This window comes from Diadema antillarum, unplaced genomic scaffold, assembly GCF_040938485.1.
Source record: "Diadema antillarum isolate AM-2024a unplaced genomic scaffold, OU_Dant_1.0 seq00000763_RagTag, whole genome shotgun sequence".
NCBI classification, from domain to species: Eukaryota; Metazoa; Echinodermata; class Echinoidea; order Diadematoida; family Diadematidae; genus Diadema; species Diadema antillarum.
This window is the reverse complement of record NW_027271653.1, coordinates 666,795-738,883: the sequence shown is the minus strand read 5'-3', so window position 1 is coordinate 738,883 and position 72,089 is coordinate 666,795. Positions and strand designations below refer to the sequence as shown.

General features: G+C 38.5%; 2 protein-coding genes across 2 annotated transcripts in view; both read left to right on the top strand.

Annotated features, from left to right (window-relative positions):
- The window catches only part of LOC139738658 (dopamine beta-hydroxylase-like), a 23,698-nt gene extending 5,022 nt beyond the window's left edge, over positions 1-18,676 (top strand). Inside the window, exons 2-13 of the mRNA XM_071649272.1 lie at positions 1,427-1,636; positions 8,070-8,249; positions 9,681-9,764; positions 10,386-10,565; positions 10,934-11,033; positions 11,563-11,729; positions 13,946-14,089; positions 15,085-15,123; positions 15,613-15,672; positions 16,322-16,449; positions 17,924-18,083; positions 18,587-18,676. Of these exons, the coding sequence (XP_071505373.1) occupies positions 1,427-1,636; positions 8,070-8,249; positions 9,681-9,764; positions 10,386-10,565; positions 10,934-11,033; positions 11,563-11,729; positions 13,946-14,089; positions 15,085-15,123; positions 15,613-15,672; positions 16,322-16,449; positions 17,924-18,083; positions 18,587-18,676 (1,542 nt within the window). The remainder of the gene's footprint in view (positions 1-1,426; positions 1,637-8,069; positions 8,250-9,680; positions 9,765-10,385; positions 10,566-10,933; positions 11,034-11,562; positions 11,730-13,945; positions 14,090-15,084; positions 15,124-15,612; positions 15,673-16,321; positions 16,450-17,923; positions 18,084-18,586) is intronic.
- A 6,396-nt stretch (positions 18,677-25,072) lies between these two features.
- On the top strand, positions 25,073-60,778 carry LOC139738657 (uncharacterized). Its single transcript, XM_071649271.1, has 18 exons — positions 25,073-25,166; positions 27,484-27,651; positions 28,216-28,317; positions 28,941-28,991; positions 29,774-29,944; positions 30,667-30,743; positions 31,561-31,668; positions 32,402-32,525; positions 34,001-34,079; positions 35,941-35,995; positions 36,865-36,939; positions 39,778-39,929; positions 40,686-41,114; positions 54,921-55,145; positions 55,811-55,918; positions 57,321-57,590; positions 58,505-58,798; positions 60,507-60,778. The coding sequence occupies exons 1-18, from the start codon at positions 25,152-25,154 to the stop codon at positions 60,776-60,778; spliced, it is 2,775 nt and encodes a 924-aa protein (XP_071505372.1). The 5' UTR covers positions 25,073-25,151.
- The last annotated feature ends 11,311 nt before the right edge of the window (positions 60,779-72,089 follow it).

Here is a 72,089-nt window from a genome sequence, read left to right as displayed (position 1 = left end):
AGTAAAATACATACTACACTGTATCCTGATTTCAGCACAGACATGTTTCTCACCAGTTCTCTAATCAACAAATCAATGCAGTTGAGTAAGCACCTAATCGTGAATGAAATCTCTACAGCAATCAAAGTGTTGACCAACAATACTCCAGCCATTTGCCAATGGGCAGGAACCATTTTGTTGGGGTTTATAAGGATCCCATTTCGCCTTATCCACATACAACGTTGCTCTAATGGTGGTATTCGTGTTATCCATGCAAACATAATGCGACTGTTACGCAATATCACAAACACGAATTCCATTTAACTTGTGCTCGTGATAATAAATGTGCAATCACCATAATAATACAAGGATACAAGGTACATTATTGTCTGTTGAAATGAATACAGAAATACGCCCTCCATCGGCATGACAAAAAAAAAGAAACACAACTTACACTGCTCATAATGATGACCCAAAAATAGTTTCTCATTGCCAGATTGCTGCATGACTACGTTTCAGAGATTTTCGATGATGTTTTGCTGAATAATGAAGGTAGGGAACGAAGTGAAATCGAGTAAACACTCAAAATTGCTCCCAAATGGTGTATTTCGGTGTAATCACCAATCATGGTCGAGGTGGGGCAGGAATTGTAAAAACCATGGCTCTCTGCTTTGCCAATATTTACAAGCATTGGTATTAGAACTGATGTGAATGATCTCATATCCATAATACATTATATTGGCGACAATAAAGTGACAATGATTTTTCTCGAAAACCCTTTCTTCTTTTCTTCATTGCATCAGGCATTTTCTACCGTTATGATAATGTCGAGTTGCTGTTGGTATCCTTTGCTCTCGAGACACAATGGAGCTGCGCAAAAAAAAAAAAGGATGCAGTCTGGTTTTTATATTACATGTACACTGACAAACTCGAAATATAGAGCGAAAATATATTATGAAAGTCTATATACAGTCACCATGTTGCAAAAAGATTCCAGTATGGCATCGATAGGGTTATATGATTAGATTTGGGAACTGAAGGTGATCAGGAGTATAATTGTATGTATCATTGTGTTGATTTTGCCCGCAATTATTTCACGTGCCGTATTCATGTGTATAGGTATGTGTGCCTTGCACTGACAGCAGGTAACTTTCTCGTTCAGATACACGTACTAGTATATGACTGCGTATTAAACTGTCTCATGAATGAATGTTCCTATGCCTTCTACGTATTGTGTTTGCTTGTAAAATGTGGGGAGCCTAGATGTTGCTGGTATGAACAATAAAACTTATGCGTTTGTCTTTACCATAAAGGTCGATTTAAAGGCGGCTTAAAGATGTCGTTTAATGAGGGAAGAGTAAAATTCTCGCATTCCGTTCAAATTATATATGCTACTATCAAAATAATGTACTTCTTTTCTGTGTAATTGATTCATTTCCGTTCAAAGGATACATACACGGACGAATACGGCGTTCTGTCAGTCGACGACCAGCAAGATTACAAATTAGGGAGCGCCTGGATCAGACGTCCCAACAACGAAACCGACATCGGCGGTGATGACGATGGCGATGACAGTAGTTCGAGAAGGAGAAGAGAGCTCGTCATCGAGTACACGAGGAAGATTGATACGTGTGACGACAAGGATTACATGGTTGAGGTAGGAATGATTTTTCTGCTCTCTATGAACCACTCTACTAAACACAATATATATCTTTGTATGTCAGACTAGTGTAAGTGCATGTTAAGTTGAGTAATTTTGAGTTTTATTTCATCAATCTTTGCTCAATCTTAAATCCCGCAACCCCTTGTCTGTACCAGCATAATGCACCGTTCATATTTATAAAAAGGGATGGCCAAAAATAATTACCATCATAAAGTTGTATATTCCTTTGAGTGTAGCTAGTCACTGTGCAATGACACATGAATCGATTGTCTTCCTATCTATGGGGCAGCTCCAGTTTGGTACATACTTCAAAACGTTTGTACTTCAAATATATATATATATATATATATATATATATATATATATATATATATATATATAGCAACATCCCGCCTCAACCCAATTTCTTTCAATATGATATATGCAACCAACAATGAGGCACCGCGCACGTTTGGGACCCAGGGAACTATCTCTCGCACCATATATATATATATATAATTGAAAGAAATTGGACTGAGGCGGGACGTTGCTCTCGATCTTAGTCTCCCTTTTATTTGTCAAGCTTTCGGCCCTTCATTGGACCTTCGTCAGGGCCTACCAATGAAGGGCCGAAAGCTTGACAAATAAAAGGGAGACTAAGATCGAGAGCAACGTCCCGCCTCAGTCCAATTTCTTTCAATTATATACAACCAACAATGCGGCACCGCGCACGTTCGGGACCCAGGGAACTATCTCTCACATTATATATATATATGAATTTACTGAAATAAAATAATGAAATATAAAACTGAAACGAAGAGCAACTTACTAAAACCATATCTGTTCTGCCATTAATCATTTACTTGCCATTTCTCTGCGGCCGTTAAAGTTTATCCTCCATGTATTGTCATTTTCGAGTGAATTTTCTTCCATCAGTGAAATTGATTTTTCACCTGAAATTTGATTGTTTCGTTAAAAGCACTGAGTATAGAATGATCATAAAATGTTTCAAGCGGCAAGCATCCCATGTTGGGGAATATCCTAACAATAGTAGTATGGAGGCTCTTCCCCCATTTTCCTGTCAAACCAAAATAATTAGGAGCGTTGATTAATTGACTTATCAACAAATAGTACCCATGGCAAGAATCACTAACTCCTTTAATTCACGGCATGTTAACAGAGTTGTCATGAAATGCGCTAGTTATCTTCGTATAGAAAGACTAATACGTGTACTAGCGCTTAAATTTGAGCGAAGTTTGATGCGCTCCCCTGTGATGAGGATTCGTCATGTATGCAGATCAGTCGAAATACGGGCCAATCGGCAGATATACCTTTATAGAGGGACTTTCAACGATTGTGATTGGTTTCAAAGATTGGTTGTGACACCACATCAACGAATTACCGGCATTTTTCAGCAAATGACCGGCGAACATCAACTTTAAAGCATGCTTCATGCGCGGTGCCAGCAACAAGTCAAAACCAAAGCCACTCTCAACGGACGAAAATGACTTGTTCCTGCCGTGCCTCCCGGCGCTGAAATCCGAATCGCCCCAATCGATCCGGATAAATAAACCATATAACCGTGCAAGATTAACACCTGCGGCAACCGATAGCTTTACAATCCAAAAGAAAAACTAAAAGAAGAACAGAAAACAAAACGAAACAAAACAAAAAGAAGAATAAGAAACAAAAGAGAGGGAAAAGGAGAGAGATTGAGAGAGGGAGAGGGGGAGAGGGAGAGAGCGAAAAAAAGAAAACGTGCCGTCTGATGAATGCCCTGCTTTAGAATCGTGCTAAAATGTAAAGACACGTAACTCTAGCTAGATCGATTGTGAATGCGGCTCAATCACGTTTGTACAAGCAATACCCCTGGAGGACACGAATCGTAAAATGGAATGAGCCTGCCTGAGATAGGGAAGAAAGGTATATAAAACAAAAAAAAAAAAACAGCAAGAACGCAAGACTAATGCGCACGTCTTGAAATGTTTTAGTGGAATGATTAAACTGTAAGTGGATTTTACCCTTTGGGTAAAAAGCGGCAGATAATGAACAATTGAAAAATTGTAATTCATTTTCTTATGGTGCATACCCAGTGTAAAATTATTAATGTTTCAGTACTAAACATAAAAACAACAACAGCGACCAATCGCTTCTATTGTGATATCATTCAATGCATAATATATTACTGTTTGGTATTAAATGTGAAGATTTTGTAGCATTGTACATTTTCAAACTTTCCAGTCTGCTTGAATTTGTCTTACGTTTACGATTCAACATGTGCAAGATTCGAATACAATTAATGTACGAACGAAAATACACCAACTCTTAAACCAAAATCTCTATGCAATTGTATTTTTGTCTGCCAATGTCTATACATTTTTTTTTTTTTGGGGGGGGAGAGAAATGCAGAAATGAATTGAAATTGAAATTGAAAATGTTAGAATAATAAGGCTGTGCGTTTCAACCATCAACTGCACAGCTATCATTATGACCTGTACATTGACAGAGTATATGGGATATGCGAGAAACAATACCGAGGTGTCTGGACAATAATGTTGATAAGGGAAATAAGAAAGAAGTTTAAGACCTTCTGCACCAGAGACTTTTGACAGTATGTACAAAGCTATGAGGTTTTCTGTGTCATTTTGGAACTCACAGCACACAAGGGTTAATAAGAAGTTTGATGAACTATTTTGTTGAGGACATTTGACTTGAAGATAAGGTTAAAACCAAAATAAGTTTTCGCGGTGAACTTACCTCTTTCATTTTTTTTTTCAGTCGTACGACAAGCGCAGTGTGGGCCACTTTTATTGCTGTGTCATCAATCAATGGGAAAGAGAAACTAACACGTGTAGCTTTCTTTAAACATTCACAAATTGACCTCTCCAACCGAACTTCGCTGTGCACTGATTCAGCGAGGATTCGATTGAGCTTTTTACTCTTATTACAACCGCCGAGTTTGCAACTCGGTGTAGCATTGCAACCTCTCGAGTTGGTCGCTCGGCCTCATGTTACGGATGACATCGGCGGCGAACCGGTTCGAGTTCGCGTCGCGGATGGTTCGGCGGATATTTGCAGGGGGTAATGCAGTAATGCCAAGAATGCAATCAATCAATCACCCTCACTGCCACCGAGTCTTCATTTCCAATGTCATTCTCCATCAACTATAGCGTCCCAACAGATGTACCTGATACACCTGTCATGCTCCGCGTCATGTTATTGAACTCTCTGAGTCGTCTGAGTTTGGTTTCAACGTCTCGCTCAGTTTCGTTTTGTTGCTTTCAGAAAGTATGGGGTTTGGAAGGTACTTTCACTATACCATCACCTCTTACTTTTCTCCCCCCCCCCTTTCTACCTCCCGATCTCTTTTCTCTTCAACTCTCTATGTATGCGTTCTCTTTCTTCTTTTAACGATTGATGATACTATCTCATCGAAGCCATTTAATGACGTCACATAAAAGGAATGATTTCAAGAAGGAATTTAAGTTACTATTTGTCATCATACATCATTCAGCGTCGAGTGGTATACAGGTGATAATGTTGCAATAATGTATTCAGCAATATCAGTCAACTGGTAAGATTAAAACACAGACAGTATCGAGATGAATATTATAGAGTTAAACACTTACGGGGTAGCCTTGCGAAAGATTATCGTAAATTTTAAAAGAAGCATTTTACTAAACCGCCACGACGATGTTGCTATTATTATTTTTTTTACTTTTCAGAGATCAGCTTTTATAGGCAAGGTGTGCAAAGTTTATCAATTATGGGTGCTACACGCTTTGTTCCACAACGTCGCCTGCCTGTTAAATTAATATTCGCACATTTTGACCTCGTCTTTTTACCGCCGTTTACATTTATTTACGTTCCATTGTTTTCCCGCTTTACCTAACTGAGCGTACGAAACGAAAACTAATGACCCTAATGACACATACACAACGCAGAAGTGGGCGTACATAATCACGCTGAATGTAAACACCACAATAACAACATAAAACTGTGAGCATCGCCGTGTTGAGGTTTTAGTCAATAAGCGAGGAAAGCCCGACCATTCTTCGACAATATCCTTGCAATGTTATTTTTCCCGATTAAACAATACATCATCAAATTGCCCACTGCGACTTAGATCTAAGGTTCCGATTCCGTTTACATTGACGTTGTTCATTAAGAAAGGGTTTAAAGGAGGTCAAGTCAGCCTGTTTTTTGACAGTTAAAATGGTTGTCAGTGAATATTATAGCTTCCTCCCACGCTCCGCTTAAAGTCTTTAGATAGCGTAGTCTATGTGTGATAGCAAAACTCGTTATTTTTGTCTAGCTTTTCCCTTCCATTATACGACATTCATTTAATCACAGTAATCATTGTAAGACAATCATTCACCACCATCGATGTGAAACACTTGCCCACAGGGTAAATAGTCCTATGTTTCCTCTGAAGACCTCAGGCGTACAATTTACGCCAGACCACACGATGTTGGTTAACTTTGCGCGAATCGACAAGTGCAAAAAACGAAGAAGAAAAACCTCCGCGATTCCCGCGTTCTTCGGCTGTCGTCCGGCTGCAGTGGAACCGACGTTGCACTCCGAGGCGCGAACTTAATCACGCAAAAATCGATAAACTCCATAGTGTGTACGGTGTTAATTGATCGCGGACAATTTAAAATGGCCCCCTCGTCGTCTGGGAGCAAGATAATCTCGCCACCATCTTTTTCCAGGAGCTATCTCCTGCTGGATGTCCTTCCGAGGTCATTCTCTTATCATTATTTTGTCATCATTCTGTTCTGCTAACATTGTTCACGAGAAATAAGCGTTAATGGTTGCTGTCTATTTGATAATAATTGGAACATATTAACTGTTTCTCATCATTCTGTATAAACTTGCCGTCATGTTATTTTTTATGACCATGTAATATATTTTTATGATCACGTTATCATGGTTATACATAGTCCTATATGACCCTGTCGAAGTCACGTTCTTGGCAAACGTGAATGTTAATTTTATGATAATGATGTCATAATCTGAAATCCGAGGCTTTAATGGGCAAAAAATATTTAAAAAAACCACAACGTATAAAACTCCGTTATGTATGTAATTGCGGTCTCGTGGACCTTTTTCTCTAGTGTTGGATTCATGGACCTTGACCGCCTGTTTGGCTCATGGGCCTTATTTGCCAACAGAGTCTGGGCTCTCGGACCGTATATCTCGTGAACCGATATTACTTTTTTTAATTGCTATGGTTTTATTGTTATAACGATCATTGTGTGGTTCTAAGAATGATGGTTTTGATATTGGTGCAGGGATCAAAATGAGGTCGAAGGAGGAAGGTAAGATTTCAGGAGGGGTAAAAGAGAAAACGACGACGAAGAAGAAGAGGAAGAAGTTGAATCTAAAGGTTTTTTTAGATTAATGTTATATGTATAAGTAATATATGATAATGAGAAGTATTAGAACTGTATTAGAGCTGCACATGTATTGTAAATTGAAATTGTAATGTTTTTGTTTGTTTTGTAGTAATGGTTAATTTTATTGTCCAACAGTGTAGACAAATACTTCGTATGCTTGATATTCTTTTCTATTCCATGTGTGTTTTATGTTTTGTACATATCTTAATGTATTCATTGTGACTTCATGTAAAATTCAGCCTGTGGGCTGCAACGGATATTATTTAATAAAATACCGTTTCAATCAATCAATTTCAATCAATCATAAAAATGTTTCTATGCACTCGATCTCCAACTCAGTTTGCCAAGTCCTTCTCGTCCTTTACATTAATTTTTCTCTTTAAAACTTCTTGCTTAGTAATGATTAGTCAATTTTATTTAGTCGTGCGATGGAGCCCGACTAACACGAAGAAGGCGCCTATAAGGAGTTCCCTACGAAATAGATGCATTGTATTCATCTCAGCTTTTATTGGTTCTCAGCTGTTTACAGAGTGAAACAATGAAATAGACAAAACTCTTCATGTGAAGTCTGTCCTGCACAACATATACGCGTGAAGATTTGAACACGCACACACATACACACACACACACACACACACACACAACACCACATCCTACCACTATCCGAGTATGATATAAATTGAAATGTGTGTGTGTGTGTGTGTGTGTGTGTGTGTGTGTGTGTGTGTGTGTGTGTGTGAGTGTGTGTGTTGTGTGTTTATATATTCATATTTATGTCTTTACGATGGGATGTGGTTTCATAGTGGCTGAGTGGCCGTAACCACACACTCTAAGTCTTGGGATTCTCGGTTCGAGTCCACTATTATAGTGGTAGAGTGTGGGCCAGTAGGTGAGGCGCTTTCTCCTTCGGATAGGACGTGAAACTGTCGGTTCCCGTTTTATAGTGTCGTCTCTCACTCATGCCCTTTTTACTTCATAAGTGTTCTTGGTAATTTGATCCAAATTTACCTGCACAATATGTAAACGATTGTTGCTGTCTTTGTCTGTAGAGAGGTACCACCCACATGCTGTTCCTGCGAGGCCCGGGTCCCTGGCCCATGAATGAGACGGTGGAGGCCTCGGTGCACCCCTACCACCACTCCCTCCGGCGGGTGACGCTCCTAAAATCGGAGACGCCCGAGCCGAGTTTTCCCGCCGACACCAAGACCATAGACATTGTCGTGGACGATGTGAGTACTGTGCTCTGCTTTAAAGGGGATGGCTAGTACCTGATCAGTGGGAATCAGTGGGAATGCTGGGCGATGATTGTTCTAATCCTTGTGGTATTCATTTAAGAGTATAATATATCTATTGTTGTGTGAAAATTATTTGCTTCAGAATGGTCTCATATTGAAGTATAATGTGCAGTGACGGGGTGGGGGGGGGGGGATCGTTAACTGCCCGTAAACGATCCCCACCCCCGACACTGTACAGGCATGCTAACCTGGAAACGTTAAACTGCACGTTACTTCAACATAAGACCATTCTGAAGCAAATAATTTTCACACACCAAATGATATATAATGTACTCTTAAATGAATCCCACAAGAATTGGAACAATCATCCCCCAGCATTCCCACTGATTCCCACTGATCAGTTACTAGCCATCCCCTTTGATAACGTGAACACCATTTAACATACTTATGCAGACGTAGAGTCATGTTCAAGGGATAATGCAGTCTCGGTTGAGATGGGGCTTCAAGTTTCCAACGTTTTTTGATGGTGATTTCTTATTGAGATAGTGCAGAAAAACACCTTATGAAATATGGATTAGCATATAATTCTTAGAAGAATTCAAAGTTTATTTGATGAAAATTGGTTTTGAAATGGCAGAGACATCCAAGACAAAGCGATCTTAATAATAAGTGGGACCCACCTTTTATTATAAGATTCGCTTTGTTTTACTTTGTTTTGGGGCATCTCAGCCATTTCAAAACCAATTTTCGTCAAATAAACTTTGAATTCCTCTTTGCATTGTATGCAGTGGAACATTTTGTAGAGTTGTTTCTAAGTATCTCGCAAAAAAAAAGTTATAAGTTGAATCCTCACCTCACCCATATACTATATCAACCAATACTATACCATCCCTTTAAAGTCAGGAGTTATCAGTACTTTGTCACGATCTTATGACGATGAACACAGTCCAATCATCACTGATATTTTGACACTGTGAAAATAACGGCATTGTTCTGAAATGGAGCTTGTGAAATTCTCTTTTCAATGAACCAATAATGGGACACTCTCATAATACCTCTTCATTCGATCTTTCCAAAACTGATGAAGAAAATTGGATTGAATTGAATTGAATTGAACTGAATTCAATTCAATTGAATTCAATTGAATTAGATTGAAATGAATTGAAATGAATTGAATTTCAATGAAATGAAATGAAATTTTTAAGTGTAAACCAAGAATAATAATTAAAACGACCGTTGACTTCACGTCCATTGATTGCAATTTTGCAGTACTCTTTCAAACTGAGAGTCAACCTACTCATTAACAGAATGCTCCGGTCTCTTTGACCTGAATGATGATTGGTACCTGCACTGTAACCAGTTCGATGATCCTACAAGAAACGCATAAGCACTTTATTATTTTCCGCGATTCGTCTTCTTCGTCAGGTTCAAGTTCCCGATGACGCCACCACCTACTGGTGTAAAGTATCTCGATTCCCCGACGCTGAAGTCAAACATCACATCGTCAAGGTAAAGGAAGGGACTGATTAAAGGGGCAGAGAAGGGGGTACGGATTGGGGAGAGGGTGTGATGTATACCAGTAGTCTGTAAATAAAGTTTTGGGTCACCTTTGTTCCCGTTGTCTCGTGTGAAATTGAAGCAGTGGATGGATTAGAAATATAGCTTACAGGCACACAAAAGAAGACATAGCTCAATATTTGGAAGAGTCTTTTTTTCTTAATTTTCATCTGTGCATAATATGTACGTAATTTCCTATGTTTTGGGGTCAAATATACCTTCTCCCATTATGCCGAATCAATGTAGTAGAAATGTTAATTATTTCATGTTTTGTTTTCTCAACAAAAGCTTGTCAAGATTATGTACCTCTCTCTTTTCCTCTCATCATTTTGTCTTTCTTACCCTTTCTCCAGTCATAGTAATGATAATTGATTGAGGTAAAATGGTATTTGAAACAGTATGCTATAAAATGCTTTTATCACAATATGGATAACGGGCTCTGAAAAAGAAAGATAATAACGATAATTTCATACTGTCACATGTGCTCTATCGCACACAGCGTTTTAGCTCAATTAATTATTGATTCTTGCTCCTGAAAATGTGACAAACATCATTCTGTCTTACATCTGTCAGTATGAGGTGGTCGTATCCGAAGGCAACGAGGACTTGGTTCACCACATCGAGGTCTACCACTGCGATGTGCCCGCGGACGTCGAGGTGCCCCTCTACCAGGGGCCGTGCGACGAACGACCGGTCGACTCGCCCAGCCGAGCGTGTAGTCAGGTCATCGGTGCCTGGGCTATGGGTGCCGAGGTAGAACATTTCTTACGTTGCTGGACCCTGCATGAGCTAATTTTTGCAAACGAATGTTTCTTATTCGAACACGAAGTCATTAATCTTCTCGTTAGAGTACTTCATAATCCAGTTTTCTTTCATAGTATTCTTTCTTTGTAATTAATTTGGAGAGAAGAAAATATCACCCCTCTATAATGAAAATGATTATTGTTTGTTGTGATGGGTCACTCACCAGAAATAAATTTCTGAGGAAGAGATGAGAGTTGATATCAACTCATCTGCTATATCAAATGTGATGATTGAACCTCACGTGTAGCAACAAATGGTCACCTTTACATAATGTTTGAATGAGCTGATGATATTGTCGGTTGTCATACGATTTCCAGGCATTTGTATACCCGAACGAGGCTGGAATCGCCGTAGGGGGCCCAACATCGAGTTTCATTATGATAGAGCTTCACTACAACAACCCGACGAGGAAATCAAGTAAGTATTATGATATTGCCTCTTCTTTCGATTTCGAATAATTCAACAGTTTTACATTTGACGTGAAATATTATAGAAACTTAGCTCACGCTAGAGTGAAACAATACACTGGTTATAAGTAAAAAAAAAATGAATTGTATAGGATACGTATGCTTGTTGTTATTATTATCATTGTCTTAATTGTTCCGCTTGTGAACCAGAACCTCAGAAATGACTGATTAATATTCTCGGCGAATGACATATTAAACGAGATATTTGAATCAGTAAATCCTTGCTCTAGCTTCACTCCGTTTTCATCCATATACTCGCATACCGTCCTCTCGATGCCATGGTAACAGAGCAAAAATTCTCGGCTAAGAAATTCTTCCTGGTGTTGACGATGTTCTATGTCTTTCCACCGGACAAATAAGTTCCAAAATCGTTGTGTCCGTTAATACATTAATGTCTTATTGCCTGCGATTTGCAGTTTAATTTTGTGTATGTTCTTCTTTGTTTGTTTGTTTGTCCATGTGTCTTTGGTATCGTAAAGACATCATAGACAGCTCAGGGCTGAGGTTCTACTTCACCCCGACCCTGCGACCTTACGACGCCGGGATCATGGAGCTGGGGTTGGTCTACACACCAAAACTGTCCATCCCTCCTGGCATGGATAAATTCGTGCTGACCGGACACTGCCTCCCGAAGTGCACTCGAGCGGTAAGCTGTGACCCCAATCACATCATGGTCAATGTCATAGGCGCCGGAAGTGGGGGGGGGCAGGGGGGGCGGCCGCCCCCCCAATCCAAAAAGTGGGGGGGGGGGCAAAACGCATTTTTGCCCCCCCAAAAAGCCCCCCCCCAAAAAAAAAAAAAAATAAATAAATAAATAAATAATAATAATGATAATAAAAATAAATGAATAAACAAAGAAAATAAAATATTAAAAGGGAAAAAATATGGCTACAAACGGCAGCTTTTGGACTGTAAAATGTCAAAATTTTCAAGCTCGCTCGCTTCGCTCGCTCGCATCCAGCAGTTGAGCCCGGTGCGCCTCCCCCTTAATTTCTAAAGCGAAAAACATAGCTACAATGGCAGTTGTTGGACTCTAGAATGTCAAAATTTTCAAGCTCGCTCGCTTCGCTCCCTCGCATTGAATCGTTATGCCATTCTTCTAATGTTGCTGACAGTAATTGCCAGTAGTTGCGCCCGATGCCCCCACCCCTTAATTTCCAAAGCGAAAGATAAATATAGCTACAAACGGGAGTTTTGGGACTGTAAAATGTCAAAATTTTCAAGCTCGCTCGCTTCGCTCGCTCGCATTTTATCGTTATGCCACTCTCCTAATGTTGCTGCCAGTAATTGCCAGCATGCAGTTGCGTCCGATGCCCCCCCCCCTTAATTTCCAAAGCGAAAGATATAGCTACAAACGGGAGTTTGGGGACTGTAGAATGTCAAAATTCTCAAGCTCGCTCGCTTTGCTCGCTCGCATTGAATCGTTATGCCATTCTCCTAATGTTGCTGCCAGTAACTGCCAGCAGTTGCGCCCGATGCGCCGCCCCATTAATTTCCAAAGTGAAAGATAAAGCTACAAACCCCAGTTTTGGGACTGTAGAATGTCAAAATTTTCAAGCTTGCTCGCTTCGCTCGCTCGCATTGAATCGTTATGCCATTCTCCTAATGTTGCTGCCAATAATTGCCAGCAGTTGTGCCCGATGCGCCCCCATTTATTTCAAAGCGAAATATATAGCTACAATTAAAACTCCAGTTTTGGAACCGTAGAATATCAAAATTTTCAAGCTCGCTCGCTTCGCTCGCTCGCATTTTATTGTTATGCCATTCACCTTATGTTGCTGACAGTATATAATTTGTCGATCGTTTCACACCGTCATTCCATAATCCATGTAAGGAAAACTTACAATGTTCCTCAATGACTGCGTTATTGAATGTATCACATTCCGTAATGTATTGTAGTCCCATTATTGCTCACGCACACACGCACAAGCATACAGACCGTCAAAATTACTTTATGGTTCCCCCCATGTTTCGACCCACTGTACGCCACTTTACATATATATATATATGTACATATATATATATATATATATATGTATATATATATATATATATATATATATATATATATATATAATAGATGTGTGTGCGTGTGTGTGTGTGTGTGTGTGTATGTGTATATTGTGTAACATATGCATGGTCTAATCTTGAGCCCCCTCCAATGTTTGCCCCCCCAATCCAAAACTGCTTCCGGCGCGCCTGGTCAATGTCACTACCTGTTACTTATGATCTTTAATTTCACCACCACCACCACCACCACCACGACATTCGAGACCGTCATCATCAAAATCATCAGCATTTACTTCATCATCTGTGCTATCTTTATTACTATCGCAATGATATTAGGTCATACGCAAGAGGGTTTTTTTTTTTTTTGTCCATAGGGGGCAAACGTTCTCCCCACGCCATTATTCCGTAGATCTTTCCATTTCCGCGCTTCTTCGTCTAAAAAGTATCATCTTTATAACTATCAAGACAACCTTCTTTTATTCTTATACTTAAATTCGGCAAATGTATTTTATCCAGCAAAAAAAAAAGAAAAAAAATGAAAAGATCTTTGGAAAACTTCCTTTGATGCTCTCTTCTGCATTATACCCTTGTCGACATCATCATAATAACCATAACCATTACCATTCTTATGATCGTAATCATACGCTACCAATGATCACAATCTGTTCCGACGTCGTCATCATCACTGTAACTGTCATCCTCCATCTCAGTATCATTGTCATCATCGTCAACATCATCATCGTCAGCATTCCCCCATCCTCATTATGCATTGTATGATGCTGTCGTAACATGATTACTAGACGTTCTGAAGATGACGTTGTTAACTTTTATCTCCATGGCAACTGCATCCAGGGTTTCGCACGGAGTGGTGTCTATGCCTTTGCATCGCAGCTCCACACACACCTGACGGGTACGGCCGTCTGGACCAAACACGTGAGGAATGGGCGGGAACTGCCCGAGCTGAACAGAGACGACCACTTCAGTTCAGACTTCCAGGTATGCACTTCGCATTTATAACTATGATCTTCTTCCTCCTTCTGCATTTATCAGCGAGCTTTTGATCTGCGACGCGAACGCTAAGACAACGAGGCCCCCCATTAGGCTTGACAATGGAAGTAACTGTCTCAGCTGTCGCATTATATGCAAAACACTTTTGCCTAATTAACGTCATCTTAGCGCTCACGTCGCAGATCTAAAGGCCGCTATTCACTGTAGAATGACGGTTGAGATTCACATTATGCTAAATTCAAACAGAAAGGAATTGTTTTTTATTCCTGTTTTGGTTTTAATTGTTGTCGGGGTTTTCTTTTAACTTTTTTTTTGCTTTGTTTACTTAAGATATACATTAATGTAAACACTTAGCTTCTTATGAGCAAGCGTCCAGTTGACCGGTGGCTTTGAATCCCTTCCGGAGCGACATAATGACGATCACGTGCCTATGTCGAATGGGCACAACCACGATAACCCCTGCACCCGACAAATTCGAATCAGAGACCCCAAGATTTATAGTCCGTGGTCTTGTTCGGACACATTATGATTTCAATAAAATATAAGTTCATGATTTTCTACTTATTGACAGATTAGAAAGTTCTTGAATATAGTGCACGATTACATGACAAAGGATTTAAACGTCACTTTCAAACTTCTTGTGAATTTCGCTCATGTTTTGCCTATATAATTTTTAAGTGCAATTGTCTTGGACTATTTTCACCACGAGAGACTATAGCAGTAATAATGTCTGGTTTTGTCAGTAATGTCAACGAAATAGCGCCTACTGACCCGCAGAAATCTCACTGTTGCCAGCACTCTCATTTAATTCTTTCATAGCGAAAGGGAGCGATGGCATGCTTCTATTATGCAGTCACATTGTCTTGTAACTTTCCGCATCTAGATGGTATGATAAGTTCAATTATTGAAGAGCAACAAAAGTGTCAACTGAAATATGAATGTTATGTTTCCTTGTTGCTTCTTTTTTCTCCCTCTCTTCTTAGGAAATTCGAATGCTGCCAAAACCAGTACACATCTTACCAGTAAGTCTTGTCAGTACACAAACTGAACGGATAATAATATTTTGTGGTTTTATTTACCAAGGGTAGCCTCTTCAGTATCAGCACTTTGGCATTATCATTAGTTCTGTACATCCTTTTTACACCTGAGACGTCATTGATTAAAAATTCCCAAGACATCGCCCGTTTCAAAGTCATTTTATAGCATTATCCGCTATACCGCGGCCACAGTGCCTCCACAATGGCATTTCAAGATGGTAAGGTACAAGCAGACAAGTAATCATATTTATATAATCACCGCTCGACACTAACTTTATCGTCTGGTGGCTCTTTCGAGCCAATAAAATCTTTTTAACATAACCCTCTATTGTTTTCCTCAATAGCATCGTTCTTCGCTTTATAATGAAGAGCATGAAGAGTTGATGTATACCATCAAAAAGACCTAAAACTGATGAAATAAACAATGGGGACAACGTCTGATTCTGTGCCTTTAATCTTACTTTGTTTTCCCAGGGAGATACATTGATAACATCGTGCAACTACGTTACCAGTCGGAGAGAGAACATGACAATGGTAAGAATAATTTCTTTTTAAAGACGTTATCAGTGTCAAGTTTCAAGTATATTGAGTGTCAGTGACTAAAGTGCTCGTGGTTGCTTGCATGGGTCATCCATGATCCCCCCCCCCCCCATCTCCGCGGATTAACCCCCGAAAGTAACGGGTTTTCTTGCTTGTTTTTATTTCTTCCTTTTTTGAAAGCAAAAAGTGTGGGAGGGGCTCTACCCCCTCACCCCATCCCATTCAATGCCGTTCCACTACCCCTGTTCTGTATCGTTCACAATTAGGAACACTTAACGATGGTTTGTCGTCCTATCCTTGACCATTCAAGAAGAAGAGAGGGAGAAAGAGAAGTTCTTTGTTATCACGAATATATATTCCTATTACGGGGAGTGAATACGGTATTCTCAGCCGGTTGCTTCTCAATCTAATGCAATCAAATATCATGAAAGACTGCACTTCTGATTCAAGACATAGAAACTATCGCAGGCAGCTCATAAAGCGACTCATCTGCTTTTTTCGTGAGACTTTCTGTACATTTAGAATGGAACTTTCTTGACTTATCACAACTTCACGTTCATGGCAATGCATGGTGTATCGGATACACATTGTTATTTACTTTGGTATACAGATTATGATTGTTTTTATTGTATTATTCCTCCAGGGAGGATTTGGTATATCGGATGAGATGTGTGTGAATTACGTCCACTACTACCCTCGATCAGCCCTAGAGGTGTGTAAGAGCACCATCTCCAAACGGGTCTTGAAGAACTTCTTCTACTGGGCGGCAGGGTAAGTGAAGCCGGTCAGAGTGACAGTGATGAGAATGATAATGATAGAGATTGATGATGATGATGATGATGATGATGATGACGATGATGATACTATATTAATATATGGCTACTACTAATATGCCAATACTACAACAGATAATATGTGACCCTGCATCACAAAACCATCAAAAAGTCGCCGTACATGGATCTTAAGTTAAGCACAGATTCTGAAAGAGCAAACTTTAAGCTTTAAAATGATGTATAACTCAATTCACATGGACTCTCCTAACCTATCCTAATATTGGGGAGAAAGCACATACTCTGGAAAGTGTGAACTGAGAAAAGAGGCTCTGAGGTACAGGGTCTATTCAAGCGCTTAATCTTTACCAAGCCGTGCTAGCTGTGCGATGAATGGAACAAAAAACAGGATGTAAAGCACCAGAGTGCCAACAATGAAGGGATTATCAGATTAAGCCGAAATTGAGCAGGCTTCATTAACACATTCTGTAGAATGATGATTAATGCCAACTTTCAAAGCAGTAGCATCATCATTTCCCAAGTTATTAGTGTTGAAAGTGAAGAGTATGGACACGGTTTTTAAGAAATGAAAGGGGATTCTTATTATAGACACACCTAATCACACTAATATACCAAAAAGTGTTCGAGAAAAAACTGCTAAAAACACAATTATCTGTTCGTTAGTTGATCCCAAACTCTAGTATATTGTAGAAGAAGATTTGCCCTTTCAGAAAATATGAAAAACTCAAGATTGGCTGGATTGACCCATTTCACATAGATTTTAGTCCTCACATAAAATCAGTGCGTGCGACTTTTTGTTGGTTTTGTGATGCACGGTCATATACTACTATTATTACTATAATTATTAGTTATCTTTATAATCAATCAACTTAATCACCCTTTGCACGTATTGCATTCAAATGATTTGTATTTCCATATAAAGGAATACAAAGTATATAATGTACATAATGCTCACATGAGTATTATGTACTAGTTATGATGATTATGATAATGATAATAATTACTTCCAGTGATAACAATAACGACAGTGTTATAATTTCTTGTAATTGTTATTATCATTATCATTTTTCGTATTATCATAAGTAGTAGTAAAGAATTAGTAGTATACTATGATTATCATCAATAGTATGTAAGTTACATTTTTATCCCTTTCGTGTGCATTTAGACAGGAGCTTTTCATCATTCACCAAAAGTCTTCGTGTATACGCATTGCCGAGCTTAATCTTACCTTGCTATTATAGCTCCAGTGATTTCAACGATGTATAAAGTATCATGCTGTCTTGAAATGTATTACCTCCTCTATCATGGTAACAACGAAATGTTGAATAAGATCATTCCCATGAATAGCGGCGCAATATGTTTATATGATTTTTTTTTTACCACGCAGGTTAAAGTTGCAGTATTATTATGTATCTATAAAACACATTCTCCCTTTTTTTTCTTTCTTCCTGTAGTCATGGAAATGGCCTCAGCGACAAAATGACTGATGATGAAGTTCTGACGTGGTTCAATAGCATAAACTGGACGCAGGCAACGAAGAGGTTGTGGCAGACAATTGTGGCCAGAACCAACGTTGATATGGACTGCTTCAAACCGGCTGGAGTTCCATTTCGGGTAAGCTGCCTTTCCTCTGAAGATCATTAACAGGCTTAAAAAGCACGTGTTTTGTCAACTTTCTTTTTGTCTGTTGCTTTCCTACACTTTTCTTTAGTATCTGTCTGTTTGTCTGTCTGCATGTCTGTCTGTCTTTCTGACATGAAACTTTTCCTTGATTCTCTTTTTGCTATTTCTGTTTTATTCATATTCCTCTTTCTTTATATTACCGGAGTCACTTGTTTCTTGTTTATTATCTTGATATGCGAATCCAGTCTGTCCTTTCAAACATGATTATTAATAATGTTTAAGTGTAATGTCATTTCTGTCGGTTACATATCAAAAATATGAAATGCGTCCACTATAGCTCATTCCGATCTTGCTAACTTTGGAAGGAGTGGGACCCAGCAAACAATACTTGCAATCTTCCGCTTTCTGTTCATTATTTGTTACTCAATACCAGTTTTCGTAGTAGTATAATGATCATATCTCTTCACCCTATACCAACAACACGTCTTTTGCAGGGCAATTGGCACGACTTGGAACGAGGCAAGATTCGACAGAGATTAGAGCGCCCTCTTCGGGAGTGTGAACTAACCAGAGATTTCGACTGACCAATCGACGACAGCTACGCCTGTCGTGGACATTTGAACCGGAAAGAGACACTCCGGAAGTGATCATCATGAAATAAAAGACGGCGGAATACCTTGTGGAATAGCGGTCATTAGTTTCTTTTCAAGCCAACATTTATAAGCTTCTACGATATGAATGCCTGTAAATAAAATTGTTATTTTTGTGCTATAGTATAGTAAATTTGGGAACATAATGGAATATACTTGCCAATGATTATTACACTTTGTATTATTTTATTTTAGGCGAGTGATTTTAATTCTACTAGTCAACATTGTGATGCCTCGACATTGACATTATCCTGAGATGTGGATTTAAAATCAGCGTACACCTGGAAGCACTTCAGAGGCCGGGGAACGTTGCTTGCATTTATGGACGGATCTGATTAACCCTATGATTCCCAAGGACAATATTTTTCGTTCAATAGTAACGGCACTTTGACTGAATGGTCTTGAGAGGGTTAAGTGATGTGTATGTGCGTGGTGAGGGGGAATCTGTACGCAGGGCTCCCCACTCTGTCATCATTGTTCTTTGGTACAGTTACCGAAGTCAAAGGGACCTACGGGCTTTCAATCCTAGCACAATCTTCGTCAGAGACCAAAGAGTCCATTTTGCCCTCTGACGAAGATTCTACGTATTAGGATCGAAAGCTCAGGCGCCTTTGACTCCACTTTACTCAACACTGGCTCGCCACTATTGGATATTTAGTTTTTATCATTTTTTTTCCTTTTGCTACTGGAAGCAACTGTGCAATTAAACGCTTTTAGAGTTTGTAGCTGAATTTAAGAACCAAAAAAAGAAAAAGAAAAAAGAGAAGACAATCGGTAAGATTATTGCATGTGTCATTATAAAAAAAAAGTATGCCAGTATCCGAATGTACGCGACATGCGCTGTACTAAACCTGCAAAATTCCAAATCTTTGTAATTTTTCTGTGGACACTAATCATCTTAATAGCTAGAAATGATACTATTGTCTGCTATTGGGTCGTCTTGACATTGTATTAAAGGTCCTGTTTACCTTTGGGAGCAGTGATTTCAATAATGTTCAAGATATCACCTTTGATGCATATGTGTAGGTCAGTTGTATCACAAAAACATCCCACCATATACAATTTTTGCAATAAAGCCTGAAATATAAGGAGATACCACCACTTTTCTAATTAAACCATAGCTGTAGACGGTTTAGTCCGGAAACATTTTTATTACAACCATTGTTCACATTTTGTATATTTAACAATACTTAACATTGATTATACTGGTTCAATTTTTACATTTGTTGTTTCTATCCCTAATTCACGTTTCAGGACTATTCTGAAGAACTAATGCTGGGTTTTTATTTCAAGTGCAAATGGTAAATTATGCCTTTAATGCAGAAATGAAATCGGCTTGCTACACACTTTTTGGTCGTCGCTTATATGACTGTTTTAAACAGCTCTATAATTCGTACTAGCCCCAAATGCATAGAAAACACAGTCACGGGTCACACACAAATGCTATTAAGTAAAGATGTTTTCTTCGGATTTAAAGATGCGATGTTCGGTTTCTTTTTGTTGTATTGGTAGCAAATGGATAGGACAAAAAAAAAAACACCAAAGTAACAACCAACTATTGCGGCGTTTCTCTTCTTTATTCAAAGAAAAGTTAACATTATATCCTTACATGTACAATTAACTAATATATCATACCCACAGATATTACGCACGCTATAATCGATATGATAACCAGCAAGGAGTTATTACCGCTGTCACAATTCGTTATTCCAAACGGGTTCATTATTCTGGAGATTCGTAAATCCGAAAATGATATTAGGTTCGTTAATCCGAAAAAAAAAATCGTATTTCCAAAGGTTCGTTTATACGCACTTTTTCTCATTTTCGGAGTAACGAACCTTCAGAATAACGAACATTCGAAATAACACAACAAACGCTCGGATTAACGAACCCTATTTCACTTTCGGATTAATGAACATCTATAGGTGGAATTTAGGAATTTGTGTGTTTCAAAATTATAACGAACTTTCGGAATAACGAGCATGACGAGTTATTGTGATACTCATAAAACTTTTCATATACCGTCGTATTTAGTATACTATTATGTGTCTGCCAGTTATGAGACCAGTAGCTTGGGCTAGCAGGACCAACTTACCATGGAATTCCTAGCAATGCGCAACTGTCCATCAAAAGTACAACAAGCTGTGCCAAATTTGATAGCCAAATCATCAGATGCATTGATATAAACAATAGGTGCGGTCAGACTGGCGAAAGATCGAGAAGTTTAATATCGCGAAGTTTGGGCCATTGGTACGCACACAAGAAAGATTGCGCCGTCCGATGGCTAGTGATTGTGACGTAACAATGCACATCTGTACATGACAATGGCCTCGCGCTTCCGAGACACCGCCCGCAAACAGATCGAGAAGTTTCGGGAGAAGTTTCGCGGGAAGTTTGCGGTCACACTGGCAAAACTTCGAGATCTTAAAGATCGCGATCTTAAACTTCGCGATCTTTTGCCAGTCTGACCGCGCCTTACGATAATATACTTCTTTGGTTAACGAGGATTCATTCCTATAGCTTGAATTAACTTTGAATGCGTTGTTTTTCCCACCATGCCTTGCGACGAGATGCCAATGACAGTGCAGTTGCTATAGTGGAGGTGTATTGTGTCAGCAAGTTACAGCAAAGAAATGGTCTTCGTATTGTGTTGATGTGTTTGGGCTGTATATAGTGCCTACACTTAAAATCCCCTGATGAGATATTTGGTTTAAAGTGCTGAGATTTGTATTTTGATATCTGTGTTATCATCATCATCAGTAGGCTGCCTATTTACAATTTTATTTCATGGAAAGAATTCAACATTATAATCATACACACAATGCCCCCCCCCCCCCAAAAAAAGCAGCAACAACAACAACCCACAACAACAAACAAACTGGAGCGACTCACTAACTATACACACACACACAAAAGGAATAATGTTTTCATTAACGAAGTGGCTCATCATTGCTCATGCAGTTTACATGTTTTTCTTGGTTAGCTCTTTCTTTTAATTCTCTCATTACATTTTGTTGTGGTTGTAGCATCAAAATGGCAGTATAGTATGAGTTGCTTGCCGATGGCATCCCTAGGTGTTACCACAGTAGTCAAGAGACTTCCTTAAATTCTTTCAGACGATAAAAAAAAACAGTGCATACGTAACAATCACGATCGGATATTTGTTCTAAGATTGCAATACTGTCGACATACCTCTTTGCCTATTGATATTTGATCTATCGATTGATTTGATTTGATTTTTGAATTTTGAATTTCTTTTGCGTACACAAATGAAAGACAATGTCAATTGAACGAACTTATTGAGCACAGTATAATTTGAATCTGACAGTTAAGACAGTTAAAATTTTGTATTTTCATTTTTACCCAACTGAACAGCGTTTTGTTACACATTTCTTTTGCATTTGTGTCCATTTTAGGTGAAAGCGCGAATGTCGTTACGCTATTACATTATTATCATTTGTATGTAGACAGTAAGTATTTCCTTGGTTTATATTTAACTAAATGAAAATGAACTTAGGGGATCCTGTTAAGCTGTAGTCTGAGTTATGTCAAATCTCCAGTATAGACTATTTAAATGTATTTTTAGTATACGGTTCTGAGGGGAAGATGAAATTCTTGGATCGTCGATGGGTAATAGGCCTACATTCTATTTCAATGAAATGAAATGATATCGTGATATATTGTGAATAGGTGGTGGTTGCTCCTATGATTAAACATGAATTGACGAAGTTGAAAAGCGTAAACGTCTTTTATTTTCACAATTTAATGGTTAAAAATATAATGGTGTGTGCGCGGGTGTTATAAAGGTTTTTTTTAAAGCAATTCTGAGCGTCATTTCTTTGCAATGAACGGAATTTATCTATTGTAGTAATGGATAATCCTGTATAGTATTGCATCAAGCAAAGATACCATAATTCAAGTTTATACGATTATTTAGAATTGATTAAATTGTCATGCCAAAGTGCAGATGATGGAACGTACCATCCGAACTTACTACATTCATTTTATCTTGCATGAAATAGTTTTGTCACTATAACTGAAATGGCACTTCCATGAAAGTTTGTTATTAACTCAAAAACCTGAAAAATCGGTTCTTCTTGGAGAGTCAGTAGGCCCTTTGAATGCAACATTTTCTTGAAGGCTATCCTAACAAGCACAAAGTTTGTCTTTTAAATGTTTTATGACAATAATTAATTTGATCATAAACTATCATTCGTCGGTAATTTCAGTTCGTCATTTTAACCTATGTGTCAAGCAGGTCGCCACCTGCTGCAATAAATGCCTCTAACCGTAAATTGAGCTTTCTCATGTCTGCCAATATAATTCAATACGATCGTTTCGTTCTCAAGCAATAGGTAGCCTAATTGTCCTTATGTTGCACAGCCCTGACGAAACAATGTCCTCGAAGTTTATGTGAAGCCAAGCCGATTTTAATGTTTTTACGTTTGTTATGTCTGTGTAATATATTACAATAATGAGACCTGTCAATATCAATACAGTGTATTAATTATCGTGTATCATCCCACACCACCTTCTTCAGCACATTTTGTTGTTGCTGCAGGTTGGTGGTATACATTCAATGTTATTGCAGTGAACTACCCACTGAAATCTTAAGACTCAAAACGTAATAAGCTCATTATTAGTATTCAATTAAAGTCATGTCAATTCAATCTAATTCGGTGCAATTCAATTTAGTTCAATTCAAATGTCAAGTATGATTGTCAAGGTATAATGTACAGTCTAGACACTGAAACAATAACCGAACTGTACTGTTAATGAGTTTAATCATAAAGCAAGACGAAGGCCTATAGTGGAGCATTTTGAAGTACTGTATATCATGTGCTACATTATGTGTTTGTGTGTCTGTGTGTGCGTCTGTCTGTCTGTTTGCATGTCTGCTTGTGTGTATTATGTATGTGTGGGTGCTCATGACCACTGCAGTGGTCACTTTGCAGAGGACAGCTATCTACTATAACTGCTTCATACATGAAATTTATTTTTGTTTCGGGTGTACTGAAAATAAACTAAAGTTCCAACACTGTTCATGCAGCAAATTAGCTTCAGAGACTTGAAGTCATGTCATTAAAAGATAGGAAACTGCTGAATTACACACCGTACAGAACAACATTGCCCGAAACAATTGGCTGCAGTACACGGTATAAGCTAGAATGAATAGAAGTAGAGAAGTATATCTGCATTTTTTTTCACCGTTTACGCTTTAGGGCCTACATTGATTTATACAGTGTATGAGAAAGTTGTTGTTAACATTTTCATTGTGCTGAGCCACGTCGAATTTTCATTCTTTTCCCTTTAAAAAAGAAGAAAGAAAAAGAAATAGAATGAATACCCAAGAAAAGAAATTCATAACACAACCAAATAATGAAACTGTGAAAAAAGATCAGTCGCTGGTGAGGAATTCAATGCCCTTTTTAGATTTTAAAAAAAAAATCCTAAAGAAAGAAGAATACTATGACCACGTAGAGCCTGAAGAAAATGAAAAATCAGATGCAGAAAACCAAACAATCAAACAAATAAAACGAACGACTGAAGATCTGATAGAGAAGGGAAACAGTGATACTTGCACATTTCTTTACCAATTTTTCAAATGCAGTTCCCCTTGCTGTAGTGTTTGAAGTGAAAAGCGTTAAATTGATAACCCTGATATATGCGATTTCCCATTCAGGGAGGGCATGTGTATAGCACAGAAAATTAGCACACACAGTAGAATTGCAAAATCAGTTTTCACTTTAATAACCCACATTAAACATTTTTTTTTCTTACTCTGTGTGTGTGTGTCTGAGAAGACTTCGCCTACCTCATCATACATAGGCACTATAAGAAAGAACTCTGTGACCTTGCAAACTCACGAATGTTCTTGAACAACGTTTTTAGTGAGAACGAATGTATTATAGAAAATGATGAAGATAGCGATGAAGTGGAGGAAGAACAGGAAGAGGAGGTAGAGACGCAACCAAGAAAAAGCAAGATGAAATGAGCAGTTTTTAGCGAAAACTGCGAATGATGAGTAACTAACGATAGGCATAAGAGTATCATCAAACAAGTTTAAATAGTCCTTTTTGTCAATAAGTTGCAAAGTTTATTATTAGTCATGATGCAAAAGTCGGCAAACTTTTTTTTTGTGACGCTTTTTATAGCCTTTATTCAGACCAATCAAATGAAAATAATTTTACATTGTAATGACACAAAATATTACTATAATACACTGCAAACGCAGTCGTCAGAGGGAAAGACAAAACGCCCTCTATGTACAAACTTGGGTCAATTAAAAAGATCAACGTGCTCGTCGTGTGAGGAGTTAGATCTCGCTGGAAAAAAAGATTTGATTGCTAGAAAAGATTCGAGACAAGAATTCCTGGTTGAGGATTACACAGCCTGAGTACTTCCTGAAATGGCTCGCAAAAAGGTATGATAATTCTGTTTGCAATGTCAGTCTGGATTCTGCGCTGCCAAATGGTGATAGAGAAGTCCGCACCTGGTCGGGAATTAACTTAACAATAGTCCCATGTACTGATATCAGTGTGAGTGGTATTAAACTCTTACTTTTCGTAGAGAGACAGACCCGTGTCGCGTCCAATGCTCGTATAAAATCAGCCAATGTTAACTTTCAGAGCTTACCTAGTAGTGCTCATGGGCTAGGTTCAGTTGAATTTATACTGTAGAAAATGCATTGATAAATATAGTCTAATTTTAGATGCTCTTTAAATCAGTTCGGGAAACCCACTCACAAGGGGGGCCCACTAGCCCCGGAGACCGCGCCGCTAGGCGCGGTCCTGGCGGCTTCCCCGCAGTTTCGCTTATGTTAGTTCCTAAGTATTCTGTGCGCTTGTGCAAGTGATTGTGAATTCTGTGAACATCGGTGAGCTGCTTATAAGACATCATTTTGTGCATCACAAGCAATGAAATGCATCAAACAGTCGCCGATGATAGTCATTTAGGTTTCATCGACCCATGTAAGTATTCCTAGTAGTTTCTGTTGAAAAATTAAGGAAATATAGCGCCGCAAAGGCACCCGTTTGTTCAACATGAAGATCTTTTATGGGAGCACGGCGCAGCCGCCACACGCAGTGGCGGCTGTCGCAGTTAGGGGGGCCCCTCCTTATAAGTAACCCATCCCCCTTATAAGTAACCCCGTCCCCCTTATAAGTAACCCCCGGGGCACCCCTTATAAGGAGTCTCCACGCTTTTTTGCAATGCAACGCGAAAATGAAAGGACTGCGGCAATTCGCTTGATTATGTCCATAAAGCTTCACAAGTTTCCTAGTTACTCACGAAATTTGAGCAAAATCGGTTCGAGGCATCATATCTAAAATCATGGATTTAAATGCGATGTCAAACGACCCATGCGAATGCTGAAATGCGAGCGATTACTGGCATGAGTGTCGCCAGGCGCGGCGGCGCGGCAATGCTTGAATGCAGACGTGGCGACTGAGTACGGTCGTACTCGGTCGCCACGTCTGCACTCAAGCATTGCCGCGCCGCCGCGCCTGGCGACACTCATGCCAGTAATCGCTCGCATTTCAGCATTCGCATGGGTCGTTTGACATCGCATTTAAATCCATGATTTTAGATATGATGCCTCGAACCGATTTTGCTCAAATTTCGTGAGTAACTAGGAAACTTGTGAAGCTTTATGGACATAATCAAGCGAATTGCCGCAGTCCTTTCATTTTCGCGTTGCATTGCAAAAAAGCGTGGAGACTCCTTATAAGGGGTGCCCCGGGGGTTACTTATAAGGGGGACGGGGTTACTTATAAGGGGGACGGGTTACTTATAAGGAGGGGCCCCCCTTGTGAGTGGGTTTCCCGAACTGAAATGTATGCCTAAAACCCGAGACCGACTTTGAAGCCACGGCCATCTGGCCATACACCATGTACACTGTTAAACTTACTCACTGACACTGTCATCACGGCCACGGGTCATAAATCGCTTAAGTTTAGCCTTGATAAAACAAAACAAAACATTAGGCTGATCAGCAGCTGATTGGTCATCACAAAACATGGCATCTTAATTAAGAAGATGATGCTCTACCCCCCCCTCCCCCCCCCACATCCTAGCCCCTACATCCTAGCCCCTACAGCGATCATTTTATTTTGTTTTATTTTGTCTTTTGGTCGTCCAGACGGTTTGAAAACATCTGTGCATGTAATTTATTACCTTCTCAGAAATATAGTATCATGTACGATGTACATAGTATCTACAACTTAGTACAAGCCCGTTTTCTATACGGCAGTGTGGTACAAGAATATAGAGTTCTACCCGGTGCAGTGGTGCATGGTAGCCCAATTGATGGCCAGGGAGAAGAAGGATGACAAGATATTTGCAGCCAAATTTTTCAGAGTTCCACATGTCTGAAAAAAAAAAATGATTTTGTGTCGTACCTTCACTCGAGTATTAGAGAATCTACTGTGACCCAGAAATTGTAGCTCTTGAGTTGAGTCTTTGTAAGATTTTGTGTATATTTTTCTGAACATTTGTGGACATTTATCTCTTGATCTGTCTATGGCTCTGCTTCCACTAATCAAAATGATCTTACAAGGTCAGTTTTCTATATGATTTGCATGTTGTGCACATGCTCATTCAAATTAAAGTAAACATATAGCCCCCTTTTTTCATTTTCATGGCATCCTGAGCTTGAAATTATGGTCACTGCCAGCAATCATGGTTGTTGTCATCCTGCATCCTTGTTGATTTTTTTTTTTTAAATTTTATTTATGATGCAGAGCAAGGCAAAGAAAGCTGCCCAGAAGAGGCGAGCTCTGGTGGAGAATGAATATGGCAAAGCCCCTCACACATTTGTCTTCAACCGTGGGACAGTCGGGAAGAATGTCCTTCAACTTGTGCTGGACATGAGACATGTCCTGGAACCCTACACTGCCTCCAGTCTTCGAGTAATGACGCTTTGCATTTTAATAATCCTTTTCATCATGCTATACATATGTATGTGTTTATGGTACTTTTTTTAGGTGCTCAAACCTTGCTCTGCCAAGCAACACATCTGATGATATTCTGTGGTTACAAGTCAGCAAGTCACAACAACATGCATGAAAGTTGAATGTGGTACAAAGTGTGTACATGTAGTTGCAGCATTCTATGTGTACCATTGCATTGGTGTCTGACCATTGAAACACTGATGCCATCCAAACTCTACTGCATTATGTCACTCCCCCTCGACCATGTTCTGTTAAAAAGGAGGGGTCACATTTCTCCATGCCTTCAATTCAATTCAATTCAATTCAGTTCAATTCAGGTCAATTCAATTTAATGCAGTTCAATTCAATGCAATTCAGTTCAATTCAGTTCAATTCAGTTCAATTCAATTCAGTTCAATTCAATTCAATTTTACTTCGCATCTCTTTAAAAATTTGCATAGACAGAGAAATATGAAGTTGCTGTATGAAATGATTTCATTGTCCTCCTTTCTCTATGCCCTGCCACTTCTGTTTCGTCTTTAGGCTCGCAAGAAGAATACACTGAAGGACTTTGTTGGTGTGGCCGGCCCTCTCGGGGTGTCACATTTTATTTCCTTCACAAAGACAGAAGCAGCAATCCACATGGTGAGTCACGGGGAACAGGGCAATACTGAAGATATTCTATCCTCTTGCCCCAGTGTTGCATCAGGCAAGGGCTCCAATGTTGAATCGGGCAAGGGCCCCTTACTTGGAACAAGCAAGTGCCCATTCATATTGCTTGCCCAATTGTGCATTCTACGTGTACTTGTGCCTGGCAAGAGGGTACAGTACACTCCTATTATAGTGAACATGGTTATAATGAAATTTTGAATACAAGGAATTAAACTTCAGAGTCCAAAGTTATCATCCTGATATCTTTATACACTTTAGTTGCTTTGGATATAACGAAATTTCAATATAATGTAAGAAAACTGGCGGTTCAAAGGACTTTGTTATAAGAGGAGATGCCTGTAGTAGAATGGTACCCAGTAGAATGAGACACAGAAAGTAGTATGCAGTCAGTGTCATTTTGATAATTTCTAAAATAGAGTACTAGTGTTATATTCAATTGCAAGATTTCCGTATGTGTGGGCTTTTTGTTTGCTTGTTTGTTTGTTTTTTCTCTCTTTTCTCAGCAGAGCATGTCAGCCACTGAAATGCATACATCACAAAAGAAAGATATTGAGAGAAGTTTTATGATTAACTTTTTCATTTTATCAACTTTGCAGAGAGTGATGAGACTACCAAGGGGACCAACACTCACCTTTAAAGTTGCTCAGGTAAGAAGAAAAAGAAAGAAAGAAAGAAAAATTTATAATTGTTAGCATGTATGTTACAAAATATGTCACCAATGTTGGAATTTCCATGAGACTTTGTGAATAATCATGATTGTTCCACAAAATGTATAATTTGTAATAACCATCCTTGCTGAGATGTAAAATTATTTGTTCAGGGTTCTTTCATATACCTTGTCAAGAATGTAAAGAGGTATGCCAAACAATAACAACAACAAAAAGCCAAAACATACTTGACTGCAATTATTCTGAGTGTGACGTGCATTGCAGATCTTTCCAGGAGATATGAATATTCACCAGGACACCTCTTCTTCCCAGAAGCAGAGTATGAAAGAAGAAAGTATAACTCTTCTTGATCAGAACAAACTTCTTGGCAGTGTGCTAGAGATTTACTGTATATGAGTGCTCCTCATGTACAAGTTGTATGTCTTTCTTTCTTTCTTTTGAAAGTCATCCTTGTGTCTATAGTGTCATCCCTGTCTTCTTCCAGATTTGCTGTGATAATGTATCATATATTAAATGAAATATTGTATGAATTACACATTTGATGTGCATGTAGTTGAGTATAGTGCATGGGGAATCATCTACCTTTCTATGCAGGGAATGAAGTGCAATTTTGCTGATTAATTTTCATTTGCCGGTAACTTCTGCTTCTCTGCACAGGAGTACGTGGTAATTGTGGTTGACAAATATGGAATGCCACCCGATGCTTATTCATCCAATCACAGATTACGTGACAGTACATTATAAATCACTTTTTTTGACAGTACTCTCTAGCCAAGGATGTGGTATCATCCCTGAAGAAGCCGAGTATGTATGCCTCCCAGTTCCTCCATCACCCTCTCCTGGTGCTCAACAACTTCAACGGGGACGCTGTCCACTTCAAGCTGATGACCACCATGTTCCAGAACATGTTTCCCTCCATTAACGTCAACAAGGTGATTGTTCGTCCCCTCCCGCCATAACCTCCATTTTGTTGGTGGGGTGATGAGACCTTTGTCTCAAATTTTGGAGAAAATAACTTTTTAGGGGATTGATTGTCAGGTAATCAGTTATGTAATGTCCTATCCAAAAACTAATTGTCTTACCCCACCCACCCCCCCCCCCAAAAAAAAAGAAAATTAGTCCACCACGGCTTGTCAAAGGAAAGGCGAGTCTAATTACTGTAGTGCTATGGTTGCCATGTTTTTTTTTTTGCTCCCCTGAACTTTTGACATTTTTTAGATGCAAGGTTTTGTCACCCCAGCAGGAATTTGTGATATTCCATATTTGAAAGTTATGTTTTCCTACCTTCTACACTGTGCATATTAGAATTTTAGTCAGTATGTAAGGCTCTGCATACAGTTAAACAACGACGTTGATATTACATAAAACCACAACAGCGATCAGAGCAAAGGTCATCAAAGCTGTGAGGGAATCTTATTTGCGAAAATCCACACTAGAATTAATATGCTATTTTTTTAACTCTCCTGTTTTCTCTATTCTTCTTTGGTTATTGAATATTTGGTTGTTTAATTGTCACATTACGAAAATGCTATCAGTTTCTCACGTTGTCATGATCTTGGGTTGATTCTTTGCCTTAATTCTGTCTTGTCTGTCGTATTTGACCTTACTTGAGTTGTTATTAAAATCCCATTTTCGTGTGCTATGTGTCATTTAGGTGCATCTGAATGATATCCGGAGATGTGTGCTTCTGAACTACAACGCTGACACAAAGATGATTGAGTTCAGGCACTAGTAAGGATTTACTTTTTCTTTTCTTTTTTTGAGGGGGGGGGGGATGGGGTCTTGTGTAGAATCCATGTATGTCAGGTTTACATGCTGCATTTGATGTTTTATGACCTCTATAATATGGAGAACAAAATCTGCTTTCTGACAAATCGAATTATGCAAACTGCAGGACTTTGAAGCTCTAGAACTTACTAACAAGCTCAGTATTCAGTCACTGCATTATCATTTGAAGTCTAATGAAGATTGGTTTCCAATGAGGTTATGGGTGAAATTTTATATTTTCATTTTCAAATATCCATTCATCAGAGAAAACAGTTTGTTAAAGGGAAATATCTAAGCTGAGACCCAAGAAAATAGTTCAGTTTATGCATATTAGTTTTTGACAAGTGGATGGCAGTATTGCACCCTCTTTTCACTAATTTTATGGTGTAATTTTGAGCTGAGACAATGTTAGCTGTCTTCCATAGTATGAGTAGAATGTTTCTTTCTGTGGTTACAGTGCTTACATTTGAAGAGATGGTTTTGAAATGACAGAGATATCCAAAAACAAAGTGGTCCTAATGAAAGCTGAGGCCCAACTTCTATTAGGACCACTTTTCTAATTTTATAACCACCTTTGCCTATTAGGGAGCATGTAATAAACATGATTGTATATCTCCATGTTTGCTCTCTAGAATTGTCCAAATATTTTAGCGAATTTTAGCTGTTCTGGTACGTTTATCATGGAGTGCTGCACTCTGGCAAGTGTAAGTTAGAAAACGCACTGCTTGTCAACTGCTGTTTGCCTAATTACAGTAACAAATTGTTGCTTCTTTCATAACAGCTCAATAAAGGCTGTTCCCATGGGGATGAGTCGCAGTACCAAGAAACTCCTCCAGAGCAAAGTGCCCAACTTGGGTCGATACCAAGATGTCAGCGACTTCTTCCTCAAGTGAGTATTTCCATGGTGATGGAGGGAAAAACAAAATCTTTTGAAGAAAGAGAGTAATGTGTGTCTGTTAATTGTACTTTGCGTGGTTGGGTTGAATATAATTGCTTTTCTCGTGTGTGTGTGTGAGAGTTGGGTTTTATACTGTCTAGGATTTAGAAGTTGGTTGAATCCTCAACTACAAATGGGATGGGATGGGGTTCTAAAGAGAATTTGCATAGAATTTTGAAAAACAAAACAAAACAAAACACAAAACACAAAAACAAAAACAAAAAATACCACTGCAGTTTGACTTACAAATCAGATCATATGGTAAGTTTATTGTAATCATCTTGTGTCGAATTTTGAAAACAAAAACATAAGAACAGACCAGTTTGACTTAAAATTGCACGTACAATGCATTGTCATCATAAGTCATGAATCGACACAAAAAATAAATTGTGCTTTTATCTTGTAGGAAGTAGTATTCTGCATTTGTAGAGACACGGCTCTATTTAGTACTGATGATCAAGAAAAAAAAAGGTAGATAAATGATTTCAAATACACTTCTGAAATGTGTAAGGGACAGCCGTGACCGCCACTCGCACTGCATGCAAATTGACCAACCTAACCTTGCAATCCAGTAGACCCCACCCCCTTTCCCCAATCCATCCACATTCACACAAAAAAACCCACTGTAAATCTCCCCTCTCTCTCCCTCCCCACCACTCCCCCCCCCCCCCCCCCCCCCCTCAAGCACCGGTCAGCTGTCTGAGAGTGAGGCGGAGATGGACGGCGAGCACAATGAGGTCACGCTGCCCCAGAGACTGACCAGCCGCGGCAACATGAGCAGTCAGAAGAGCGCCATCAGGCTGGTAGAGGTAGGCACAGAATTTCAGAGTCATTCTATCTGTAACATAATTTATATTATCAAGAGTGGATGTTTCCATGGCTGCAAGAAATGAAGCAGGCATCAAATCGATTTCCTTATAATATATATACATGTGATATGTTTGCTTGTTTTTTATTAAGCCCACCGGAGGTGAGGGGAGACTAAGGCATCGCCTGCGGCGTCCATCCGTCCGTCGCCCGTCGTCCGTCCGTCCGTCCGTCCGTCGCCTGTCGTCCGTCCGTCCGTCGTCCGAAGGTCCGTCCGTCGTCTGTCCGTAACGCTACAAAAACTTCAATAACTCTTTACTCTGGGCTTCAATTGCAATCACATTTTGAGGGAAGAGGGGTCATACAAAGTTTCACATTTTACCATATATGAAGGTCACCTCAAGGTCAAAGCTCACAGGCAGTGGTCAATGAACTTTAGGGCCCAATGTTAAGTTTTTATGGTGCGTTTCTATTATGGGTCATAACTTTTGATCCATAACTCCATTTGTGACCAAACTTGGATGGTAGATGTCCCTTGGGGAGTGGATGGTCACCACAAGGTCAATGGTCACAAGCATGGATCAACAAACTTTAAGAGCCTAATGTTAAGTTTTTATGCACGTTTCTATTATGGGTCATAACTTTTGATCCATAGGTCCGTTTGTGACTAAACTTGGATGGTAGATGTCCCTTAGGGAGTGGATGATCACCACAAGGTCAAAGGTCACAAAGCAGGGTTAACAAACTTTTGGAGCCCAATGTTAAGGTTTTATGGCGCATTTCTATTATGGGTCATAACTTTTGATCCATAACTCCATTTGTGACTAAACTTGGATGGTAGATGTCCCTTGGGGAGTGGATGGTCACCACGAGGTCAATGGTCACAAGCATGGGTGAACAAACTTTTAGAGCCCAATGTTAAGTTTTTATGGCACGTTTCTATTATGGGTCATATCTTTTGATCCATAGGTCCGTTTGTGACCAAACTTGGATGGTAGATGTCCCTTGGGGAGTGGATGGTCACCACAAGGGCGAGACACATTTTGGCACTTGCCTTATGTTAAGCATGGGATATGTTTTCCTGTTGTGAATTTATTGTTACTTAAGCACTTTCTGAATATTAACATGGTGGAGTTTTAATTGATTGTATAGCTTCGCAAATTTTTAGTTAGTTTGATTACTATATTCATTCATGGACTCAAAGCAGTAATCACAAATTTGTGAAAGAATCATAGCAAATTGTGGCTTGGTTAAGAGATTACATACAAAGAGCACACAAGAAGATCACAGAGTTACCGTTTGGAACTTAGGGGTTGTTCGGACAAAATTCTTGACTTTTGTTATATTTGCATCCATAATTATGCTCGTTGTTGAAGAAAATTTAATGCGATTTAGAGTCTCAGTCTTATAAAACAAGCTTTTTGGTGACATAGCTTGTGGATCTATTATGCCATTGTATATGTCTTTGTTCTTTTAGATCGGACCAAGACTGCAGCTGAGACTAATCAAGATTGAAGAAGGCTTGTGCGAAGGGGAGGTACTTCACCATGAGTTTGGTGAGATACTGCTAGACTCCTTTCAAGACTACATGCACTCAAAGAAAAATAACAAGTCAGCTCTTTTGGCAATACATTACACAGTAAAGCAAGATATTTTTGCGGCATGAAATTTTCGCAAAAGGAAATTTTTGTGAATACCCACTGGCATTCAATGAATGTAGTGCAGACTTAGAGCTTTCGTGTGAATTTGTTATTTCGCAAATCTTGGCTCTCGTAATATTCACAAAATTAAAAATTTCCCCGAACATTTCTGGTTTTACATTATCTGCAATATACCAATATTTGCTTGCAGGAAGGAATGGGGAACACTGCATCTTTCATTCTTTTCAGAGAGATCAACACATTGAGCAACACATTGACCCTTACTGTGCTTTGCTTTAATAGCAATCAACACACTTTTGTTGGCTCCCTTACATTCACGATAAGCACATATACAGGGGAGCCTCGTTATACTGCTTTGGACCACTGCAATGTCCTTGTTATATTGGGTATCTCGTTATATCAGGAATATAAACAAAAGAATAAAAGAGAATGGGACCTGTAAAAATACCTTGTTATATACGGTACATGGATCACTCTATATCAGACCTCATTACAACACGGTTCCGCTGTACAGTGCAATCCCATTATAAAGAACATGGTTATTATGAAACTCCGGTTACAACAAAGTAAAAATTCAGGCTGCAAGATTATCCACTCTTTATATTTTTATTGTTTATTTGTTCGGTTATAACGAAATCTTGATATAACGAAAGAAAACCGCCGGTCCTGAGGACTTTGATATAACGGGAGTCCACTGTATTAATACAAAATTGAATGTCAGTTTAATGGATTAGGTATTTCTTCTGGTCCTTATTGCATCCCAGTGGGCCCTATTTGGGAATAGTAAATGGGTTAGTCAAATACCGGTTAGTGATTGGCTGAACACAGTCACGTGATGGAGGTACATTATGGGCGAACATTCTTGTGAATGTTCTCCCATGGGAAAACATTTTCACGTAACAAATGACAGAAGGCCTAGGACTGCGCGTGCACAGTGAATTTGGCTCTGCACGATCGAGCGACACAGCGATCGAGTGCCTTACCTGGCGGTGGTTGACGTTGACATATTTGACGTATTTGACTAACCCATATAATATAACAGATGACTTTTGTTGTCGGGAACATGTACCAAACGTTCCACCCTCAGGGTTTGAAATGCTATTTCGGGAGGCTATAAGTCCCTCGACTTCATCTCGGGACTTAAAACCTCCCTCAATAGCATTTCAAACCCTTCGGGTGGAACATTCGGTATGTTCCCTCCCCCGCCAGTCATCATCTATATACTGTTACATGGCTACACTATTAAAGGAGTGAGCTGGATTAAATGTCAAATTCAGGAGAGAACCAATGAATTGTGATAAAATTATGTGGCAAATCAGAGCTTAGTTCCAGGGCAAGTGTAGTGTTAATGGTTCTTTCATAAGAGCATGCATGTTCTTACCTGTATTCAGGTGCCATGATATTCATGTGTAATTTTGATGAATGATTCACCATGATGTTACTTCAACTGTGATTGCTTTTGTACCTCTGCATTTGTCTCTGTACCCAAATACCATTTGAATACGTTCCAATATCCAACCTGAAGTCGCTCATTTTCTCAAGTGGTATAATGCCCCTGCATGTGTACCTCTGGTTGTGCCTTTCTCAGGCTCATTACACTTCAGATCTCAAGAGCTGAAGCAACGAATCTATGACATCACTCGTAAAAACATGGTTTAAGGTGACTAATGAAGGGCATAAAATACTGATCCACATATTCATAAAGCTAATGAAGATGGTATTTCTCCCTTTCTTTCTCTCCCTCTCTGCTAATCAGTGACGAAGACAAAAGAAGAGATTGCTGCTGCAAGAGAAGTTAAAATGAGGAAGAAGTGAGTCTGTGCAAGGCAATCTTCTAAATGCACATTAAATGCTAGAAAGCTAGCTCGCATTTTGCTTTTTAAATATAACTATTTCACGTTCTTTTCTGTATTCGTTCAGTTCAGTTCAGTTTATTCAAACCAAATCAAACATAACAAAAGTACAAGACATAACTGCAAAAATTCAGAATGATAGGTTTGGGACCCCAGTGAAGCACAGCTTGTGGTCGGGCCCCTTTACACAATACACTCCAGTGTATGGCAAGGTGTAACATATTTACATGGAGTATAACATATGTACAAATTATACAACATAATAAATGCAGACAAGTACACGACGTAGTATACCACCTCCCCCATACACAACACAACACACACACACTCACACACACACGCATACACACATGCATGCACATTTCACACATGGTTACCTCATCTCATTTTCTACATTCATGTACCTAATTTCAATCTGGTCGAAAAGGTGTCTTTTACACAAAATTTTGAATCGAGACAGTGTGTGCAGTATTTTGTATTAAAGAGTTATTTTCTGTGTGCTAATTCAATGTTAATTGCATGGAGTGATTACAAATCTATCAACAAATTTGTGAAAATTAAAAATGTTGCTAATCCAGTTAGTTTATTATTTCTCTTTATGCTGTGTCATTTTTTTCATAATATGTACAATGATATCATATTTCAGACATGTAATTGTCTCAGTACACATTGCAACAGATTTTACCCTAGTGGTTTGGGATGGTGACAATGTACTTCATAGTGTTATTTTTCTTTAGATTTGAGATGCTTTCTTGTCATTCTCTGTACACTTTGGCGTGGATGAGGAAGTTCATGATGCTACATGTATCTTTCTGCTTTGATCAAAGGAATGAAAAGGTGAAGAGGAAAAAGAAGCAGGATGCTAACGTTGCCAAGAAAGAGAAGGAGAAGGAGGAGAACAAGTGAGTATTTCTTGCTTTGTGAGTGAATGAATTTCGATATGAGTTATGGGCTTTAAAGGACAAGTTCACCTTCATATACATGTGGATTGAGTGAAGGCAACAATATTAGTAAAACACATCAGTGAAAGTTTGGGGAAAATCCGACAATCCGTTCAAAAGTTAGGAATTTTAAAAATATCTCTGCAATCACTGCTGGAGGAGAAGACTACTGCAGTGTATGATGTCATATGCGTACAACGATATAAGGAAAATAAAAAGAGAATTTCACAAAACTTGACTTTTTGAATAAAGTGCACATTTCTTCGACTTGTTACTGACTTATGTTAGGGGTAATATGTGACCCGCTACAACAAAATGGTCCTAAAGTCGCGCACGGTCGAAGCCGTGTAAATCGAGTTTGAAGTCAGAGCATCAAAATTGGTCAAAACTTACGATTTTCTGAATTTGACATATTATTAGAGTCTGACATGTCTTCTATTATCTCGAGAAATTTTGAGCAAAATGATGGAAGGAAAGACTAAAAAATAGCGTTTTTCTGGGCCACGTTTTTTTGGCGTTTCAACGAAGCAGAAACTGGTTCGAACATTTGGATTGAGCGCCACACATAGGCTCCGCCCCTAACAACGACCAGAGTGATATCATTGGTCAGTTTGCTGCTTGCAGCTAACCGAAGCGTGAAGCTTGCACACTGCCCAGTCGACTGGTGCGTGCTGGCGGGGTGCGCTATGCCCAGCCACTTCTCCTGGCCTCCTGGTCACTGATTTGTCAGTGAGGAGACCGGCGACGCTGTGTTTGAATGAACATTTCGGGGGTTGCTAGGGCTTACCTTCTATTGTCCGGAGGTGAATACTGACTTGCGTGTCCCTTGATCGTGATTGTGTCGCAAGGAGAACTTTTAGGGCGCTTTTCTCGAAACAGTGATTTCCCAGACGTCTCAACATGCTCTTTTTTAAACATCGATATCTCCGCAGCCGATTATTTTTATGAGATGTGTTATATATCAATTTAAAGCAGAAAGATTAGGGAATTGTGTCATGCAATTTTCAAATAATCTACCTCGCCCGACTTTAGGATCATTTTGTTGTAGCGGGTCACATATTATTCCCCCTGACTTCTGAAAGAGAGAAGTCGAGTGTTCTTTTATTATGTGAGAAAAGTGAGAATATCTTGAATTTTCTTTATACTTTCTTTATATAGTTGTACTCATATGACATCACAATCTATAGTAGTCTTCTCATCCAGCCGTGACTGAGCAGAAACATAAAAAATTCATAACTTTTGAACGGATTGTCCGATTTTCCTCAAAATCTCATTGATGTGTTCTACTAGTATTGCTGCATTCAATCAACCCACATGTCTATGAAGGTGAACTTGTCCTTTAAAAGATGGACGTATGTGCTATGTAAGTAGCCACCATATCTATTGTTATTTTGATTATGACTTTGATGATCATGATGAAGATGGTGGTGATGATGATGCTGATGATAGTGATACTGATGATGATGATGATGATGATAATGATGATGATGATGATAATGATGAAGATGGTGATGATGATGAAGATGGTGATGATGATGATGATGATGGTGATGATGGTGATGATGATGATGATGATGATGAAGGTGGTGATGATGATGATGATGGTGATGATGGTGATGGTGATGATGATGGTGATGATGATGATGATGGTGATTATGGTGATGATGATGAAGATGGTGATGATGATGATGAAGATGGTGATGATGATGATGATGATGATATTGATAAGAGTAAAAAGATTGCTCATTGTAAGCCATCAGATGCTTGGGCCGAGAACTAGGGAGCGGTCTCTAACAGTCCTGTTAAATATATTCACCTGTGGCACTGCAAATAGTTACCACTTGTCACTGGAGCCATGTTGTGCATGTATGAAAATTCTTAGCTTTTTGATTTGCAAGAGAGATTGAAAGCAAAGTTACAATCTGCTAGGATGCAAGCAGGTGGTCTGTTACTGTGAGGACAGTAACCAGTAGAGTTCAGATCTCAAAAAGAAGTGATCCGGAACAGAACTTTGGAACTTCTCCAAAGTAAACAGCATTGCATCTGTCAAGTTCAGTGGTCTATTAGAACAATGCATGATAAATTTTATAATATAATTGCCTTCTCATTGGGCTGTAAAAGTGAAGAATAATTTTGTTCTTTGAAGGTACGAGGCATCTTGTACATGTACCCTTGAAATAGAACTCTCTGTTTTGTAGAAATATGCTATATAGTTGTGCACTATGGCATATGGTATGTTTATTGAACATACAGCTTGCCAGTGTATTCAAATTCTTTGGTCACAATTATCGTGCTTCTGGGGGGATATGCCAGAATCATGCCGGAGAAGGCAGCACGTTGTGGGTGAAAGATGAGTTCGTGCTATAGAATGACGATTACATAAAATGACTTGAAATGAGAAACTCTATGCAAGGCACCTTCCAGCACACGCAAAGTCATACATCCTGTTCCGTGGAAGATTGAGAAACTTCTGCAAACTATCGCCATGAGCTACCCTGTTCCCTCAGGAAAAAGGGTCACTCTGGTCCATTCAGTATTACTGTTAGTATGCTAGCTGTTTATCAGTATCTCAGAATGCTTTGAACTCTGACCTCTGACATCTGAACTTGTCCATTATGTATTTACAATTTATCAAAACATTGCTATTATAAAGGGAAAATGGGTGTGCCATATATAACGTCTATTTAAATGACACTTGTCTTCCAGGGGCACAGTGGGTTGATTTTATAATGCTACTGCTTTCAGATGTTTTGTAGCATAACCTTTGACCCTGCAAGAATTGCTCTTCCGTGTTCTCAGGGTCCGTTCCCTGGAGGGGATGAGGAGAAAGTTTGGCAAGGTGACGCAGGAGGAGGAGGGTGGGGAGGCACGGTCCGACGATGATGAGGACGATGATGAGGATGACGACACAGAGTACTACAAGCAGGAGGTCGGACAGGAGCCTGATGCAGGTTTGTGTGTATCTTTTTAACACTTTTGTCACAATCTCCGGCCTGTTTGTACACATTATAAGTGACGTTTTCACGTTGGCAGTATGTAGAGGGTTGATTTGTTGGAAAGCTGATCTAAAATGTTGCTTTTCAATGCTGGAGTGTTACACATGTGGTGTGGATGCTTCCCGTTGTCAAATCTTTAACCCATTGAAGACTATTCTAAAGTATGCTTGAATAGGTGTCTGTGGGAAATGTGTGTTATAGTAAAATTAGAGCACCCTCAATGGGTTAAATTGGCATGTGGATTGGACTCAATGATGTGGCATTTAGTTACGTTTTTTCACCCAAAGTCGGTGTAGTGAAAAACTGGTTTCTTTTTCTTGTATGACATATATGGGCCTGGTTGATATCTATGTGATGCCGTTTGCTCGCCCCCTGACCTATTCATGAGGGATGCGTGTGCTTTTGCCTGTTTGCTTTTGTGCATGTGCAGTGGATCACTTCACTGGGTTTTTGGTGACACCGTGTAATTTATAGACTGCCTGTATGTGCAGTGGGCAGATACAAGTGCCCTCAATCCCTTGAGTCAAGAGATACTGCCATATGTACACCTCCAGCCAATCCATATCGTCGTTAAAAGTAAGATAGCACAGGCAGTTCTGACCACAAAAGTACACTTCCGAGTACACGAGATATTGTAATGAGCCGTGCAGTATATAAAGTGTAACTACACAAAACATTGTCACCTCTTTTCTTGTCTTTTGCCTTTGGCAGGATTGTTTCCAAGGAAACGGAGAAAGCCAATCCGAGATGCAGCAGATCACCACGGCAACAAGAGGCAGAAGTTTGAAGCATCAGGCGGCGACAGGAGAGGGAAGCACATGGACCAGAGAGGGAGAGGGGGAGGGAGAGGGGTAGGGAGAGGGGGAGGGGGAGGAAGAGGGGTAGGGAGAGGGGGAGGGGGCCAGCGGGGAATGGGAGGTGGCGGAAGGGGAGGGAGAGGAAGGGGAGGCAGCAGCAGTCGAGGAAGAAGGGAAGGATGGAGAGGGCCAGGAGGAGCGTCAGATAGAAGGACGGGAGATGGAGGAGTTGGAAGAGGAAGGGGAAGGAAAGGACAGAATGTCCCAAGGGGGCGCAGACAGTTTGGAGTGGGTGGAGCAAGACCAAAGTTCACACCCAGGAAATCATTCTCCCAGCGCAGGAGTGAGAACAGACCGTCACATTGATATTTGTCCGACAGGATGATTTCCTTCTTTTCTCAAACTCCCAGCTCATCTTGGAGATATACTGTATATGCCGAATATTTCGCGAGGTACATTTGTATTTATTTTTGTGAAAAACGTGAGTCAGGTGCTATTTGCAGAAGTAAAGAAATGCAAAAATATTGACTCTGACCAAGCTCTGAATGTGACATATACATATACATTTCTTCATTCGGTACAGGACTCCACGATCGCGAATTTAACCACTCGCGAAATCATTGGAAAGTTCTGATATGCAAAAATTTAGACTTGCTAGATATATTGCATATACAGTATTATGCTCCAGTGACAGACTTTTCTCAGGATCGTTTTTATGGACATGTTTTATGTACATTCAACAGGCAAGTGCTTGGACATTATACTTGGCTGAGATGTAGTTTTGGTAGCTGCAGGTAAAATGTCTGGTGAATGTAAGGACAGGCTATGGCTGTTTTAGCCAAAAAGGAATTTTGGTTGGTGACATCCAGGAAGGGTAGGAGGAAGAGTAGGTGATGGGACAGAAATCAAATGAAGAGTTATCAGATAATTGACTCAATGTTGCAAAACTTAACTATAAAACATGTACACTACCACATTTACTGTTCACTCCAAAGAGAAAAGACATGGTCTCAATATCAACCATTTGAGACTCGAGCAAGTTTTCAGGAGAATGTCTGTGAAATCCAGAGATTCCTAGTGCACCTGCACTCTACAGTACGTCTTACTGCAGAATAGGGACAAAGATTTCACCCTCACTGAGCTTTTGTTGCTGATTGCCATGGATGCAAGAGTGCTTTCTTCCCTGATTGGCACAAATGTCTGGAAAATAACTGTCAATGAAAAGAGATTACCTAATCCTCCTAATCCCTATTGTGTCACCATGGCCTTCCTGTTGGACTGAGGCACATTGCTACACCTGAGTGGGTTCGGTAATTTATAACTAGATCAAGTTTGGATGGATCACTAGAATTGATGAAAAGCTTGGCAAGTTTAAAGGACAATTCCAAATCAGCGTAAAGTTAGTCTGAAAAGTAAGTGTAAGGTTTCGTTAGCACACCTGCGAAAAGTTGGTCAAAATCTGATAGAGGGTGGGAAGTAATGAAATTGTGAAGTTTTCCTAATTTGTAACTTGGTCAAGTTTAAGAGGGGTTACTGAATGCCAATGAGAATGCTTGGCAGGGATCATAAAGGGCACGTAAAGGGTTGAACCTCTGCTTTAAAGGTCCTGTTTACCGTTGGGAGCAGTGATTTTAAAAATGTTCAAGATATCACATTTGATGCATATGCATAGGTCAGTTATATCCTACCATATAAAATTTTTGCAATGGAATGTCTAAAATATAAGAAGATATCATGTTTTTCTCAATAAACCATAACTGTAGATGGTTCAGTTTGGAAACATTTTTATCGTAACTATTGTTCACATATTGAATATTTAACAATACTTATCATCAATTATACTGGTTCAAATTTTCACATTGGTTGTTTCTATCCCTAACTGACGTTTTAGAACTATTTTAAAGCTCTAATGATGGGTTTTTGTTTCATCTGTAAATGGTCAATTGTGCCTTTAATGCAGACTGCATCTTGCCATCTTGAGATGTACTGTACCTGCTGCAATTGTTAACAGCTTGTAGAAACAAGAGGGATGCCTTCCAATACACATAAGCCTTGCTCACCTTTGATCATGGTAAGATTACTCAAAGGCCGTCGTGATCAGTTTTTGAGATTCCATCACATCATTGAAGGTATTATTTGTAATTTTGTATGTCCCAAAATTAAACATTATGAAGTGATTTTATTGTTATGTTTGAATGTATGAGTTTGCAAAATGAGCTTGTTACACTTCATCCTGATGATGAACAGTCGATTTAGTCGAAAACGTCCTGACAGCTATCCAGAGTACCGTTCATAGAACTTTGATGTTAACCCGTTGAAGATGAGTCACGAGTATAATCGGGCAGGTGTCTACAGGAAATGTGTGTTGTAGCAAAATCAGCCCGTTCTCAATGAGTTAAAAGTTAATTCAGCCAATCAAAAGTTAATAAAGGTACCCAGAAAGGATTCAAACAGTTCTTCACACTTCTATCTTATGTTGACATATCAGACCTGTTTTACAATCATTTCATTGTAACTGTGTTTTGGCTGTCTGTGTATTTCTCCCTGTTTGCAGACCATCATGAAATCATGTAAACTTCACTGCTGGAGATGCTCTTGTAAAGGCAAAATAAGAAGTAGAAAAGTGTACAGTGCAGTCCCATTACAACGAACACGGTTTTAACGAAATTTCGTTATAACAAAGTAAAACTTCTGATCCCAAAATTAACACCATTAAAGTCTATGGTACAAAATTTGTTTATAACGAACACGGTTATAGCAAAATTTCCGTTATAATGAAGTCTTTTCCGAGCGCCACTGACAAAGAAAAACAAAAGAAATGTGCTCCGTTATAACAAAATGCGAATAGCTTTCGAAAGTACAAGCGGAACAAGCATTTATAGCGTCTCTACACAGGCGAACGTTTCACATTAGTGTGTGTTCGTTCCTTGTGTCACACACAGTTTCTGAATGGAACTTGCACATAATATTGTAATACAATAATCCCATCCTAGTTCACATAGCTTGCCAGTGTATGATGAGTATCCAGCAAGCAGAATATGATATATATCCGTGGTTTCCTTGTTTTCGTTACATATTGTATTTGTTCGGTTATAACAAAATTTCGTTAAAACGAAAGAAAACTGCCGGTCCCGAGCATTTCGTTATAACGGGAGTGCACTGTATGTTGTGTGTGTGTGTGTGTGTGTGGGGGGGGGGGTATTTGTAGGTGGGTAATTTTGATTATATATTTATGTCATGTTGAAATGAAGAAGCTTCAAAGCAAACAGGTATTAACTTGAACAGTGCAGTTCTTCCTAATCATTTTATCACACTATATACCAAGGGTGTTTTTTGTTTCATTAGATATGACATTTGACTTTCTTACCACCAGAACATACACAAACACAAACACACAACACACATGGCCACCCACACACGCATACACATAGCTGTGCCTGCATGCATAGACACATGTGTATTGTATAAGCTGTTATTTTCACTTACAGATATTTCACGAATGAGGTCACAGACATTTTGGCGAGATGTTTCTGCAAATTGACACCAACATTATCGTAGATGTGCTCTTATCCCAGTGCAAGACAAAATTTTTGAATGTTGCTGAATTCGCAATCTAACTATGCTTCAGAATTTCACACACACACACACACACACACACACACACAAAAAAAAAAAAAACCTTGTGAAAATAACAGCTTATACTTATATGCCAATGTACAACTCTCCAAGTTTACAGTATTGGCAACTGATGTTTTGAGTAATGGTTGTGCCTTATCTCCACTATGAAGAGATGGAGGAATGAAATTATAGTGGTTCTTCTTGTGATGATGATGATGATGATGATGTGTGTGTGTGTGTGTGTGTGTGTGTGTGTGTGTGGATTATGTGGTAAAATTCTTGTGGGTAAAACAGGTCCTCGTTTTCCACCATAGACGCATATGTGTGTGTGTGTGTGTGTGTGTAAAGAGTGAAGAAAAGAGATGGAAGAAGAGTGACCACACATATCTTCAACCCTTTCAGTGCTGGGGCTTTGGACAGTGTGTACAATGCTCTGGGGTTTTCTATGCTAATCAGCACTTGAAACACATGGCCCATGGAGCTGATGTCAGTTATTCAATACATTATAGATGTACTGTGCATGGTCATTTTTATACCAGTGGTTTGTGCTAATAAATGCAATGCAGTCACCGTCGCTGATTCACGATGACATGGCAGTGTGACCTTTGTCCCTATCAAGCGACTGTCCTCGTTAAAGGAGGCCAGATATTGAGTCATCTTGACACTTCACTAAGCACGGGGTATGGACCTACACGTGACACGTGACACTCTAACCTTGCACACACTTTTATACATGTATTGCATTACAAACGTAATCTACGTACAGGGGTTGCGGAACATTTTGTCACTGTTTTCCTCTCTTTTTTTTTTCTTTTTTTTTTTGTTGGGGGGGGGGGGGGAGGAAGCTGGGTGGATAGTGCTCTTGGTTGGTTGGGTCAAGGGTCAATGCTCCTCTTCTATATCTCTTCCCACTTCCTCCTTCCCCTACCCAATTCTCGAAAGTCACAGTTTTTCTAGTTTGTAGTTTGTAGTTTGTTTTGTTTTGTTTTGTTTTGTTTTTTTTTTTGGGGGGGGGATTGGGGAAGGATTTCTCCCCTTTTCCCTTAAAAACAAACAAACACAGAAGTGGGGGGGGGGGGTGTGCAGCCCCTATCCCCCCATCTCGTTGTGTATGCATAGATTGATTTCAGTGCCAATATCTGCTGTCATGGCTGTGTGGTATTTTTTTAATATTTACTAGAATTAATTATCTATCTACATAATTACATAGTATGGTACAGACATAAATGTGTGTAAATATACATGACATGTGCAAACATGAGGATTAGGTTTATTTCAGTAGTTTGCGATAAAAAAGCTACCATTAAAAATATATATATATATATACAGGTGTATAAATATATATATATATATATATATATATATATATATATATATATATATATATATATATATATATATATATATATATATATATATACCTACAACCAAACTCACGCATCCACACAAGATGCCGGTTCAGTTTTATGTGGAGTGCATCAAATATTCGATGTGATAACAACTGCGCAGAATGACCAAATTGCACGCTGTAGATTCAACCTAGAGAATAAACGCTGCATTGTCTTTCCTTTTCATAAAGGACAGCATGAAGACCTGCTTCTGTATTTTTTTTTTTTTTTTGCAGTAAAGCATGAGGTATTCTGAAGAGATTCGCATGAACCATGTACGAGAGTATCTCAGCGATACGTTATTGGAAAGGTTGTAACCTTGGAGTAGAAGTTACTATAGGCCATATCTCTCTCTCTGATGTTATGTACCACAATGGAAAACACAGGATATCATTTTGACATCAGGCCTCAACGGGGATTGCGCGATATCAATCGTTAATGTGCTTGTGTGTGGGTGTGCATGTGCATGTGCATGTATATGACAGTTTCATTGGGCATACACACTTTTTTTTTTTTCGAGAAACAAGTGGTGAAATGTGCCCACTTGCCATATGCAAACTATCGTGTCCCTGATTGTGAGCCCTTTGCGAGAATATGTGTGTTAAAACACACACACATAAAAAAACAAAAACAAAAACGGATCAAAGGAGTCATAATGTAAGATTAACATATTTTTGTACAATGTTTGTGTATCATCTTTGTCTTTGTTCAATGTTTTTTGTTTTTGTGATCTTGAATTTTGTGGCATTGAACGAAATTCGAATAAAGAACAAAAAAGAAATACACATTATATACACAGATATGTGTGTATACAAATAGGCTATATCCCCATACGTAAAAATTATATCTCCCCCTCTCTTTCTCATAGTTATACAGTATATATTATACAAATATACTTGGCCTTGAGAGTTTCTTGTTAAAACTATGGGCAGAGGTGACTCCAAAATAGTACTATTCACTGAGGGGCGCAGCCCCGAAGTGAATAGTACTACTTTGGAGTCACCGAGGCCCATAGTTTTAACAAGAAACTCGAAACTAGGCAGTTTTAACAAGAAACTCGAAACTAGGCAAAGTATATTTGTTTTATATTTTGGATCAAAAATTTGAATAAAAAGTGAAAATTATTATATAGTCTTAGCCGCACTGCGGCGGCAGCGCAGCGCCTTCAATACGCAACAGTGCGAGAGATCGGAAATTGAAAAACGTAGTAGCCGTGACACCGCTAGAGTTGCCCGTCGCATGTATCCAAGCGTTCGTATGGCCGCTGCAAACGGGAACAGGTAAGCGACCGGACGGGTACACTTGATTGTAAAGAAGGGTGATTGTGACATCATTTTGCAAATACTTCACGGAGTGTCAAACACACCAACATTCTAAAATAGTTCAAAATACCTATAATCACGTGAAGCTCTTTTAACCAATCAATGGAAGACAATTTTTTGATCCAATATATATATATATATATATATATATATATATATATATATATATATATATATATATATGTATATATATATATATATATATATATATATATATATATATAGATAGATAGATAGATATATACAATATGCATATAAATATATTTTTGGACGGTCATCTACAGAGTGTACGTTAGAAAAAGAATCCTGATTTCTTGTTTTTCCAAGTACCAAGGGCAATATTTACGATACATGTACATGTACCAATCTAATGTAACAACTGTCATAACAACAGTACCGGAGTCATCATACCTGATTAATTTTTCACAGCCTCGCATGAGTGGGAAATTAATGTAAAATCTTGAATTTTCTTATCGACCCGTACCTTGCGGAGTGGAAAGAAGTAATCAATTCTTGTAGAGGTTGTTCGGCAATGGTTTGTAGAAAAATAATTCTTAACCTCTACAGTTAGTTTCATGATAAAACGGTTAACAGCCATTTTATGTATGTTACACCACGATTTTCTTGACTCCTTTTTTTTCTAGATATTATGTTTACTGCCGTATTTTATTGAGTGTTTATGTGGAGATGAGAAACAAGAATGATAGGCTGCTACATTTTGTGCGATTGTTCTGAGGTCTTGTTATAATTATGTCGGTGATTTAAAAAAAAAAACAGCGCTGCCATTGAAATTTAGAAAAGGGGGATGAGTAGGTGGAAATCACAATATATCCACGGGAGGTAATAAAGCATTGTCTTTCGTGTGAAAATATGAAAAATACATTTTTAAAGGTCGCATTTGAAACCACATTTTATTATATAGTGTGAAATGGCATAAAGATCCTCAGGTAAGTGAAGTTCATAATAAAGTACAAACAAAATCTTTGTGGAATTTTCAGGTAAGCAGGTTATACGATGAATCGCGCAGAAACAAGTCATTAAACGTTATTCTTTTGACTGGTTTGTCGTTTCTTGCGCTCTTTTTAATGCTCTTTTAGATATCACACACGCCTCCTTTAAGAAAATTATTAACGAATCTGAAACTTAACAGGTATGACCAAAATGATTACTATCATTAAGTAACGAATGGTGCTTTGAGGCAGAATGGAAATAAGGTGTTCAGGACGAAAACACGTTTTTCAACGACCGCCCCTCATTATCCCAATTAACTATGCATAATTTATAACATGTCCACGGTCAGAGAAACAAAATGCAGCGACGAACTACAGGGTGTTGCAAAAGAAGAAAAATCAGTAAAAACGGAATCTTTGTTTTCTAAACCTTGACTTAAATGACCTTTTGATATAGGCGAAAATGTGCGTAAAAGTCCGACTCATCATCTATATACTTGCTGACATTGAGTATTCACATCGTAATGATAAGTAGTACCCCTGACAACCATAGACTAACCCAGCAAAGGAACAACTAATGTGCTGTACTCGTATATGTTTGCTATAGGAACAGGAGAATGGATTTGATTTCATTCATTTTTGTTTTTTTAACTTACGAATCTTCCATGGAAAAGATGTAGGCCTATTTGACTTTGAATGTATAAAGGAAACCTTCCTATTCATTTTCTAATGTGGTAAAAGTAGCAGTTATCTCTCCCCCTGTTTGTTTGTTTGTTTTTGTTTTTGTTTTTGGGGTTTTTTTCTTGGGGGGGGGGTGCATCCACTTATTCAATTCTTATTGTTGCCTGAGTATATAGGAAGCACCATGCTGTTTCAGAACTGAATAAGTGAGAATTGGCATAAACTCCCTCCGTGTTGAGCGAAGAGAGAAAAAAAAGAGGAAAAGGAATGAAGTGTATACAATGGGTTTACCTATACAAAATGTCTGACTCATGAAATATTGAGTGCGTGCTAACAATGAATACCTCGTCACGTGACCCATTTACACAAAGTTGATAGTTAAAATCATGTGCATACGTGTATGTATTTATGTGTGATTACGGATAGTGATATGCACGTGTTATCATTTGGTTATTTTGACGTCATTTATAAAATTCGTATTTACTTCATTTTGATAAATTGATATGCTTTTTTTTTACCTGGCTTTGCAAATGATTATTGCTTGTCCCGCTTTGTAACAAGTTTGTGTCACTCGGATATGAAAACTGAATGAAGTAAAATGAAAATGAATACGTGCTGTACAATGAAAACAAAGACAAAGCGTGAAATATGACATGTTCAGTTATAATTGTAAATCTCAAGCTACTGTAAACGATATCAGTTCCAGTCACCTACAATACATACACACAAATAACACACACATACACACACGTACACACAAGTATGTCAGAAAGTTGATGTTTCTATTCAAAGATTCAGGTTTAACAAATTCCAAATCATGAGCCTCACAAGTTAAAAAAAAGAAGAAAAAAAAACCCTCATAAATTCCAAATCGTTGATTTGTCCATATACGGAGTCATCGTGACCTATCATCAACGCTTACGCAACATCATTTGGTTATAGGTTGCTCAGAACTAAATCTAAGGGTTTAAAGGAATAATGTGTCATTTCCATATGAAACAAAAACCCAGCATTAGTGCTTCAAAATTTATAGTTCTAAAATGTGAGTTAGGTATAGAAACAACCAATGTAAAAATTTGAATCAGTGTAATCGATGTTACGTATTGTACAAAATGTGAACAATAGCTATAATAAAAATGTATATGTATACATAATATGTAATATATAAACATATATATATATACATATATGTGTGTTGTGTGTGTATATATATTTATATATGTATGTATATAAATATATAAACATATAGTTATATATATATATATATATATATATATATAGATATTCCTCTTTGTATAAATGCCAGCAGACAGAATTTCCTATTATGGACAATAAAATAAAATCTGATTCCGAATCTGAATCTGAATCATCCCCACGAAAGAGTACTCTGGTGGTGATGTTGAAGATAAAAATTTCATGTGAGAGAAGACCATTATGAAAACAAATTAGCGGAAGACTTGACAAAGAACACTAATGATGGCAAGAGTATAAGAGCAGAAAATAGCCTATAGATAGACAGATCACTAAACAGAGACAGGGAGAGAGAGAGGGAGAGAGAGAGAGAGAAAAATCAATAACTATTCTGTTCTATATTAGCCGAAATGGGAAGGGAATTCACAACTAACGAGATGGAGAAACAGCCTGCCGCAATGTGTATCCGTTATGATTTTACGCGCCAGTTACAGACACGTCATGTTCATGAAAGTTGCAATGGATTCGATTTTTTTTTCTGATTTGTTTTTCCCCTTCCACCTTTCTATATGAATAAGTCATAGGCCCTTGAGACAATCACCAATTTAAAGCATGCTGCTTGCGTCGCATATTTTGGCAACAGCGATAGTCTAGATTCGGAGGAGAGGTTAAAGGCGCTTTTAGGAAAATTTTCCTGAAGCGGTCTGTACAGGTGATAATTAGGGGACATGATTACTGTATTTGGCTGATCGGATTGGCACATAAGCTTTAATACATAAAATCAGAGCGCAGCGAACTGCAAGGCAACGCGCGTGTCAAATTTAAGAAAGGCGTAATTCGGGCGACCAAATCCCCGCTGTGGAGACGGTTGGAATACATCTCTTTGGGCTGGTGGCATGCTGCTTTTCTTGCCGGGTGCACGACAACTTTTCCACGACATGGTAAGAAGCATGACTTTTTCATGTCGCCACTCTTCTGTGCTATCACAATCCATGGGCAAGCACACATTATTGTATCAATCGAGCATAATTATATAAACACACATACTAAATACTATATGCTCATAATGATAATGATAATGTTAATGATAATGATAATGATAATGATAATGTGACAACATAACTAACACTTATTACAAAGTGTTTCTAAGCGATCATTAACAGATGATAACATTGAATAAATTGTTTTACTTATAATTGTATGTTCCGTATAATGCAAGATCATTTTAAGTCTATTCATTTATTTTCATTTGAGCTATGATTTATCATTTCTGTACCCTATTAGTCCTATACATTAATTTGTTTCTGCAGTTAATTCAACTTCATGTAAAGCGCAGGAGTAATTGACCTTCTTGAAATAGGGAGCAAATCAATCAATCAATCAATCAATCAATCAATCAACCAACCAATTAATCAATCAATCAATCAATCAATCAATCAATCAATCAATCAATCAATTAATCAATCAATCAGTGTCGGTAACTAGCAAAAGAAACAAACATAAGTCAAGTACAAGTTCAAATGATGTGTATGTATAAAATATATGTATGAATCTATATATTTGTTTAATATTTGCCATACTATTATCTTAATGTAACTATAATGCGGCTTCATGTTTCTATCAATGATCTATTATGTGGTATACTTAGCGTAATGAAAAATAAAGGATCAAATCCAAATTTGCTCGAACTGACAAACCGTTGTTATAACGTTTATCTGCCTTAGAGATGGTAACATCTTTTCTCTACCTTTCTATGGATAATAGAGGAGAATGCATATTACAAGTTCTGCTATATATCTTACCTTTCATTTTCAATATTTTCAACGTTATGTGGTAGATACCATGCATCTAGGCTTCACAATGTATTGTGTATTTATATCATACTTCGATAATATGTGGAATATCTACCAGTATGTTACTTTATCTTTTTTTTTTCATGATTTGTTTTGTTTTTGATATACAATTATGTCGCGCAAACACCAGCAAAAAATCGCAGAAAAAAGGAGAAGAGAAAAACACTGTACTTTTTATGATATAGATACACTTTAGATGGTTTGACTTGATTTTTATCACTGACAATTGACACAAGAACTATTGACTAGATTTTATAGTGTGTACAATATGGTTTATTACAGGTATATGTGTTCATTGGGAAAGGTTAAAGTCAGGCACTATTCTATATACTCTATACAATGACTTCTTGGATCTTGGATCTATCTTAACCCTCGCTGAATCAAAAATTGTATTAATAACGTTCACCAATCATCTCACGTTGCTCAACTGAGACGATTAAAATTGTCCAATGATACAGTATATCAGCTCTGGTGTCCGTAAAACATGTTTTAAAAGGGCTAAATTACTGCAATGTCTTTTCTCTTTTTCGTTTGATATAGGACAATGACAATTAAACGTTATTCTTCTGTCGCATAGTATAATTATTTCTGTTGCATTTTCAGTCATGGTCAACCAGCTACATACGATCAGTACGAGAATCGTTATATGTCCTGTGCAAATCAAGTTCAGAATGTGTGTGCGTGTGTGTGTGTGTGCATGTGCATGTGTGTAATATGTACATTCTTATCTATAGGTGTGGTGACTACGGGAGACTGGCCATGATATATAGGCCTAATCTGAATTGATACCAGCCAATTGATATCCTGCTCGCAGTTAAGACTGCTGTTTTTTTATATTCTCTGTAATTTCTTTCAACGAGGGAAATCACTGTAACATGAACCAGGCAGATCATCCACTCATTCATTAAACTTTCATAAAAATCAACATTTTGTTTATACTTGGATTAATTCAATTTGTTCCCCACTTGCCAAACTAGGTCTAAAAAGACATAAGTAGTCAAGCTATAAAAAATGTTTCGTGTTTTTGCATCAAAATATTTGAAGTCCAATATGTAGGAAGAATTATTGAATGTTTTGCCAAAAAATCTTGCTGATTGTCAGGAACATTTTTTTTTAGGCATTCATAGAAAAATAATATAATGAACTGGCCATTTCACCTCATTTTCACTATTTTATTCATTTTCATTTCAACAAAGAATATAGGCCTAAGCGCACCAAACACATCATGCAAAAAAGCAATATACATATTCTACATGATTGTATCGAAATGTAATATAAGGACACAATGAATTGTGAAGCCTATATGTATATTTACCAAACATTGTTGAAAATATTGAAAACTTTTAGTCCAAGAAGGGAGTTGACACTGAATCAACACCAAAGGTTAGGCAGATATCACGTCTTTAAATCTAGAATAAAAATGTATCTAATGAAAATTTGCTTACCATATTAAGCTTACCATAATAGATACTATCGAAATTAATAGTCCACTTACGTTGCGTCTTCAAAGTTTATGATTTCCGCCTGTAAAAACAAAAGAAAAGTATGATTTTCTTGACATCATAGGATTTCCTCAAAGCTTGTCTAAGACTTTTCCTCTTGCATGTCTTGTTCAATGATTCAAGCTCTACCTAACTGCGTCTTAGTCGTTTAAAAAAAATTGTGTTATTAATTACGAGTTTTTATAATGCTATCCTTTTCGCCATGCAAACAAGAGAGAAATTCATGAATCTATATCATACAATACACTTAAAGAGAATGGGATCTGATTATCAATACAAAACAATTCGCGAGAGACATTACTGCAAATACTGAGCAGGTCCCGTTCTTTCCCCCCACTTTCATAAACAATACAGACGGAAGTTCTACTGAATATCGCTATGATCGTTGGGATATTTGAGACAAGTAAGTATAATACACGAGTTGTCAAAGCTCCACATTTTACGTTGCAGTTCGAGCTTAAGATGCGTTACTTTCGTCGAAACCATAATCTCTAGTGGTCTCCTCATCCAGCGGTGCCAACACCAAAACTTTAAAAATTCATAACTTTTGCATGGATTGTCCGACTTCCCTCAAACTTTCACTGATGTGTTCTACTAATGGTGCTACTTTCATTCAATCCACATTTCTCTTTGGGTTTTGGTTTCCTTTAAAACAGCACAAGTATACCCCGAGGTTGCAGACCTACCTAAATAGCCTTGGAATAATCCATTGTCATTTAGGTTTTTGGGGAAGGACATCACTAAAGCGACCGCTGACAATGACCTGATTCCTTCTCTTTTCATCAGAGCGTAAGATGATTTGAAAGCATCGAAGTTTGAAATTGTCATAAGCTGCTTCGTACACTGCCCAATGTTATTTTTGTGGAGCAGTAATGACCAAGTAGGCCTATAGCATATAATGACTGGATAAACTAGAAGTGGTTTCTCCTTAGAAGATGAAGCGACATCCAGTTACATCCTCACAAAACTTTTCCATGCAACTGGCTACTTCAATATGCATTAATTTTGTTCTCTTACCTGTTATTTTTCTATTATTTTTCGTCTGTTCCATTGTGGCTTTGTTTAATATTATAGTATCAGATGCATGAGATTGTTATTTTTTTTTTGGCCATGTGAATACTTAGAAGAAAGAAAGAAAGAAAAAGAATTGGACAGAATAATGATCATCAATCATATCATTTTGAACCAGGTAAAGAAGCGGATAAGGTAAAAATATAGATTTAATTTCTTAACCAAATGCTTTCATATCCCTTCATTTTCTGGAAAAGGGAACTCTTTTGTGTAATTTTCATTCACCATAACCTCTTGTCTAATGTCCAACGCATGATGCAGGTTAGAATGATGCAAGTTCCAAGTTCCCCAGCAGATTCATGTATGTAAAGGAAGGACAGAACTTAGATGCATTCAAGAAGTACGTGAATGCTTCACTATTTCAGTTCTCCTTGTATCTTTGAAATTACATGTTAGTTTAATGAAATACACTGTAGAATTGCATAAGCTATACGGATAGAGCTCGAGTTGGTATAATTATGCGAACGGAGCGTTATGGTTAGTTTTAGTTATCGTCATTTGGGTAGAGTAATTAGTGATCAACCAGGTCCATAATACCATAATTCCTCTCGCCTATCGCCCGACTGACTTTAGTCCCCACCGCTGCTCTGGTCTTGCCTCAACGATGGCGCCACGAGCCGGTGAACACGTGCACGAGAACGGAGGTGGGCGGCATTCAGCTGCCCGCTCTGTGCCACCCGTTTAGAGGCCCAGATGGACAATGGATCGCGACCGTTCCCAAGGCAACGCGCTCAGCATCCGAGATCAACAGGGAGATTGGATACACTCCTCTTCGTCTTGTGGAATGCCGCATCAGTGGTGAGGGATCCCGTGGTAGAAAGCGTGATTGATTGAATTGAGCTGTAGGCAAAGTTGCTGTAGAACCTTTTGACAGTGTTTGAGTTAATCAATGCTCACACCAATTTTCTTAAAAACCTAGATTCTATTCCGTACAACATTTGGAAAGCAGTATGCTTTACTTACCAAAAGGTAACTAACACCGTGACGAGTTGTAAGATTTACGATGATAATGTACCCGCCTTTCAAGGTTTAAACATGGTGGAGCGGAATGTTTCTTATTCATATTTGAAGACATCCTGCATGATAATCGAATACTTTAAAATCAAAATCGCCTGACAATAACGTACTAACGCTATCGGACTAATAGATGAATTCGCTTTGTGAATTAATCCCCAGTGATTATCATGGGCGAATGGATAGGCAAAGCATGCTAATATGGCTAGGACTACAAAAACCAAGGCGAATGTTGTAGTGAAGCTGCGAAATAACTACTAGTAATCATGCCTGTCGAGAACAAAACGTGTTTACCCTTGAATTCACTTTAGGTAAATGAGAAAAATGATTGTTGTTTTCAACACCATTATGTGTGCCTTCACAGCGTCAACATTGCTTAGTCTCTGAACTCACAATGCCGTCTTTTCCCGTTTTTAACTGTCTTTTGCTTTTGCTGGGTTTTGTTGAAGATTGCTTCTACGAACCGTGTGGAAGTGGCGCTGTCTGTGTAGACCTGTTCTACGGCACGTACCAATGTATCTGCCCTGATGGCTTCAGTGCCGAGAGGTGCGAAACAGGTGGGAATCTTTCCAATGATTACATTCATTATTGCACAAAAGACCAAAGAATCATTTGTGCATTATCAAAAAGAATTTCATTCTCATCTCTTTCTTCTAAGTAACGACACCTTGATCACATTAAAGTTTATATCGTTTACCATGTAGCATTAGATTTAAAATCTGTAAGAGATTAAACAAAACAGGCAGATAAATATGACGATTTCAAGAACTTGTGCTATTGTATGATTACCAACATTCATCAATACCTTGTATTATGCAGGGATGTGATGGTAAAGTTAACAAAATAAATGCTGTAAGTGAAGAGTTTACGAGACCATGTTCCTCTGACTGACCACTTCACGAGCTTCATGTTATGTTCTCTTATCGTATTTATGAATTATAGAAGAATTTGTGTGTTAAAGCGCATTTAACCTGAAAGACGGGCCTTTGATTATTTGTTTATAATTGCTACATGGATTAGTCACACGCTAGATCTATATTCAAGATACGCTGATAAATCAATGTCATGCTTCTTCTTCGACAAATTAATGGTCTTTTCTCATTTTTATTTTCTATTGAGATATCTCTTTTGAACTTGTATTGTTGAATACTTCCCCTGTTTATTATAGGAACCTACAACTTGTGAAAAGTTTTCGATAAAAATGGCCGATAAGATATAAATAGTTGTCCCGTTTAGTAAGAGCATGATCAATTTGTGTCGTAAAGATACACTAATTAATACAGTATTGCTCCAGTGGTCATCTCTCTCTCTTCATACAGTTCAGGAGTCGCGGAACGGTTTTTAGTGAGTGCGTTTGTTTGTGGGGGTGGGGAGGGGGGGGGGGGGGAGGGTATAGTACTTGTGGTTGAGGTTTTCTCCCCGCATTTTCTTGTCTTTTTTAAGAGCCAAAAGTATGTGTGTGCGTGTGTGTGTGTCCCATGCCGCCCCATCTCTACGGCCCTGCGATTTATCGCCAGTTTTCAAAGTTTCATCTCACTCTCAACTGGAGCGGATGGATTTTTTTTGCGTTAGTCTGACATGGCCTAGATTCATTCTCTGTTTTACAGAACAGTCGATTCTTTTGATATACCTTATACACAGATCTGATTTCAAGCACGGAACAAGGAAGTATTGGTTTTAGTGCGACTGGAGGAGGAATGGGGACTGAGTCCTTGTCTTCAACATCAAGAGGCTCTACTATGACGGGAGGATTAACTGCTGAAGGGCCCATAATAACAGACAAGGCAACAACTTTACCTGGAGAAACCACTAACGCCGGGCGATACACCACTCCTGCAACTATAGAGAGTGTGACTACTTCGTTAAACAAAGAACAGAGGACATCCGTTGGTAGCGCGACAGCAACACAAGAAACGACCGCTAAAATCAACCCAGATTCCACGACCTCATTCACAACAGATACAATCACTAAGTCATCAGCCACAGCAACACAAACGGCCAGTTCCAGTCAACAGCAACAACAAACCACGAAAGCTCCGTCGTCGTCCGCTTCTGTTCCAGCGTCAATCACGAGTCTGCTGACGACTAAAGATGTTGCGGTTACCACTCGAGCAATAACAACACCACAGCTAGCAACTACAACTACGCCAAAAGGAGTCACGATACCGCAGACTTCAGCTGGACTCACGACTGGAGCCACCACTGCTGTTCCCACAACAGTCCTCACAGGTGACAACACTGAATGTCAAAATATCTTTTAATCCGTTCCATACTGAATTCTTTAATCCCCATAGACTTAATACACAGGTAACGAGTTTCCCGTAGGGAACGGGTTAAGTAATTTGACAAAAACATACATGTTTACACACCACCTAATTTACCTATCAAAGTTTCGATGCTTCTGTTGAAAGTATTCAAGCTAGGAAAATTTATGAAGTTCTTGTTGTATACTACTCAAGTAATTTAATCGAAGAACATTAGATGTCCGAATAACTGACGAACTATCCAACCACTCTTCTCTATTTGATCCGTAGGGAAATATCGTCTACCTAAATCTTGATTTCATTCAATCATTCATTCATTCATTCATTTATTCATTCATTCATTTTTCTCACTTCCAACAGAAACACATGGATATTTTACAGAAATTGAATACGTAAATTACATCGCATATACATAATAAAAGATAAGTTTACAGAATGTTTTTAATTATACGGAAATGCTGGAAATGGGGAGGAATGCTAAAAGCACAGCTTGTAAGGTGCATTTCCCCCACACGTAATACAGCAAAATATTTAATTGATATGTTGTTATACATAAAAAGAATAAATACAAAAGAAACGAAAGTATATGAAAATCTTACCAATCTGAAACGAAGGCCCTTACACTAAGATACGTAGCGGATCATGTGAAGATAACAATAATATGCTGATAGGGATTTTGTCTTGTTGATTCTTAATGCAACTTTAAATCCTAGAGAGAACGAGTCCTATCTAAACAAGCTTGCATCACCTGGTAGCAAAAAAAAAAAAAGCAATAAAAATGTATTCCCCAATCCTTATATCAGTTTGAACTATAACATTTTTCTTGGCAACAAAAATTGATCGCCTCTTATCTTGTCGCTGAACTTGCGTCGTCGGCAGTACCCCCTCATAACTGCACCGCCGATCCAAAGGCGCATGAATACCGCGGCACTCTCTCAACTACCATCTCGGGTAAAACCTGCCAGAGTTGGACAGCCGTAACGCCCCACCTTCACGGCTACACCGATGCCAATAGCCCCGAACGAGGCGTGGGCGATCACAACTATTGCCGGAACCCAACGGCGGACGAGGCTGACGGCTATACGGCATGGTGCTTCACCACCGACCCGGCAGTGGTAGACGATTTCTGCGCCGTCGGGAGTCTGGCGCCGGAATGTGTATACTCCAGCTCCGGTAAGACCCATTTTAATGTACAGTCCATTGCTTCCGGTAGCCAGATATTCTTTCATATCGCCTGAGTCGTAGACAATTATAGGTTTTCGGTGACTAAATTGCCATCTTTGTTTTGTCATTTTCCTTTGTCACTCTTTGTTGTCGTTATACGTTTGTTCTTTCCTGTGTAATTCAAATTTGCCTCCATGTACGTTGGTTTAAGTGAGTACCCGTCATGTGATAGCCATGTGATAGCGGGAGGCGTTTTTTTTAAAGACGGCACAGATTGGGGCATGGCGCGTGTTAAACCTATGGGAAAAACGTTGGGTTAGGGTTTTTGGTTATGGTTAGGGTTAGGGTTAGGGTTGGGGTTAGGGTTAGGGTTAGGGTTAGGGTTAGGGTTTGATGGTTAGGGTTAGGATTAGGATTAGGGTTAGGTTTAGGGATAGGGTCCCCGATAGATTTTTAGTTTCCCCAATCTGTGCCGTCTAAAAAAAAACACGCTAGCGGGAGTCCTTACATATCCCTAACCAGTGCTAACAGTCCTAATAAAGTATAGCAAAGTGCTGCTATACTCTACCGTTACTTGGCGCTAGTTAGTTTTCATTATATTTCATTTCATTTCATTCCTTTATTGTCCGTGGGGATAAAATACAACATAAATGTTTAAAAATGAAAAACAAAACTTAAACATATAAAACAAGCAGGAACCCAGTTTTTTTATATCCTGCAATAGTCTAGTTTAATATTTGTCTGTTTTTAAACTCAATGTCATTACAATAACCAATAAAGTGAGTACATCTAATTCGCATGAAGACTATATGGCGCCCTGGTGACGACTCGAATCTCACTGGTCGCGGAGTGGTCGCGGAGACATCTCAACGGCGATTTTGCAACGTCTACTGGAGACTTGCCTGGTCTCCATGGAGTCTCGAGAGAATTCGATTGTTTTTAAGACTCTTTTCCAGTCTCCAGCTGGTCTCGAAGACATCTCTTTAGTTGTGTTAAAGTCGCGGAGATCAACTTTGACCGCGATGTATGTCTACAAGACGTCTCCGCGACTTCCGGGCGAATAAGTCGGCACCTTGTTTGGAAGCGTATCGGATCGTCGGAAGTTGCCGTGAGGTCGGAGCGCAGGGACGACTCCCCGACGATCAGGGCGATTCGAGTCGACACCACTTAGGTTGCATGCTATCTCAAAGCCATTGAGGCACCCAGTTTAATGCTACAATGTGTATCTTCGATTCATTGAGGCAATGCGCAGAGTATTAGGTCTTCTTCCATCGCTAAATCACAATGAATGGAAGGGTTCACTCCAATATGCCTGTTTTATTATCATACAAATTTACGCAGACTTTTCATCAAAGGCCCTATTAAGAAGCTATTCGCCCAACCGTCCGTATAAACTTCACGTGTCCAATATCTTTCCAATCCTGGAAATGCATTCTGAACATTTCAGTTGTTTCTATGTCGGGAAGCTCTTAGTCTGGCTTCCAGACCCTCTGCTCGTACTATTTTTTGCTATACAGGATATTGATGCCCTCAGCGTCGAAAATTGGGTAGGTTTAGGTGGATTTCCGATTTTCCGCAAACGCGGCGCCTCAAAACAACAGAATTCCAGAAGGAAATCATGGCGCCTGTTTGTTGTTGTTGTTGTTGTTGATGATGTTGTTTTCTTAATCTGTTTGTGTTTGTTTGTGTTTCTTATGACGTTACCACGTACCTACAGATTCTTCTGAGTGCTATGAGGACAAGGATGGCGCTGACTATCGGGGCAGCGTGAGCGTGACCCAAAGCGGTGTCCCCTGCCAGTACTGGAATTCCCAAACCCCAAACTCGCACGCGTTCATCCCATTCCTCTTTGGCAGCAGTGGTATAGGAAGCCACAACTACTGCCGAAACCCCCCGCCCAAGGCAGTCATGGCCTGGTGCTACTTAGCCACACCAGGAGAAATGCGCTGGGACTACTGTAATATCGGCGTGCGACAAGCCACTTGCTAAACGGAAATGCTCTGCCAGATCAGGGAGGGGTCTCTTTCCACCTCCCTGGCCAGATCATACGTGCATGAGATCATTTAGCAGTAGCTTGTCACAGACTCTCTCATGAAAATGATTTAAACGACAACTCACTTTTACGATCCGTACATCACAAAACAGTCTTTGTTCTTGATTTTGTGACATGAAATGGAGACTCGAATCTTTTGTAGCAATAGGGCGAATTGAAACTCATTTAGATATCCAAGTAAATAAAATGACCCAAACCAAAGAATATGTTATTTATCGCACTGTCAACATTGTCACTGGACTTGTGCTAAAATATTGGCGTATACAAACTCTGATTTGTAGTATCAAAAAGCCGGTGTCAAAAATATATTTTAAGAAGCAAGGTAGCTTAAAACATATTGTTTCTCATAGACAATCGGTTCCGACGTCATACGCGTTGCTTTAGTCAGAAAGTAGTTAAAGGACAAGTTCACCTTCATAGACATGTGGGTTGAGTGAATGCAGCAATATTAGCAGAATACATAAGTGAGAGTTTGAGCAAGATCGGACAATCCCTTCAAAAGTTATGAATTTTTAAAGTTTCTGCTCAGTCACGGCTGGATGAAAAGACTACTATAGCTTGTGATGTCACATGAGTACAACGATATAAAGAAAGCCTATAAAGAAAATTCAACATATTTCCATTTTTCTCGCATAACAAAAGAACACTCGACTTCTCTCTTTCAGAAGGCAGGGGGAAATAATATTACCCTTAACATACGTCCGTAGCAAGTCGAAGAAATGTGCACTTTATTCAAAAAGTACAGTTTTGTTAAATTCTCTTTTTATTTTCCTTATAGTTGTACGCATGTGACATCATACACTGTAGTAGTCTTCTCTTCCAGCAGTGACTGTGCAAATATACCTAAAATATTAGTAACTTTTGAACGTTTTGTCAAATTTCCCTCAAACTTTCACTGATATGTTCTCAATATTGCTGCATTCTCTCAATCCTTATGTATATGAAGGTGGACTTGTCCTTTAAAACAAAACAGCCACGCAAAGTGATAAACAGTTGTCATGAGAACAGAATTGGGTTCAAGCAACAGTAGAGAAGTGACGCTGTCTCCCTAGCGATGACGGTCAATTAACTGTTAATTTACCTGACGTCGTTTTCCGTTCGTTTGATTTTTCTTGGAATAAAGTGACATTCATTGATTGTTTTATATATTAGAGAGACATAGGCCTATATGTCAGTGATTATGCTGCATGACACGTCAAGAACATTTGTTAAACATCTTCCAAGGCAATAGAATGTTATCATTCGTCCAGTCATTACTATTTTACTTGAATTATACCGTGTAAGTCTCACTGTTCAGATAATATACGCGGTGTGATTGAACTTATTATTTTTTGTGAACGTCTGTGAAAATCAAATAAGGAACGAATCAAGTCGGGTAGGCATAATCGTAAAAGTCTACAAACTGGTGGAGTGTATGCGAAATTACGACAATATTATATACATGATATGCCTCCAGATACAATGGAATTATCAAATTTTGGTGATTTCTGATTGAAAATTCGGTGTGTAGACCCTATATGTGTACATAATGTATATAAAAAGGCAAGGAACAAAGGTGTCCACACATAAGGTGTATATTATTATGCGTATGTAAATGATGAATCTTTATCATTGAATTATTGTCACAGATGTTGATGTATGATTAGGATCGTATGCATGGAGCCTTGATTAAAAATATAATTAGATTACATACTAAATTTTAGTATTGTCCAAAGTAAGGAGCTTTTGTTTAACTCATCGGCATGCAGGTGGGTCTTATGATTTAAGTTATTATTGCATTAACTGCCGTGCAAGTACTACAGTGCGGAGAAATGTAATAGTAATATCAATAGTAATCATAACAATGGTAATACCAAAGACAGAGACTCCAACTCTCCCGTTTTCGACGGGAGATCTCCCGCCGAAAACCCATTTTTAGCAAAATCTCCCGTTCTCCCGTTTGAGATTTAATTTCTCCCGCCCTGGCTCTTTGTCTCCCGTTGGAAAGGATTTCTTACATATTTCTATCGTATGTTGAAAAAAATAAGCCTTACATAGCACCAGAGAGCATCTAAAACCCTGGGAATTTCGCACTTCGCACACATCAACTTTGAGTCTCCCGTTTGCTAGGGGTTTCAGGCGGGAGAATCTCCAGATCAGAAGATACTTTAGGTTGGAGTCTCTGCAAAGATCCTACACACTGTGAAGGATTTTTGATAATGCTCTGTACATTGTAATAATTAAACATCCTCTTCATGGGAAAATCCCACTCTTTCCCACAAAAGCTACACTTTCGGGCGTGCTCATAAAACGTTCTGATTTTCACTGCCATGTACGTGTTAAAAGGAAACGGGAAAGTAAAAACGCACTTTGAGGCATCTTGATTGACATAAAAGTTTGACATCCAGAATGAATATTTCAAAAATTAACGGACAATTTCGGAATGGAAATAACTTGAATTCTGAGAAAGAGAGAATGATTTTCAAGCACAATAATTACTATGTCATTGAAATTGATTTTTACTATGTCATTGAAATTGGATTAAAAGTCAGGATGTTGTGGAATGTTAAAGAAAGAGTCGTTACTTTTCTCCAAACGCTTCTCAAAAAGTTGATATGAATAATATATGCAAATGAGTGAAGATGTCATCATCTCACAATAACGAGTACCAAAAGAAATTGACAACAAGTTAGTTCTTTCGCTGTAAAAGTATAAAATACAATGCTATTTACTGCTTGATAACTTCAAAATGATGACCAGATATGCAAGTCACGATTTGAGACTGAGCACATCACTATTGACCAAAAAACGAATACTAAAGCATCCCCAAACCCTGGACATTTCAAGATTGCATGTACAAACTATAATAATTTTTTAACGTCATATTCATATTCACAGTTTGAGAATGCTGTTTTGGGAAATTTAGCAAAACTGCACAATTTCACAACTACCATAATTTATTCTTTTTCTCTACAATGTTTTAAATCATCCTACAGAAGAAAAATCTAGCAATGTATTAAAAAATCTAGCCATTTATAACTTAACTCAGAAATCAAGTTCACCAATTCATTTCTTTCTCCACATTATAATTGTTATTTCACTGTAAAATAGAAATATCTTTTGATAAAACTCTAATGTAGAGTTAGTTGTTGTAATTGTTGTTGTTTTCTTGCATGGTGATAGCTCCACAATCCTAAAAGCTGTATAGATTATATCGCTTCTCTTGTCTCAACTTTTTCTGGTATCCCCATTTTTGTTCCTTAATTTCGTTTCTGTCTGTATTACGCTTGTGTTATCGTCGGTCGAATGATATTGAAAATACCTCAAAGTCCACGATATTTACTGTGTTGACATGCCTTGCTCCTTCAGGCAAGAACAAGGGAGAATTTTAATAAACCATACTGTCCAGAGGTTGTTATTGAAGTCATATTGCTTAATTGTTAATAACCAGAACGGTCTCCTAAACCTGCATAAATTAAGATACAAAATTAGTGCGTGTATACACGCAATTGGTTTTTTCCTTTGAGAGCTCTTGCTTGTAATTATGAACGATGTGAAACTGTTGATTTAGTCAGTATGAATTGATTTGTGCAAGTGGAGAAATAAAAAAACAAAACAAACTGAAAACAAGCAACAGAATTGTATCGGATTTTGATATTTTTTTATTGTTTAACTGTGCTTGCAAATGTCTTTTCAAACTAAAAATTGATCCTGGATTGTCATGTTTATGTATGTGTGCTTGTGTGTGTGTGTGTGTGTGTGTGTGTGTGTGTGTGTGCTTGTGTGTGTCCGCGCATGCGTTAGCATGTGCATTTGTAATAAGACTTTTTTAAAAATCTTTTGATCTCTCTCGCTGACTTACCACGGGTAGTTTAGCTTTTGTGTGTGTATATGCATCAAAGAACTTTAAAGATTACAATGATACAGACAAGAGAAGTTGATTAAGTGGTCTCAAGATGACCGACCCTTACGCTTTTGCTCTTGCTCAAAAAATTACATGGGTGAAATGTTTACTTGATGATAGCTTTGAATCTGTTTGGAAATCGATTGAATTATCAGTCTTGGAAAAATATCATAAATAGCCCCTATATACTTTGGAAATCATATGCACCTGGAAAAATCTTAAACTCTCTAGGTATTACACAGCAGATTCCTTGCGTACTTGGTACATGTACAGGGAGTATGCAACTGTAGAGCAATTCCAATGCAAATTCTCAGAAATTGGTGCATGTCAGTCGTTGTGGTTTAATCGATTGATACATTCAAAATCTAAAAAGTATCTTTATTATGAGTTGTGGAATATGAAGAATGTATCTGTAATCTCTGATTTGCTGAATCCTCCCCTTCCTGGCCATAAATTATTTGAAGAATTAGTCCTTGATTTTGATATCCCTCAGTCACACAGAAGAAAGTACAATTTTTTGATAAAAGATATTCCAAATGACTGGCTGGAAAACCCTAATAGGCAAGATGTTGATGTACATGAAGCTCTCATTGTTAAGTTGAAGAGTTCAAAGAAAATACTCAGTCTTGCATACAATTTGCTGAACTCCAAACAAGTTCCCAACAAGCGTTATGAATATTGGGATAACAAGGTTTTAGGACTGGGAAAAAGTACATGTTACAAATTTTACATGCACTATTGATACTAAACTACGCTCGTTTTTTCTAAAATTTTTCATAAAACAATAACCCTAAACGAATTTTTGTTTAAGATCAAAAGAAGAGAGTCTCCAAACTGTACTTTTTGTGACAAATTTGAAGAGACAATAATTCATTTATTTTGCGAATGTGAGAAGGTCACTCCAATTTGGGAACTTTTACGAGGTATATTAGTGTAAAAGTATGATTCTAATTTTAATTTTTCTAATTTCAATAAGTTGTTTGGTGTATTATCTGACAAATTTGTAACGTATGTAATCTTAGTGGTAAAATATTTCACCTTTATTTGTAAATTCAAAAACAACATTCCAAATATAAACGCATCTAAATAATTTGTGCAAAAACAGAAAGAGATAGAATACCATTTGGCTAAGAAAAGAAATAAGCTCCCCATTCATTTTAAAAAATGGAGATTTTTAATACATGTAGATAAACTCTATTGGTGGTCAGTGTACACTGCAAAAAGTCCGGTGTTAAATAGTGAACACCGAGCTGGTGTTACATTTTCGGTGCTCATTTATGGTGTTAAATCAACACCTCCGGGTGTCATTTCCAAATTTTAAACTGTTTTTTGAAGAGTTTCTTAGTAACTGCACTTCTTGTTGATTTTTTATTTAAACAAGACGATCAAGAATTTTACATTAAAATACTAGATTTTTGAAAAAATGTGAAAATAAATTTACACCAAAGTAACACCAGCTGGTGCGGTCTCTTATTGAAGCTGGACGGGTGTTAAACCATTGATATTAACACCAACAAATATCAAATCAACACCATGTGGTGTCATTTTTGAATTAACACCAGTACAGTGTCAAAATAACACCAGGTACAGTGTCAAATTAACACCACGAAGTGTCAAGTGAACACTTTTCAACACCATCACAGTGCATTTTTAACACCTTTGGGTGTGGTCCTTTATTGAAGTTTGATCGGTGTTACATTTAACACCCGTGGTGTTAAATCTAACACCGATGTTTTTACAGTGTACCTGTCAAGATTCATGCTGCCAGTGACAGTACCTTGAAACATGTACTACCTTTCTAACAGTGCATTTAAAATGTATTTCATGCAGTGTATGTCATGTTCTTAAATCATATGAATTTGAATAATTATGTGTTATATTTAGTCACCATGGAAAGTAGTTACCCTGGTGTCTCCATAGGTTAAGAGTTGTTACGTGTATGATTATTCCAAATGTTTCTCTTGTCTTTTTTTTCAAATTGTTGCCAATTGTGTGTAAATAATGTGATTCTGATTTGATTTAATAAAACATATAAATAAAAAAAGAAAAGTTGATTTATTGTTGATATGACTCTATTTTTCATAATAGAAATAAAGTTGTAAGGTGGATTGGTATCTCTTTAAATTTCAGGTGAGGTTTTAGAATGATTTTTAGTATGTAGGGTTATTGTATTGCCCTCCGTGAACTAAAACTTCGCAACCAGGAACCACTTGTCCCGAGAAGAAACCACTTTTATGAAGTGTTATACGGAGCATATCATTCTAAGAGGTATTCAAAGTTTATTTGATGAAACTATCCGTGTTGGAATGGCTAAGACACCTAAAAACAAAATAATGGGTTCTTCCTTTTATTATAGACTTGTCTTGTTTTGGATATTTCATCCATTTCAAAGCCAACGTTGAATTCCTCTTGGAATTACATCCTCTTTCTGTACTTCATATTAAGAAGTGTCTATTATCTCACCAAAAACTATAGAATCCTGAAGTTAGGTCTCAACCAAAACTATACGATCCCTACGAGCCCAGCACCCGCAACCGGAAATACGTCATAATAAAGTTAACCTCCCAACACCGGGCGGCGTGTTTTTTTTTTTTTAGACGGCACAGATTGTGGACCCTAACCCTATCCCTAACCCTATCCCTAGCTCTAACCTTAACCATCAAACCCTAACCCTAACCCTAACCTAACCCTAACCCTCAACCTAACCCTAACCCTAACCCTAAACCCTAACCCTAACCCAACGTGTTTCCCATAGGTTTAATACGTGCCATGCCCCAATCTGTGTCGTCTAAAAAAAACAAAAAAACAAAACAAAAAAAAAAAAACCGCGACCGGGTGACTTAATTTCAAGTTCAACTTATTTCCGGTGCTAGCATCTGAGATCGCACGAGCACTAGCACTAGCACTAGCACGAGCACTGATCTTGAAATCACCCATACCGCGTGCAGTGTACCCTGCGACTATAATGATGACTCGCGTTGTTAAAGAAATGTAATTTGAAACGTTATTGTATAGTTTAGTGTCTAGAAGCTTTCATTGTAAATTTGAAATGTCGGTACGTATCAACTCCCTGAAGAAAATTAACCTGAGCTATGAATCTCACATAATTTGTAGGCCTGTATCATTTGCATTCTCTCAATTTTTATTCTTTCAATAAATGTGTTGCCCTACACTATAAACACTGTCAAGTCATAATCATGTTTATTCTGACTCTGAAGCGTTCTTGTATATTATATTCCCCCTCCCCACGACATCAATGCAGGGATTTACAATGATGAACGCACAATTTGAAAGAAAAATAAAGAATGGGCGTTCAACGTTCAAAGATAGTGAAGGGGGGGGGGGGGTTGGAGAAAAATAAATACTTTATGACGTATTTTCTTACGGGCACGCGTATTGGCTCCTTAGCATCCTGACAAGGGTCTTTATGGATTAATATCGTCATACTAGTATCGTGCCGGATGACAGCCCCTGCTCTGCCCCCCCCCCCCCCCCCCCCCCCCGCGGGGAAAGAAACCCACACACACAAACAACCAAAACAACATTTTGGATTACTACCTGACGACAATTTAGGCACCTATGAGTTTATCTGTCTGCAATTCATTCCATGACAGTGTTTATCTGCTCATGCTACATGTAAAAGGGGTTTTCCAATTTTGTGGACGAGGACGCCGTTCTTGTAGTAGATTGGTTCGCAGGGGCGGATCCAGGAATTCCGTAAAGAGGGGTCGCGTTTACAAAATTAAGGGGGGGGGGGCGCACGCACCCCTCCCCCATTTTTTTCTTTTTATTTCTTTTGTTTCAAGAAAAAATAAAGGGGGGGGCGTGCGCCGGTTGCGGTCCTCCCTGGATCCGCCCCTGGTTCGGTTGCAGTCCACTCGTACGTCCGCGGTGTTATCACCATCGAACTGTGGTAATCACCCATTTCGATGTTTGTGCACGGCGTTCACGACGTACTTTTATGACTTCGTGGTCCGTCCCCTCAGCGGGCTGCTTATTGGCGCGCCAAGCGATGACGTCTTTCCCAGGAGGGTAATGAGCGTTAGCCTTTCACAAAGGCACGTCGCTGTAATTCGTGGACACGCACACAGCGAGCACTTACAGTAGTGGACTCGCACACACAGCGCGCGAGAACTGTTCGATGTGTGCGAGTCCATTGCGAGCTGGCTGGAGCACCCGCAGTTCTTTAAAATGACGTCATTACATCGGCGCCCACGTTCAGGGCGTGAAATCGGAAAGTCCCTAATAATGCAGACACAGACAGGGCGCTGATAATAACCAGTGCAATATTTATATTTATAAAATGGGTTCAAGAATGTAGCCAATTGGAAGCGCTGAAATGAGTCACGTGTGCGTGCATTAATTTTTACTATCATGCACGGTCTTGCAAAAAAGCGTAAAGTCACTGACGTCACAATATTTACACTAGCAGTGCGCACTTAATCAGTTGTTACAAGTGCGTCGCGCGCTACCATACGCGCTGTCAATCCTGTAAACAACTTCTCGTTCGGGCTGCCAGCCGGCCTTTCTTGTGCACAACAATCATGTGGCGTACGCATACGCTTCGATACGTACAGTACTTACATGTGCGGGATTTCCGAGTGCGACGTGCGTAAATGTTTGGGACGAACATCCTCGGACGTCTTGACCCACAAAGGTACGTGAAAAACGCTGACAAATGCTGTTAGTTTTCGAATTTTCGACCCATTTTATAAAACAAATGATGCACAGGATTATTTCGTGGCGTTAGTGGAGGCGTAGCTCACTCTCGGGTATTTACAATGTAGTGCAACATACACTCGGCTTCGCCTCGTGCATGTTTCACAATTGTAAATACCCTCGAGTGCACTATACGCCTACACTAACGCACTCTTTCCTGTGCATCATTTGTATAACATTAATTTCTGCATTGGTGCTTGAGGTGAATTGTGGCTCAGTCGGCAGCGCGTCTGCCTACAGATCACCTGACATCTCATAAGCGCGGGTTCAAGACCCGAATCTGTTGTGTTCACACCTCCGCACGGAAACGACGACCCCTCTTCAAACCGAAGACATAACTGCGCAAGCTCGTCTTCGTTTTTTTTTTGTGTGTGTTTTGTTTTATAAATCATTAATCGTCTTATGTAGCCTACGCATTTGAACTACTCCACAATATTGTTTCCTAATCGCTGCTCAATGGTTATGATGTTAGAGCAATATCGCGACATGAAATCAATTCGTCAAATTCTAACACAATGTAAATAATGTAGGTTTCCCACTCAATTTCATCAGATTTGCGTTCGATTTAAAGATGCGATCATTCAAGTTCGAGTGAATTTGAATGATCAGCAAGATCAACGTTCAAAAGGGTAATTAGTTCATTCAATTTGATTTCATCTGCATGCGATTTCATGAGTTTCTCAAATAAACGTAAAAAAGGGCGTTCAATTTCAAAATGTATGTGCAGCGCATAGATTCACGATAAGGTAAACATTTTATAACATAATAATATGGGCGGTGTTTTTCGTTGTTGCTCATATTCTTTGTAGTTACTCATTTGTTTCAGTAATAGAAACTCAATTTACCTTGAAATGGGACTTTTGCCTGATAGCTAATAGCACGTATAAATACTTTCAAGCACATTAGGTCCAGGCCTCTACAGTTTGATTCATCATGACATAATATATCATACGCTTTAGTCATAGCACAAGATATTCATTTATAATGTGTTAGAGCAGAAGATTCAATAACCTATTCAGAACTTTTCATAACTTGGCACCAGGGAAGTCCCTTTTTTACCCGATTTGTATAAAAGAATTGTATGCACTGACAAACACATCCACAGGCATTTTTTGCTATAAATGATTTTCTAGAATGGAAAACCTTAACCGTTCTTCATAATGATAACTGGGCATTTTCTTCACATTAATTCAGACTTATTATACCAGTCTTTAAAGACCATGTTTGGTAGACTAATAACACTACCCATAATCTTTTTTTTTTCTCTGTACAATGATGGATAATCTATAGCATAGCTTCCATTTCTTGATGATCGTTGGAGATTATTGTGTATGGCTTGATAAATACTCTCCTATACCTTTTTGCCCCAAGTCTTATTAAATACATCTTCACAACGCACATAATATATTCAGTTTCTCCCTGAACAGGATGTAGCAGTACCGTAAATGTATGAAAACGAATAGTTAAGTTGCAGAATGTGCGAGAATTTGAAATTGTCGGAACCCCCTATTCTACTAGTGAATTCATACCAAAAAGAAAGGAAAACGAAAGTTTTGAACCCCAAATGCCGCGAGTAAACAAGGCTCTAAAAAAAAATCGAGTGAAAATTTTCACTCTAAAAAGAGTGAATACAAAAAAGAGTGAATTTCGAGTGAAATTGGGGTGAATTTTGAGTGAAAATGCTCATTTTCACTCATTTTGGAGAGACGTCAGGGATCACTCGAAGATTTTGAAGTGATCCCTGACGTCACTCCAAAATGAGTGAAAATGAGCATTTTCACTCAAAATTCACTCCAATTTCACTCGAAATTCACTCTTTTTTGTATTCACTCTTTTTAGAGTGAAAATTTTCACTCGATTTTTTTTTAGAGCGTACATTAAAGATTGTACTTCCAAGAGTCATTAAAGTGGTCGATCCAGGGGTATAGGGCAGGGGCCGAATTGGGGATCAGGTTTTACATTTTGATTTTTTTTTTTTTAACTGAATAGTCAAATTTTCTGAATACACGCAGCGTATACAGGTTTTAGGTATTTTACCGATGTAAAATTGAATAGATATGAACACCATCTCCAACTTGTGGCCCTTAATTAAATTCAAATAAACTCCTCAAGAACGTTCTGCAAGTCCAATTTGACGTATCATATTTCTCTCAAAACTATATCATTTCATTCAAATGTGACATCAAAGAAAGCCTGATTACTTATCTTTTAAAATGACACCTCACTTGCTATGATTGGGTGTTCTTGGAATGTAAAACAGCTGAGTATAACCGGGACAGATCAAAAGTAAAAAGTCGCAACAATTCTGCTATTGATAATGTACAGTTTTGATGAAAAAAAGGCCGCTGGAATAAGCAATGCTGAAATGACAGCACTTTCAAAAGCTCACATTTCCTAGACATTAGATGACTGTTTGGTCAATCTTCATGTTTGATTTTAATCTGCAGATACTACTGCATTATGTATTTTATTAATTCATGGATGAAGCCTGGAATCTAATGATAATCTCACAACGTATTCTTTTTATCCACATTCCTTCCCTGAAATGACAAACCAAATGGGAATTACATCGTTTGACATTTATTTTGCAACATTTCACATTTGACCTTTCCTCATACTCAGTCATACTGCGCATTCCAGGAATA

Bases quoted from the DNA above. Each gene is read 5' to 3' on its own strand.
- LOC139738657 (XM_071649271.1), top strand. The intron at 30,744-31,560 runs GTAAGGATTTAC...CTTTCATAACAG, and splicing joins ATGATTGAGTTCAGGCACTA to CTCAATAAAGGCTGTTCCCA. The intron at 58,799-60,506 runs GTAAGACCCATT...ACGTACCTACAG, and splicing joins ATGTGTATACTCCAGCTCCG to ATTCTTCTGAGTGCTATGAG.